The sequence below is a fragment of the Beta vulgaris genome, chromosome 3 (assembly GCF_026745355.1).
Source record: "Beta vulgaris subsp. vulgaris cultivar EL10 chromosome 3, EL10.2, whole genome shotgun sequence".
Lineage (NCBI taxonomy): Eukaryota > Viridiplantae > Streptophyta > Magnoliopsida > Caryophyllales > Amaranthaceae > Beta > Beta vulgaris.
Window position 1 is genome coordinate 10409402 of NC_079204.1, and position 72089 is coordinate 10481490.

At 33.9% G+C, this 72089-nt stretch overlaps 1 protein-coding gene and 2 long non-coding RNA genes across 7 annotated transcripts in view; 1 reads left to right on the forward strand and 2 right to left on the reverse strand.

Moving 5' to 3' along the window:
• Window positions 1-7476: 7476 nt before the first annotated feature.
• LOC104896366 (uncharacterized) lies at window positions 7477-10803 on the reverse strand. 4 transcript variants are annotated; one of them, XR_008968701.1, is made up of 5 exons: window positions 10699-10803; window positions 10452-10531; window positions 10252-10350; window positions 9531-9695; window positions 7477-7936 (listed from the first exon to the last, which is right to left on the reverse strand). It is a non-coding gene; the product is annotated as an uncharacterized LOC104896366 (long non-coding RNA). The 4 variants fall into 4 exon arrangements; XR_790437.4 differs by lacking the exon at window positions 10699-10803 and having other exon boundaries at window positions 10428-10645; XR_790438.3 differs by lacking the exon at window positions 10699-10803 and having other exon boundaries at window positions 9531-9652; window positions 10452-10640.
• A 22441-nt stretch (window positions 10804-33244) lies between these two features.
• Window positions 33245-36979, forward strand: LOC104884715 (gibberellin 20 oxidase 1-D). Its single transcript, XM_010669401.3, has 3 exons — window positions 33245-33954; window positions 34759-35080; window positions 36349-36979. Exons 1-3 carry the CDS (start codon window positions 33392-33394, stop codon window positions 36631-36633), a joined length of 1170 nt encoding a protein of 389 aa, XP_010667703.1. The 5' UTR covers window positions 33245-33391; the 3' UTR covers window positions 36634-36979.
• A 35069-nt stretch (window positions 36980-72048) lies between these two features.
• LOC125495966 (uncharacterized) overlaps window positions 72049-72089 on the reverse strand; it is a 731-nt gene continuing 690 nt past the window's right edge. For both annotated transcript variants that reach the window (XR_008968702.1, XR_008968703.1), the window contains exon 2: window positions 72049-72089. This exon is cut by the window's right edge. This is a non-coding gene — a long non-coding RNA (uncharacterized LOC125495966).

The following is a 72089-nucleotide window of genomic DNA, read 5'->3' on the forward strand; positions in this document are numbered from 1 at the left end:
AGAGAATCTAAATACTTATTAGATTAATGTTACATGATTCACTCCCAATCTTTATATTACATGTACTCAAAGTTGATAATGTATAATTCTGATTCCGTAAAGTATTTTAGCCAGATTTTGAGCATTATATAGATGGATAGGGTGCTTTAACAAATAGATTATAAGATATAGAATTATTCTGAGTATTTTAGCCAGATTTGAGTATTTTCGCCTTATATAATTATAGATAGTCTATATAATTAAACAAACATATTATAAAACATAGAATTATTTTCATGAGTTATGATATAGTTGGATACTATGTTGGAGCTAGAAAATATAGCCATAGATACTAAAAAAATTATATATTATGAAGATCGACATAAACGCATAACATTTGAGTGTCCAGTTGGTCATAAAATAGTTAATCAATTTTTTTGTTTAATGAATACTAACCTTCTATGCATGCAATGCGTGTGTCGATTGTTTGGGTCCTACTCTTAATAAATTTTATCTAAATATAATTTTAAAAGTATGATTTATAATTGTTGTTGTACAAACTAATGTAAAGTGATTAGAAATTGTAATGAACATTTAGATATAAGGTCTTATAGTCAATTTAAATTTGTAATTTTTTTAATTAAATAACTATTTTTCTAATTGTATCAAGTTACTTTGTTAATGCACGGGAGGAAGAAGAGGAACAGACAGTTTACAGTAGCCAGCAACGAAACATTAGCTCACGATGGCGCAACACAACACATGCAGAGGAGATCCAAGGGATCAACAACAGCGGTGGCGCCTTAACAGTAGACTAGACCTAGGGAAACAGAGAGAATTGCCATCTTTGATTGCATCTGATTGGATAAATAAAAAATAATGGTTGGGGGTGATGAGATAGGAGAGTGATAATTATTTTGTAGAGTATGAGAGAGAGAAAGAGAGTGAGTGTGGTTGTTGAACTTCAATTACCCAATGATAATGTTAACACTTAGAATAAATCATAGCATCACACTCAAATTTATTGCCCGGGCCTAAGTGTACAAATCGCAATTCACAAGTGTACAGAGGAAAATTCCAAGTCTCTATATATGAGTAATAAAAAAAGTGGGTAATGGATAGTGGTTGTATGATCAAAATTATTACTCCTATAATTATTTGGGTAATAATGTAATAGCAGTATCAGGTAATCAGTCGTACTCAAATCGCAATTTGCAAGTGTATAATAGGAGTAATTTGCAAATCTGTCTTACTCTTTACATGTATACATTTTTTTTGTAGAATGTACAAAGGGAAATGTTGTATATGAAATCACAAGTGTTAGTACATATGTAAAAATTTATCATCTTACATAACTAAGTGCTTACTTTTGAATTTGTGCAAATTGAACTGGAAAGTTTTATTTTATTAATATTAGGTTACAAATTCCAATTCAAGTGATGGTAAGTGCTAAGTATATTCCAATAGGTATTACTAATATTAAGTCATTAAAATGAGTTTTGCAGTTTTATTTTTACGCAACATAATTGAGATAAGGGTGTAATTTGATAGAAGATTGAAAAGGGTAGCTGAGTCTTTATTATTATATGCCACTAAATTTACCAAAAAAATTAATCACATGTAACACTCTAATAACTTTATGTGAAATAATGCTGAAATTATGCTCCTAATGTAAATTTGAGTCGTTACAACCATTTTGTCTTTTAACCATAGAAAAGGACAAGGTTAGATATTATAAATTATAATGTAATAATAATATTAGGCTATTTTCGGCGGTGATGGATCAAAGGAACCTAATAAATAAATAATCATGTTCTGCATGGCTGGGATAGGTAGAATGTACATGGAGCTTTATAGGGATCATAGTTAGGTACAGGTGATTAAGGATGAAAAGAATAGGCGTTGTTTAAATCATATAATGCCTAAGTATTTATAATTTTTGTAAGAGATATTCTACTGAATTTAAATTTATTCTGGTGAAAAGATAATAAGTGACAATTGAATGCTTCTCTTCGTTTCCCCTCAAAAAAAAGTGATGATTGAATGCACAAGTTGAAATCGAAATATAATTTTGTAAGATATACATTGAGCCGAGTACGTAATAAATAAAAAATGCGGTCATCGATTGTGGATATTAATTTTAGGTTGTTATGTATAATATTTTGTGTGGGTTTTTTTAGTTATTTCTAATTTCTGTACGAGTATTTGAGTTAACTCATATTGTAACAATTATTCAATAACGATCGTTAAATTTGTGCTAAACGTAATGTGAGTCAACTCTATCGCAAGTAAATATATTGATTTCTTTTCTATTGATTTGGGACAAAAATAGATGCAAGTAAATGTTTTATATATTATAGATATAATTTAGTTAAGCAAAACCCATATAACTAGATGAAAATCTTGACAAGGAAATTACATAATGGTATTTCATGTTCAACAAGCACATGCCAATCAGAAAATTTTGAGGATGGTTCTTATTAACCATAATTTAAGTTCTATAGCTTTGTCATGTTAATTAATTTATTTATATAGCTGTTGTTAAATTGCTTCAATTATATATATTAAGGATAAACGTATTGAGTTTATATATAGTGTAATTTCGCCATAATATATAAGGGATAATCAAATTCTAATAGGAAGTGACAATACGCGTGGGATTTATTTGGTGTGACTTTTAGAAGAATAATTTAGATTGTGATGTAAATGATATCCATGACTTTATACAATATAGCACCAACCATGAAAAGACAATAGATGTAATTAAGTATACCTTTAAATACTATTAATACTCAAGCATATTGAAAATATTAAAATTTTGCGTGCAACCTACACGAGACTCGAGAGTATAGCAGTATGTCCTAAATGAATATAATTTTTCAACAAAGTAGTAACAAACTTTAAAAATAATTTTGGTGAAAATACTACTCTCTCTATTTTCTTTTGTTGTTCCTATTTGGAATCGGAAAAACAAATACAACTTTTTAAAATGGGGTACATTCCATTATTTGTTTAAAAAAATTATCTAAAATACAGATTATAAGCCTTTGAGTTAATCTGCTAGGCAACCAATAACACAAAAGTTTGAGAGGTAAAAGGTTAAATATTGATCATCAGTGTGATAAAATTTGTTGCAGCTTAAAACAATGGAGATTTAAGTCATAAATTACAATATGTATGAAAATAATTTAGAATAGAACAACATAGTGAAAGTTCCCGATGGGGATACATGAACAACCAAATCATATGAAAAGGTATTGTACTAATTTCTCGAAATAAGTCATAAGGCAAAATCTTATAACACAATCAGTGGCGGATCCAGGATTTTGCAGCTGGTGAGTCACCATCGTCCACAACAAAATATCAATCAATAATCAATGCATGAATTTAAAACTAATATTTCATAAAAAGTTTCACTCTAGAACTAATACTCCGATCCAATTTTTCGAGATTTTAACCATATTCATAAAAATGTGTTTTCATTTAAAAAAAAAACAATTAAATTAAAGACGAACTAATACAAGATACTCAAAACACGAGTTTTCAAATATAAAACTCAAGATTAGCTAATTTCAAGCCAATGGGTACATTGGTACCACAATTTTAAGTTTTTCACCACACCCATCTAAACTTTTCTAATTTTATCAATTAAAACTCATTAGGGTAATTACCTCCTTGCAAATTAACTAAAATCCATCAACAAATTACAAAGTCAACAGAAAAAATATATACAAAGTGAATGAAAAAAATACATGTAGATTGCAAACTATGGCGTCTAGGGGTGGCATAATGCAATGGTGTTGCAAGGCATGATAGGGAGGTGAAAGGGAATGTAGGAAGCGGGAACAAAATGGCTCAATGGCTTAGTACGAGAGGTGGTCAAATTGTGAACTAATCTAATCTTCTAAATGAAGTAGTGGGCAAAGCGAAAAAAATTCAATTAATTTTTTTTGTAAAAAAAAAATACTGCGTCACGTGATCCACAATGATATTAACTACATCAACTGCTAAACACACGGGTCATAAACCATTTTCAAAGTATTTTAATACATGCTTATAGAACTCTACATCACAAGATACTATTCATACAATGATTTAGGAAAAACATCATAAAATCTCAAATTTGTGGAACAAAATTTCCTGTGTAATTTGCACAGGTCTAAGAGCAAATTAAAATTTACATTTATGTATATAATTATCTTTTATATTCCTAACTTTTATATCATTTATTTGATGGGTTAATGGGTTAAATATTTTCACCCTGATTTTAGGGAAAATAACATAAATTCTTAAATTTATAAAATAAAAACCCACGCAGCTGAATGGGTATAAAATTAATATCATGGCTAAGCGGGCAACCATCACTAGGTGGTCAAATATGATGCATCTATGATGCAAGAAGGCAAAATAAGACTACCATAAGTGGTTGTTGATGCTGGCGTATGACGGAGTGTTATTGGTGGTGCAAATTGTGATTTTATACGAGACTCTATGGGAAGCAATAGACAGAGCAAATATTATATATTTATATCAACTCTTTTGAAAAATATAGGTGGGTCATGTGAGCCACCATGACATTAACTATATAAGCTACTGAACACACGGATTATAAGTTAGTTTCTAAAATAATCTCAATACATGATTATGAAATTTTAAACCATAACTTGATATTCACCACCATGATTTTAGGACAAATTTATTAAATATTCAATTTATAAAACAAAAAAATTTCCCGTGTAGTTTGCACGATGTACCGGAAGTTACTGTTATTTTCAGAAGCAATGTCAGGAAAAAGTATTTACCCCAAGAATGACACTAACCCCGTTTAACTCCACTAAATTTCCTATCAAATTTGATAGACGACAATTTCCTTTATTAATTTGTTTTGCTATGACTATGAATAAAAGTCAAGGACAATCTATGTCTCATGTAGGATTGTATCTCTCGAGACTTGCTTTCAGTGATGGACAATTTTAAGTTGTCATTTTCAGAGTTACAAGCAAAAAATATGTCAAGATTGATAAAGAACATGGTTTGCGTACAAGCACAACAAATGTAATGAAGTGTTTGCATAAACATATAAATTAATTTGGAAATTTCATTTGTAGTTTTTGTTCTTCACCATTCTTATTTTATGATTGTGTGTAAAACAGTAAGTTATGAAAATGTTATTATGTGACTTCTTTTAAATATATAATAAAGTAATAAATACTCCCGTGCATCATGTACGGGTCCTAAAACTAGTTATAAAATAGAAACAAAAGAAATGAGTAAACTAATAAGGGACATCCCAAATATAAATACTAATAAACTAATAAAGATCGGAGGTAATAAAGGAAAAAAAGCAAAAATTAGCAAGTTATCACTTATCAGTTATTATTACAAGTAGATGGTCGTCGGTAGAAGTAATTAACTAAGTCTTATAAAAAAAAAAAGTAATTAACTAACGACATAATATTGCTATTCCCTAATTGTCTTTCCTAGTTGGCCCATCAAGATTGCACTTCTGAATGGCCAAACAACACTGGCAGATTCTTGCACATGCGAACGAACAAAATCTCTCCTTTTTGGTTGTTCATCATATGGGATCAGAATCTTTACCCTACTTCTATAGCTTGTCGATATTTCATTGGGTATCGACAAAGCTGACAAGGATTAAGAAATTAGACCTCATAAAGTTTCACTATAGAAAGTAAAACTTTTTTCTTAATAAGTAAAACCTTTTAGTCGCTCCATTTTTGTTTAGTTCCTCACTTCATCTTTCGAAAAACAAAAAATAAAAAAATATAAGAGAGAAATTGAAAAGTAGAGAGAAAAATCAAAAAGTGAGCGAAGATATTAAAAAGATCATGATGATTAAAAAAGAACAAGTATATGGAATATGTTATCAAGAATAGAAAAGACAACAATGTATAGATTTAAGTTCCGTTTTGATTCAACTTATTTCGATTTATATGAACTTGTTTTATCTTATCTGAACTTATTTTATCTGCACTTATCTTATCTTATCTTAAATGAACTTATATTCTAGTTTAATATGTTGCTAGCATAGTTAATTTGTTCTATTTAACTTATTTTATCGAAACTATGAACTTATTTTTTCTGAAATATGTCGAACATAATATAGCCTAAAATGAAACAAATCAAAAAAGAAAGTGTCTAGACTAAAAAGAAACGAAAGGAGTACAAATTATTCTCCCTTTCTAATTTTAATCTATATTTCTCTATAATTGACACTGTTATATTCTTTTTTTTCCTTATAAGGAGAAGTATTCTATCTAAAAAATCTCACGCATATTAACACTACTTAATTTTACGAATAAGGTCCTTGAGAGAGAGAGAGGGGGGGGGGGGGGGGAATAGTAAGAGTCATTATCCCGAAAATGCCTGGTGAAGTTTGAGGCTGTAACCTTGATTTTATAACTTGTGAGATACAAACTTTATTATTCAACACTGCATCAAACATTTTTTTGTTTATCCTATTTATTTTTTAATTTAAGTTTTTCATTGTACTTAAATATTGTACAAATAATGTCAGGCAATACATAGGATTGACAAAAAAAACTTTATTAAAATTCGACATATTCTAGGAGTTAGGAAACACAGGAAAGGCCTATATTATATACAAATTCAGATAAAACTTTGGCCTAAAGACAAGATATAGTTGGTGGAAGTCTTCATATTATATTCCGTGAATATTTATGAGTCTATATATAAAGACCATTGATTGAGGGGAGTTTGACCATATATAATACTAATAAAGTTATCATACTAAAATCAATTGGTTAGAGTTGAAGTAGCAAACAAGCCTTTTACCTTGAATATCCCCCCCCCCCTCTTTTTTACAACGTGGGACTATAGTGATCTTAACTTACTTATAAAGGTCTTCTTTCTCTTAACGTTCACCCACTACAAGAAAATACACAGTCAACGACTGCTCGAAGCCGTCGCTGTTTTCTAAAAAACCGTCGCTAATAACAGCACCGACGGCCAGCCGTCGTTGATTGACCGACGTTGTTAATTTAGTCGCTAATTTAGGAATTAACGACCGTCAAGCCGTCGGTGCCATATCAACGACCGTTTTACTTACTCATCACCGACTGCTTCCCCAGCCGTCGTTAATTAGGCAACACCGACTGTTTATAGCAGTCGAAAGATCACCGACGGTTTTAAACCGTCGTTGAAGCAATGACGTTTGAAAGCGGGCGTTGTCTTAGCGACGACTGTAAACCGTCGCCATTTTCTAAAGCCATCGTTGTCTAAAAATTTCGTGGCAGCACTACTTTCTTGTACAACGACTATTTATCCGTCGTTGTTTTGATATTAAGCCGTCGTTATTTTTTATTACATTAATAATATGATAATCTTCTAAAATATAATTAAACATGTACCTGCTGCACCTGCACGACAATACCGATATATACTACATTAAACTTGTTCCTGCATCGTCTCTTTTGCATTCTATATTTTAAACTAAAAAAATATGCAATTTAAACATGAAATAAATTAAATTTATATACATAAAATACATCCCCATATCGAGGAATAAAGTTGAAGTCGAGTTTAACAAAAATATATATCGACAAATCTAAAATGTAATAAGGTGGATGCCGATAAATATAGACACTAAATGTCTATAATTAGACAAACTATCTAGATTAATTATATGTACGCAAAATAGATCCCGATGTCGGGAAATCAAGTCGTTGCTCCAACATTGCATAATTGCTTCAATTCCTCGATTAAGGGACTCATTTGTTTTTGGGTTCAGCATACACTGCCAGAAACTGAGCTGAAAGTGCAAAAACAAAAAGCACCTGTTAGGAATGCATACATCATTTTTCTCAGTAGTGCAAAAGTTGTTTAAACCATGATGTTTCTCAGATAGGCCACCAAGAACAAAACTTCGAGCTGCCGACCGAGCATTATCAGTTGTTTCAGCCCATATCGTGCTCAACTGCAAGAGTTCAGAACAATTTTAGTCATATCTAAAGAATTTATATAGGGCCAAGTAAATGGTAACGCAGGCAGTAGCGAAAATTCATAAATTTAAATGCAGACACTGAGCAGATAATAGTATACCCAACGCCAAAGGCTGAAACAATTCTCTACCACATTATTCCTTTGCCTTCATTTACATTTTTCAGATGTACACAAGTTTACCCTGGTCGGCTATTTGATTACAACATCAAATGAGGAAAACCAAATAAAGGAGGATTAATGCACCACCACATATTAACATTAGTCGGAAGCATAGAAATGAGTTGTCCAAGAAGAAAATAAAAACATAATTAAGAGTACAGAGTATTTGAGTACAATTTTTTCTCGTTAGCTCAAAATACTAATATCCTATTGACTCCAAGGACCATCACTTTCCAAGCACCATCTTCAAAAAAATTCCATGTTTCACATGTAACCAATAAGTATATTAGAGAAAGGCTTAGCCATAACACAGAATGATATTCCTGAACCTTTTCTAAACTTAGAATCTTAGGACAACATTGCAATTTAGAGTATTCAGAGTTTAAAATTTCATGGCCAGCAGCAAGTCCCCCATGATTGGCATCACCAGGAAGTAAACGCTACATTTATAAGATGCACCTAAGAATTGTCCAATCACTGATATCAGAAACATTTGTCAATTAAAGTAATATAGGACTTCAGGCATCATTATCAGTCACCCAACCAGCCACTGGGGATCACACTTGTGCAGACACAATGACTTTATGTGGTTGCTGAACTTAACTGTGATGCTTCAAACAAGCAACTTTAACAATTGTTTTACGCAAAGAAAGTACATGAGTCCCTAATAGAAGACAATTTAACTATAAGCACGATGAACTATGTTAAATGTCTAAGTTGACAATATTTCTTATCAACTGTCAAGCAATAGGCCAGTCAGTCATCTTTTGGATCAAAGTCCAAACAGAAAAAGTGTACTGCTAATCCAGGGGTAAGGCTAATAAGCCTTATTGCAACTTAAGATGGACAACAATTCAAACAGAAATGTCGACATGTCAATTTCTACCAATTCAATAGGTCACATGGACACATGGTGACTTATATCCTTCTCAAAAGAAGGTTGTAAATTACTAGACATTCAAATACTTCATAATTCCTATTGCTACCTCTTGGCAGATTCCCCACAAGATAGACACGAAATCAACTCGAACCCAACCTCATTTGATCAATTTATCATATTATGTATTTATCATACATTCTGCATAGGCCATACTTGGTAGACAGATAATTTTATAATGTTTGTAAAAGATCAAACAAAACCAACATGAGACCAAACATGAACACTACACATTTACCCAAATTTCTAGCTCTAAGATCACAAAGCCAATATGTGAGTAAAGAAGGTGCAGGCAGGGAAGCAAATTTGAATCTTTGGCTATGTTTCTCAGTAATCTGTTGCCTGACACATTTTGTTTTTCATCATGCCAACAATAACAATAACAAAGACTTAATCCCAACAGGAGCAGTCAGCCTTGAGGTTAGTATGCAAATTCAAAAAGTATAAAGTTGTAAACGAACGAAGGCCTTACCCAATCACCGATTACAAAAATATTGGATTATGGAGTACTCTCTTCTTTGCAAGGGCGTACGCATCCATCAACGCAAGGTCAAAGCTCCATATTACTTGAAACCCATGGAAGCAATGAGATAGCTGCAAAGGCAATATGTGTTTCAGACATTCATCCCAAAAACACCTTCAAACATAAGAATGAAGATATTAGAACTAGCACTAAACTATCAAGAAAGGCTAATGCTTATAGAAATTTATCAGCTATATTAAGACGCTTCCTGAAAGCTTCTATCAGAAGAACTGAAAAAAATTATAATCAATCTTCTGATATAATGGATGGAAACTATGAGAATAAAAGATAACTTTGCATATTTGTTGCTTTTAAGGAGCCTTTAAAGCAAAAAGAGTAGGAGAGGGAAAAACTGAGACTAACAACAAGTAACAATATGCAAAAAATTTAACCATCAGCAAGCTAAACAGTTATAGTCTTTTGCTTGTACAAGTTTTTCAATTCTTTTTGAACAGATGCAGTTTAATCTTGTGCAGGTTTTTTTCCCATTAACATAACATAAGGTCTGTTGACGACAATGAATTCTGGATTGATGAAGCTATAATCTCTTTCTTGGTAATGTTAAATCTCTTAAAAGATTCTAACACAAATTTCTGTTGAACCATATTACTCCGAGTCCACCATTCTCGATAAAGAACAAAACAACATCAACAAATTAAACAACAATTACCAAAGAGAGAATGTATGGACTGGACTGGACTGGAGGAAGACGCGGCGGAGGGAGTAATGAATTTCGCGGCGCCGACGTAAGGTGGTTTGTGTTGGCCACCTATATCCAAAAACCCAATTTTTAGGGTAACAAAATTTTTTTAAAAAAATTAATAAACAAAGAGGGGTAGAAATTACCACCGGTAGGGTGGTTTAGGTCACCTGTCGCCGGTCTCCGGTCGCCGGAATTCCTTCAATGCAGTTCAGTGGTGGTGGTGCGTGTTTCGCCGGTTCGCAAAAACCTTCTCAAAAACGAGTAAACAGTTCAGTGGGAGGAAGTTTAGAGAAAGCAGTTGCGAGTTTGATGCAAGTGGTAAATAATCAACGACCGCTTCTACTAATCAGCGTCAGTTAACAGCCGACGCCTAAACCCTAATAAATCTAAAATTTAAATTAGTTAGGGCACGACCGCTTTAGACTGTCGTTGAAATGAGCATGCGTTTTACGCCGTCGCTGTTGCATTTAAAAGCCGTCGGTGGTGCCGACGACTTAAAACCGTCGCTAATTGTCAGAACAACGTCTGTTTTTACAGCAGTCGCTGCGAAGCCGTCGTTGATTTGGCATTTTCTTGTAGTGACCCTGACATGCGAATCTATATAAATTTTTATTTTAACACATCCCCCATCTTGATAATGGGGTAAGCCAGCAAGATATTCGTCTAATTTGATACCATGATATAGATTCTCGTTGGAGAGTAGTCTGACCATATTCAAACTCATTAGAGTTTTATATTTGAATCAATCATTTATTGATGAAGAGGTGGAAGTAAATATCTAATTCCATATATTGATTCCACTATTTTTCTTCTTTAATATGCAATAACTAACTAGTCTCAACTCACACATATGAGGCTTTTTATATTAACAAATATCAAACAATGCATAAGATATACGAACCTTTGATATCATGAGTTAGGATAGGAGCATTATCTTAGTATCATATATGCATCAATTTTGTAAAGTGTTGGGATATGATACCTAATATTATAAATTAATTGGAATAATGAAATGATAAAAATATTAAGACCTAGCTTATTATTATTCCATCTTATAAACTACTTATGTTGACCCTTTATACCCAATGTTGACTCTGTGTTCTAATGAATTAGCACGAGTTATATAAAACTATGATCTTATGAAGATATTTCAAGACAAAAATCAAATAGAATTAAGTTTTTTTTGTAATCAAATAATAGTACTATCTATCATTATTCCATTGTATGTACTTGCAACTTTTTTTGTCTATATTCTAACAATATCATGGTCAAGATAATGAAAATAGTCAAACTATGACCCGGTATGACGGACATGATGTAATTAATAATAATTGAAAGAACTTACTAAAACTTTAATTTAAAACTATTTGACTCAAACTTTATCTCAGTATATCACGATTTAAGCGACTAACCCCATATATTGCTAGCAAATTGGTGTGTGTTTTGTTGGACCCCATGACAAACATACCTAACACTAAGAGAGTCAAGTTGTGACTTGTTGTCTATCGTAGAGAAACAGAAAGGTTACTAATTATCCAATTTTGGTCATCTCCAAGAGCAAAAAGTTTCTTTTGCCTCCTCATTTTTGTAAGTGGAGCAAAACTAATTAGTGGTAAGCAAGCATACAAATCACCCATACGAAATTATGGGCCATTATCACATTTTCTTCGCATCTTTTTTTACAAATTGTCTAATCAATTCCATATATACATAACCTTTACTTTCTTTGATAGTGATGAATAACAGTCTATCCCACCCGCCATACTCTATAGATTGATTTTTATTTCTCAAAGTTGTTGAAACTGTTTAATGTACTATCTTAGATCAGAGTTATGTGCCTATTCTTCACATGAAGCAAGAACTGCAGCCATATAACACGTTTAAATCTTATTGAAGTAACTTGTTATATGTGCGATGTGGCCACCATATAACACGTTCAAATCTTCAAACACCCTCCCCCCCCCCCCCCCAACACACACACACAGGTTGTATAGTCTAGCCGCTAGTAGTTCAAAAATGAATGAGTATTTAAGTGGAGTAGTTTAGTTATCTAGTAATTATTTATCTTCTTTAACTGTAAAAAACATAAAATAGTTTGTCTTACCACAATACAAATACTTCAATACATCTAACTTATTATTGAAGTAACTTGATACATTATTGAGATAGCTTGTTGTTACATTATTGAGATAGCTTGTTATTATGCTTAAAGATTTTGTTTATATATCTATAGGGATAACTTCTTATAGTATCAAGTAATAACATGCATGATGCCCATCTTGAAAAAAAGTGAGTGTCATATAAGATTAGCATTAGCTCTTCTATAGAATAAAATGACTCACATATAGGTTCACTGTTCACTATCACTACTTACACGAACATCACTCAATAATCTTGGGTAATGAACATAGCTTATGCAGTGAGTAGACTGAGTCGATATACTCATAACCGTAGTAATGAACATTGGAATTCTCTTTATCGTCTTCTCGGATACCTAAAAGGAATTGTTGATTTTTGTTTGAATTACTCTAAATTTCCTGATGTACTTGACGGATATTGTGATGCAAATTGGGTTTCAGGTAACGATAAGATTAGTTCAACTACTGGTTATGTGTTTAGCCTTGGTGGCGGTGCTATATCGTGGAAGTCTTCGAAGCAGACTTGTATAGCACGTTCCACCATAGAATCTTAACTTGCACTACATTTCTCATCCTTATGGTGCATGGTAGTGCCCTTTAAATCCATAGTCTATTGGTGGTGCTATTGAGATGCACTTGATGGATTTATATTGTGAGGTTGAGTTTTTGCTCTTAATGGTTCCATATCCCTTCGGAGTGTTGTTGTTGAGAAACACTTGATGGACTACCTACGTAAGTGTGGAGGTTAAGCCGCTATCTATGAAAGACTAGACTGTCTTTCTAGAACACTTATGAGATCAAAGGAATGTGCATGCATGGCTATAAAGCGCTTATGATGTATCGCGGAGACTGCATGATCTTAATTAAGGTAGGTATGTGTTGTGGGGGTATCGATGGAACTCTGGTGAGTTCAAGAGAAATTCACTCACTAGAAAGTAATCACTATGTATCAATTCAAATCGAAAGATATTGATGCTTAAATACTTTCATTTCCTTAACCAGGAATTTCTTTTTGCTTTCCAGAGCCTTTGTGGGGGATTATTGAAATCAAGGCTTGAAAAGCCTCTTTTACTTTAAAAGTCCCACATCGCTTGTGGGAGGGAATACTCCCTTGTTTATATATTCCCTCCCTTCTTATGTTTATTGAGTTGGTTACTTGAGATGCTTTTGTGGTTAGTTATCATTCTTGGAGTTGGCTTGCTACCACACGCGCGCGCGCCGTCTGGACAGGGCGCCTGGGTTATGGGAATAGAGCTGAGTTGGAGCTTAAAATTTTGGTCCTGGGATTGAGTGTGTGTGTAACGGCTTTGCAGACTGTAACGTTTTATAATGTTACAGTATTTATGACAATCTCTTGATATCCTCCCCGATTTTACTCACTTTCATTTTTGGCCTGATTTCTTCCTATAAAATCAGTCTCACGCATCATCAGTTCAGATACACAAAAAGCATTCTTTTCTCTTCTGTTCCTGGGTACGTGCTAATCTCCATAGCCTGATCTGTTAGTGCCTTAGTGGTGACAGTTTAGGTTGATGTGTTAACCTTGAAGAGCTCCCGGACCAGTGTCGATAACCACCATTATCGGGCCATAATTGATTTCAAGTCAATGCTCTTGCCATTGCAATTATCAATTTCTAACATAGTAGCTTCTTTCCCTTGGTGCATGCCCTGTTTACACCAATATGTGCTTAACTTCAATCAATCTCTAATTTCAAGGATATATGACAACAGAAAAGTTTTGTCAATCAATATAATGTCAAATATATTTATAAGACATTCATTGCAGATATTCCTTCCTTTTCAGTGTACCACATATCGTTCACTTTTATAAATTCATTTTGTTAGGTTTGATCAATATTTTATATTGATTTTATCCTTATAAATAATAATAACTTACTGTTACTGATTTTTTGGTTGATCATATAAATAGGTTAAATGAACATCAGTAAGAAAATTCATGATAGGTTATCTATTAATACGGTTGACACAACAATCCTGCTTTTATAAAAAAAAAATTGTTAACTTATACTCCCTCTGTTCCAAAATATAGTTCACATTTTATTTTGCACAGTCTCCAAGACGTACATTTGACCTACGATATCTTTTATTTCTTATTAGTAAAAAAATATAAAAAGTTGATATTACGAATTTACACAATGAAACGAATCTAACAAGACCCCTCATGAATATGTTTTTTTTATACATTAGTAAGAATATTTGGTCAAAGTTTTTAAAATTTGACTCCCAAAATAGAAATGGGAACTATATTTTGAGACGGAAGGAGTAATATAATTGTGATATAAGATTTTAGCGGTCTACTTGGTAGTGTTACGATAATAAAATTTTAAAGTGAGCTTTTAAGGAAAGTTTTATGTCAAGATCCGTGAAAATGAATAGTAATTCAAATTCATAAAAAAAATAGGGTTGATATTAATCGTCCGAGGCTTAAATAAGGTTCTCCCCTCCTCCTCTTATTATCTTTTGGTGAAAATGGGGAAACTTACATGACAGTATAATACAAGTTATTACAATTCAAATTATAATGTCAATACAAGTTGCAAATTTGCTTAAACAAACTAGTCCTATATGTACGTGATGCGTGCGAAAACAAATAAATGGTTAATTGTGTAATAATATATGTGAAAAATTATTTATAAAGTTCATTGTATATTTTTCTTTTGTCGAAAAGCTAATAAATCAACGATGATGTAAATATTTTTGTTAATTGAGGATATAATGATAAAAGGTGGTGAATTTGTATTTTATTCCTTAACGGGTATAATAGGAATTATCATTTTTGGTGTCCCCCTCCTCTTCCCTTATATAATAGAGATGCAAATATTTAGGATAGTGGTGAGCCTAACCAGCAGTCAAATTTCATAATTGCCCTGCAATTTCATATTCCCTTTGTTCTTTTTCTTCCCAGGTTGATTGTAAGAGTTTATCAATGTAGTTGGTAAACCTTAAATATCTTTTATTGCATATTATTAAAAATGATAATAATTCAATATTAATAATTGAACAAATCAAACAAAATCCCGCAAAATTATATTTTTCTTTTATATTGTGAAAATTGTTAGAAAACTCTCTCTAATTGTGAATATTGTCAATACTATAAATATGAATAACAAAAAGAAACGGAAGGGGCAATTCAAACGTTTAGAAACCTATTCATTCTTGTAAAATACTTCCTCTGTTTCGTAATATTGGCAACATTTTCTATTTATATGTTGTTCACTTTGTTCCTCAATATCTTTATTCATGTATAGATAATAATCATTAAAAAGTTGGTATAATAAAAATATGTATATATTAAGACGAATCAAAGGAGCAAATGTTGTATATACGCTGCACTTGACTATATTTTTCTTTATGCATTTTTACAAAAAAATATTTTTTTCTTATAAGGTTGTAAGATAATCTCTATTATATAAGGCAACACATGGGGGACACCAAAAAATAAAAATAAAAGAATAAAAGAAATAAAATAGGGAGATAACTAACTGCGTCATTTGAATGAAAAAGGGGGGAAAGTAGTAAATTTAAACTAAATATCAATTTTTTGAGAAAACAAAATATAAAGACAGTTTTTCTACCCAATTAATTTTATTTTCTACTTCATATGTTATTATCCTATCACACATTATCGCGCGCATAGCGTGCATGTAAGACTAGTATAGAATAAAGTCAACAATGATTACTATGCATGTTGCATTTAAGAAACAAAGAAGTATTAGATATTGAATACTCCTAACATTTAAATTGCATCAAAATTCTAATTGGTCTTTCATGAGTTCATATATCATAACATGAAAAAACGGTGAGGTATAGATTGGGGAAAGCCGGATAGAGCTGTACAGCTAAATGTGGGCCGTTGGTGGCCCATATGGTAAAAGGAGATCTCATAGAACTAATACTCCCACATAATCACATAATACATCAAATTTCGGTAGTCTGTTGGTGTTTTTTTTTTTTTTTTTTTTTTTTTTTTTTTTTTGAGGGGAGTCTGTTGTGTTTTTTTATGACGGAAAATTAATATATAACAGACCAAACTATAGCATAAAAATTAATAACAGTAATGTAGGAAAAAAGAAGTACATAATAATGTGGAAAAAAAAAAAAATATTTGCGTGGTCTATTGTCATTTTGACCATCTTGTATTATTTATATTTAGACTAAAATAACAATATAGGATTTGGTTAAATTCTTATCAATTTATATCTTTACGAATAAACTTTTTAGATTTTTACAAATACTTTCTCCGTCTTTTTTTTAACATATACTTCCTTCGTCTTTTTAGTTGACACGTTTTATTATGCATGCTTTGTCAATGCAATAATTAAACCTTAATATCTCTAGTTATCAATAAGTAAAATTATAAAATTTGATAATTTAAAATTATAGATTTAGTCTAATCATATCTCACATAACTATATTTTTTCTTAAGTTTTACATCACAAAAGATAATCATACTAGAGTATGTGAATAGTGTCAACGTCAATATGTGTCAACGTACTATATAAAAAGAATGAAATGTTACATTAAATAGCACTAGTGAATGTCAACTAGCTTAGTGATTAAATCTTGGGGGGGGGGGGGTTTGCTCAAGATGGAAATTGGGATTGAATTCCTCTATATCATTTATATGACTCTTTTTTAAAAAACATTAAATAGCACGAAAAATAATACTCCCTCCGTCCCAAAATATTGTTCCCATTTCCATTTGGGGTGTTCCAAAATATAGTTCCCATTTCCATATTTAGTTTCACAATTTTTCGTAATTTCTCTAGAAAAACCGTGTCCAATCATTTAATTGCTTCTTGAATTTTGTTTTTTCCTTTGTTTATTCAACCAAAATGTTACAATTAATACTCTCTCACCAATTATTCTCCATTCTCTCTCCTAAAATCATCTTTTCCCATATCACATTTATTTAAATAAACAAAAAATCTTTAATATTCCTCTTATATTCTACTTGCATAAAATTACCGTGAAAAAAGGGAAATGAGAACTATATTTTAGGACGGAGGGAGTATCAAATTAAAGTTATTGATACAGAAAGCCAATTAGAATGGGTAGAAAAGTAAATAAAAGTGAAGAAGTACTTCACAATTGAAGTATACTGTTGGCCGTTGGGTAGTGTTAAGAATAAGATTAGGGTAAAATTATTGCCTTCTCATTGATGATTTACACTATATATATATGTATACACATAAGGAAACCTCTATACATAGAATAACAAATATAGGGAAACTTCCCTCTAAAGATATATTCCTATCACCCCCCCTCAAGTTGGACATGGGTAGGATCAAGAATGCCCAACTTGGATAACAAGAGATCGAACTGCGTTTTCCCAAGTGCTTTAGTGAAAATATCTGCAAGTTGCGCCTTGGTGGAAACATACGAAGGGGAAATGAGACCATCAACAATGGCATCACGCACAAAATGACAATCAACCTCAATATGCTTTGTGCGCTCATGAAAGACCGGATTTTTCGCAATATGCAATGCAGACTGACTATCACAGTATAGAGGAATAGCCTTGGGATGCTGAATACCAAGCTCAATAAAAGCGCCTTCAACCATTTCAACTCACATGTAAGAGAGGCCATGGAGCGATACTCAGCCTCAGCAGATGAACGAGAAACCGTGGGTTGCTTCTTGGTCTTCCAGGAAATAGGAGAAGAACCTAAGAAGACAAGCCATCCTGACAGAGAACGTCGGGTAATGGGACAAGCAGCCCAATCAGAATCACACCAACCCTGTAATGAAAGATTACCATCGGCACACAAAAGAACACCCTGGCCAGGAGTGCCCTTCAGATAGCGAACCACACGCAGAGCAGCCACCCAGTGCTCACTACGCGGGGCCTGCATAAACTGAGAAAGAACATGTACTGAGTAGGCTAAGTCAGGACGAGTTACCGCCAAGTAAATAAGACGTCCCACAAGACGACGATATGCAGCAGGATCAGATAACAAGGGGCCAGAAGCAAGAGCCAAACGATGATGTTGCTCAATGGGAAACCCACTCGGTTTAGAACCCAACAAGCCGGTTTCATCGATAATATCCAGAGTATATTTTCGCTGACAAAGAAAAATGCCGGAGGAACTACGAGCCACCTCAATCCCAAGAAAATATTTTAAGGGACCCAAATCCTTCATTTTAAAGCAATCAGACAAATAAGATTTGAAGGAGGAGAGAGCAGCGGAATCGTTACCAGAGATAATGAGATCATCAACATAAACGAGCACATTGAGCTGAACAGACTGTCGTGTATAAGTGAAGAGAGAATAATCAGAGTAGGACTGGAGAAAACCATAATCTCGTAACGCAGTGACGAGCTTGGCAAACCAACACCGGGGGGCTTGTTTCAAACCATAGAGAGATTTGCGCAGACGACAGACCAGATTGGGGTTGGAACAGGCAAAACCAGGAGGAAGCTTCATATAAACCTCCTCTTCCAAATCACCATGAAGAAAAGCATTGTGAACGTCCATCTGATGAAGTTCCCAATTCTTAGAAGCAGCAATAGTAAGAAAGGCCCGAACAGTAGTCATTTTTGCAACAGGAGCAAATGTCTCAGTATAATCAATACCAGCTTCCTGATGATTACCCAAAACGACCAATCGAGATTTCAGACGCTCAACTGCACCAGTGGACAAAAACTTAGTGCGATAAACCCATTGACTCCCCAGAGCACGTTTTCCAGGAGGGAGTTCCTCCAATGTCCAAGTACCATTGGCCTCTAGGGCCTGTATTTCGTCCAACATGGACGCTTTCCACGCATCACTCCTCATAGCCTCCTTAAAAGACCTCGGTTCAGAAGTAGAAACAACAGCTGCAACAAACTTCAAATAATTTGCAGAAAAATTTGAACAATTTATATAGTGAGCCATAGGATAAGGAGTACCTGAAGGAGGAGATGGAGAGGAAGTAGAGACAGACGGGCCAGCAGAAACAACAGTGTGCGTGACATAATCCTTGAGCAATACCGAGGGAGCCTTAGAGCGCATCCCACGGCCCAATGTAGAAGAAGAGTCCGAAGAGACGGACGAGGGCCCAGATGACACGCTGGGCGAAGAAGTAACACGCGGCTCAGATGAGCCCAGCAAGGACACGGGTGGCCCAGGGGAACTGGGCTGACTAGCTGTGGGCTGGTCAGTGAGATTGAGGGGTTGGGCGAGAGAGTTAACGGGCTGGGCGAGAGAGTTGTGAGGCTGGGCGAGAGAGTTTGTGGGCTGGGCAGCAGTTTCGGTGGACTGAGCAGCATTTTCGGTGGGCTGGACATGAGGAGATGGGGACGGGTCATGAGAAAGAGGAGAATTTGGGCAAGAAATAGGCGGCTCATTTGTGGGTTCAATGGAAGGAACAAGGGGGGGCTCTTTTGTGGGTTCATTAACAGAATTTTCAGAAATTGGAGAGAAGTAATTTGTGAGATCAAGAGAGTCAGCGAAATCATCATGAACAAAATCAGTATGGGGCACCAAATTGTGAGCATCAATGTTAACATCATCAGGCGAAACAAACGGATACACATCCTCAAAAAATTTAACATCCCTAGAGACAAAAAATTCTTTGGTATCAAGATCAAACAACCGCCACCCCTTCTTCCCAAAAGGATATCCCACAAAAACACACTTCCGACTACGACTAGCAAACTTATCACCTTTAGTTTTGTGATTATGAGCAAAACAAAGGCACCCAAATGTACGAATAGCAGCATGCAGGAGTAAAGCCAAAAAGAACATGAAAGGGAGATTTGTTATTTAAGAGAGGAGAGGGAGTACGATTGATCAAATGAACAGCAGCAAGAATACTTCCCCCCAGAAATAAATAGGAAGATTGGCTTGAAAACGTAAGGCACGACCCACATTCAATATATGTTGATGTTTGCGTTCTACTCTCCCATTTTGTTGAGGAGTAGCAACACAAGAGGTTTGAAAAACAATGCCAGATGCAGAAAAATAATCAAGTAGACAATTGAATTCAGTACCATTGTCACTTTGAACAAGTTTAATAGTTTGAGAGAATTGACGGTCAACCATGGCTATAAAACTCATAAACATGCCAAACACTTCAGTTTTATCCTCCATTAAATAAACCCAAACAGCTCTAGAAAAATCATCAACAATAGTCAAAAAATAACGAGCACCACAAGAAGATACATGTCTGTAAGGTCCCCACAAATCACAATGAATCTTTTCAAAAATACGACTAGCTTTACTGTCACTCAAAGGGAACTTCTCTCTAGTGTGCTTAGCACGAAAACAAACCTCACATGCTTTATTCGACAAACGACCTACATGACCACATAGAGGAGGTAGTAACTTCACCACTTTCTCTGAAGGATGACCCATACGACGATGCCACAAGTCAAACTCAGAAGATGCCCCAGTTACAGTTGCCACATGCACACTGTCATCTCCATTGAAGTAGTAAAGCCCGTCTACCTTACGACCCGTTCCAATCAGCTCCTTCATGTGGTCCTGTATAGCACACATAGAAGAGTTAAATTGAACAAAACACTGCAAATCATTAGAAAGTTGAGCAACAGAAAGTAAACTACAGCCAAACTGAGGTACAAGAAGAACATTAATAAGAGTGATAGATGCAGACAACTTCACTGAACCCTTCTGAGTAGCAACAACAGTGCTACCATTGGGAAGACCGACAGGACATGGAGAGATAGAAACCAAATCAAACATGCCAGAGATAGTACCAGTAACGTGATGAGTAGCACCACTGTCAATAATCCAAGAAGTGGAAAGAAACTTACCACTAAGACGATCATCAGAAACCTTGGCAGAGCCAAAAATACCAGCAAGAGCCTTCCATTGCTCGGGAGTAAATAAAGTGGAAGGAGCATCACCCGAAGAAGAAGCCGAAACTGAACCAGCCACGACGTTGGCCGTAGCCTTCACCCCGTCACGACCCCGACCAGTCGAGGGCTTAGAAACACGAGACTTGGGATCCGACCCTTCGGAATATCCCACCAATTCGTAGCACGTACTCACATCATGGCCATGTTTTTTGCAGTGAGAACAGGCCAATAACGTCCAACATCTAGACACATCATGTCCCATCTTATGACAATGAGAGCAAGGAGACCGGTCCGTGGACCCCTTACCACGCCCAGCAGGTGCGCGAACAGAGAACCCGAGGACTGCAGGAGCCTCGTCGGCCGAAGACTTGACGGTGCGCACATGCTCTTCTTGGACCACCAAGTGATACGCACGGTCAAGACTAGGAAGGGGTTCGGTCGACAGAATTTGTGTGCGCAACCTCGCATAATACTCAGAATATAACCCCATAAGAAATTCATGCAATTTTTGTGTTTCCCGACGAGATTCATGATAAGCCCCGGCATGACAAGATGAACAACAAGTACATGTAATTAATGGTTCATGTTTCGACAATTCTTCCCACAACACATTTAATTTACCATAATACGTGGAAACACTCATAGATTTAGTTTGTTCGCAACGCGCAATACTAGATTTTATTTGATGAATTCGGGGGCCATTAACAGTAGCAAATCGGGTTTTAAGATGAAGCCATAATTTACGAGCCTCACTAAACTTAGTGAGCGTACCTTTAACATCGGTATCAATGGTGTTCATGATCCAGGAGACAAGCATGGCGTTCACGGTGAGCCAGTCAGACTCGGTGTAGGGCGCGACTGGGCCGGTAATGGTGCCGTCGAGAAAAGCCATTTTTCGTCGAGCTTGAAGCGCGAGTTGTAAATCTCCAGCCCAATCATCATAATTATCTTGGCGAAGACGAGTGGGTGTGATATAGTCATCAGGGCGATCACCATGGCTAAGAAAAAAGGGGCTCGTGATATCAAGTTTTGGTGAAGCAACGTCACCGGAAGATTTGTCGCCTGTCATGAAGAAGACGGCCGAGAGAGAGAGAGGAAAAAAAAATTTGATTAGGGCTCCGATACCATGTTAAGAATAAGATTAGGGTAAAATTATTGCCTTCTCATTGATGATTTACACTATATATATATGTATACACATAAGGAAACCTCTATACATAGAATAACAAATATAGGGAAACTTCCCTCTAAAGATATATTCCTATCAGGTAGGGAGTATATATTGTGTTTAGCCTTTTCCTTCAATCTTAATTTCTTTTTTTTGCAGAGACTTTTGGTCTTGTATGACACTTTTCTGTTTTTTTTTTTTCCTTTAATTTCTTCTGCTGAAAACAGATGATTGATCAGAGCATCAATTTTGGTTCCAACGCCGTTTGGTTTTTAACTCATTTCCTAAGAGGTAAGATAGCTTCCATTCTGGCGTGAGATCGACTAAACTCTTTGTATTTAAGATTAATCTGATTAAAACTTAATGATCGGACTATGTGGAGAATTTTTTTCTATTTTTTAATAGTAAAGAAAAAACAGAATATTATGAGACCTTTCTCTCGAGTGAAAATTCTAATGTGTCATGTATAAGGGTGGAGTATAAACTTGAATTATTACACAAATTAATAACGATAGAAGTATCAATCTAATCAGTTGTCCTATTAGCTTCTTTAAAAATATAATTGATTTTTCAATTGTAGAAAGAACTAAGAAAAAGCTAAATATGCGTAATTATGTTATCAATTTGTCAAGGAGGACTCCATAATAGGCCTCAAATGCATTACTGACTAATTAATTGTCACCCTTGATGATACTTTATTTTTCTTACTTTTCATGTATACCTAAGATGATTCCATTGTGAAGAGCTAATGCTTTGGTTATGAAGACACTGGACTTTCCTAGGTTATTAGTACACGCCTTGAAAAGATCATTAGTGGAGTTACAGAGTATGACACTGCCAGTTGCTAAAGTGTTACTAACTGAGCCGTCAAAATTTAGTTTCATAAAAGGCACGAGAGGTGGCTCCCGTGTAACATGGATATTGTTTTGAGGATTGGAAGGAGGGTGTGCTCCCCTTAAGGGTGAAACTGAGGTGTGAAGAGAGTCTATCACGCTACGAAAAAGCCACTCGTGATAAGCAAAATAAGATCAATGGTATGTTTTGTAGACGTTTGTATTATCGTTGTTCCAATTTCTTCATTCCAAAGGCTCCAGATTAGGAAAATAAATTTCTCCATAAAACCTTTTTGGTGCTTGAGATTAGACAAAAAATTTCCTTAATGTATGGATCATTTGGAATTATTTGTTATAATCACCCTTAGTGAATTGGGAGACCATAATTCTCTTGTTGTTTGACAAAAACATAAAAGACGATTGCTCGTCCAAGCATGGTGATTGCTCAAGGCACATAAAATAAAAAGGAGTATGTTTCTTATATAGAGGTTATCTCTTACACCAAGGTTAGTATGTCATACTTGCCATATGAATATTTGCAGTTTAAGTGGGTCATATGGTGCTTATATTAAGCAAAATGGCCACTTTGTCTCTAGATTAGTTGCTGATTCAACTGAGAAATGACCATGGAAAGTGAGTCCCTAAATCGGAACATCCTTCATGTCAAATGAGATAACAAAACACCTTTGATATTGAGATGACGAAATGGGTAAGTAAAATGCCTTGAAGTCTGGTGAGGTCCCACGCATGATGGATGAAGATCTCCCACTTTTAAATTCAGATCTACTTGTTCTGCTATAATATTGAGGATTTTAATGAGACTTTGATTTAAAATCTGATTATCAATCCAAAAAAAATATATCTTTTCCATTTATGGTTTTTTGTCTAATGCCTTTGCCGAGGATTTCTCTTTGGGTTTGGATTCTTCAGATTGGAGAATCTTTAGTTTTACGATTATATCCCAACAGGGTAGAGCCGGAAAGATATTATCCTTAATTTTTTTACCCACAAACTATCTAGGTTTGATACAACTTTCCACCCGAGTTTGGCAATAAAAGCTCTATAAAGGCCAACAAGGGAGGGTCTTGCGTAACTCGAGACCTCCCATACTTGGGTTGACAAATTTTATCCCTTGCTATAAGCGATAAATTGTTCTTATCTTTATGTTGTCAGCAAAAAAAAAATTCTTGTACATATTGTTGATGTGACTAATAAATTGGAAAATTCTTTTCTATTTGATTTATGAAAAGTGAGCATTTTTGTAAATCTACCTAATATGGACTCCTACGAATTCCTCTGTATTTTCAATATATAGAGCAGTTTCTTTTTCACATAAATTGTTATAACAGAAGTGAGAAAGAACAAATAATGAATGCGGAAAACAATAAAGAACACACATATTATACGTAGTTCACCAAAAATGTGTTGGCTACGTCCACGGGAAAGAGATAGAGAATAACTTTATTGATTTTGAGGAAAACAAATTACAGATGTGTTTTTCACACTAATGATGGCTTAAAGACCTTGGTTATAATATAATAATAACCCCAAAAGAAAATCGTGTACATCAAATTGACATCCATCCGATCGGGTCGGGCGATAATTTTCTTCAAGCCTATTAATGCTTCGGGCACGATCGAGCGCTGTTACCCGGTCGTAATTCGCTAAGGGAGCCCGATCGGGCTCCTTACTTCTATTCACCTGCTAAAGTAAGCGACCCCGCCTGGTCGGACGTAGCCACATCTCATATGGTGTTTTCAGAGTGATGTCCACGGTTGATCAGATAGCATGTTATACTAACGGGTAACAGCTTCTCCCGAAAACCTTCTAGTCATCCCAGCATTAGAGAGCATTCACCAAGCTCTCTCCAAAAGTGTCTCATTGATTCGTTCAGCTACACCATTGTGTTGTAGTGTATCCCTGACAGTATGATGCCTAGCAATCCCTTCATTCTTGCAATACTCATCGAACTCAAACAAACAAAACTCCAAACCATTATCAATTCGTAGCCTTTTGATCTTATTCCTAGATTGGTTCTCCACCAAAGCCTTACACTGCTTAAACTTCTTGAAAGCCTCACCGTTTGACTTCATTATGATCACCCAAGTCATCCTTGAAAAATCATCAATGAAAGATACAAAATATGTGACGTCCCAAGACCCAACTCGTGAAGGACCCCAACAATCGTATTGGATATAATTAAGAGTATCTTTTGTTCTATGAATGTCCTCATGAAACTTGTTACGATGTAGTTTTCCAAAAATACAATGCTCACAAAACTCATGTGGCCACCCAGAAGATCTTCCTTGGAGAGAATTTGCATTCCTCTCTCACTCATATGCCCAAGTCTCATGTGACATAGCTTGGTCATATCTTCCTTCTGAATTTCAGATGAAACAACAATAGTTGAACCTGAGAGAGTAGAACTTTGCAAGATGTACAAAGTTCCACAATTCACTAGTAGAATAATTGTTTATTGCTGCGGCTAAATTGTTGCGGTTTTACCCACACGCAACAATAAACCACGTCAAAAGAAAAAGAAAGATCGAAAATCAACATATTGTTGCAGTTTTGGGTGAAAACTGCAGCAATAGACTAAATTATATTTTTTCAAAATAATATTTTAATCTATTGCTGCGGTTCTGGGTGGAAACCGCAACAATAAATTAAAATATTATTTTAAAAAATATATATTTTAATATATTACCGCGGTTTCTTCTAGAAACCGCAGCAATAGGGCCATTAGGATTTTTTAATGTTTATCTTAGGAATTGGGTTTTTTAATGCCGCGTTGTTTTCCCTCACGGCGTCATTTCGTTTCCTTTTCTCATTCTTTCACGGGATTTACTCCTCATTCTCTCTCATTCTCCATCTCTCATTTCCCTTTCGCTTTCTCTTCCTTCCTTGTGGCTCCAATTTCACAAACATATTACTCTCCTGTATTACCAGTACCTTTAACTAGTACCAATTTCCCAAAAATGGTAATCCGAGATCTGTTCTTCGTCGTTCCTCAAAATTGGTGAAAGTTTCATTCAATCCGAGATCTGTTCTTCGTCGTTCCTCAATCCGAGTATCAAGGTATCACTCTCTCCTCCTCGAGATCTGTTCTTTGTTGGTCGAAGTCTTCGTCGTTCCTCAAAAACTCATTAGACGAAGACGAAGTCGTTTCATTCTCGTTCTTCGTCGATTCACATCACCATATCGAAGACTCGACCCTTCGAAGCCCGCGCTCGTCGGCCGCCAGTAGCCTGACACTTGTCCCCAACAAAACCTCGCGCTCGATCGTCGTTTAACTTTTTTGTCGGTCAACCTAATCATCGTTGGTCAACGTTGTCGTCGTAATACATCTCGTTCTTTGTCGCGAATCTCTAGATCTTGTTTTCATTTTTTTTTGTTTTTTTTCTTCATTTTTTTCAGATTCAGTATGATTTAGGTTTTTGATTTTTGGTTATTTTTTTCATATTTTTATTTTGATTCTCTTTTCTTATTTGTATTGGATTTTGTGTATCTTTTATGTTTTTGAATTTTGAATAAGCATTCTTGTCATTATTTTGAATGAGTAGTGTTTTATTTTGTTCCTACATTGTTTTCGTGAAAATTTGATGGCAAAGAGTAAAATTTATTTGTTTTTTACCTATACCAGTACCTATTACTGCGGATCCTACTGAAAATCACAGCAATAGGCTCTATTTTTTTATATTGAAAAACATACCTATTGCTGCGGTTTTTGATGGGAACCGCATCAATAGGTTGCTCTATCGTTGTGGGTTTTAACCACAACAATAGATAATTAGCTATTGATGCGTCGTCCTTAATTGTTGCTCGGCCAAAACCGCAACGATAGGCCACTTAATGACCACCACAATAAGCAATTATTCTACTAGTGCTTGAAACTGGACCCCTTACTGTCTAATATACTAAGTGAAATCAGATTCTTGGTCATATGTGGAACATGTCTAACATTATTCAATGTGCAAAATATACCATCATATGTCCGGATCTTGATGGAGTCAATTTCAACTGTCTTGTAGACTGCACTGTTAGCCATTAAAATATTTCTCCCATATACCTATTCATAAGCAGTGAACCACTCCCTACGAGGACTCATATGATACGACGCTCCAGAATCAAGAATCCACACATCATTACAATGTGATTCTTCATTAGCAATTAAAGTAAGATTACCCTCAGAATTCAAATTTTCTGCTGCAAATTTATTTTTCTGATGCTTCTTCTTAGGATATTCCTTCTTCCAATGTCCCTTCTCCTTACAGTAATTACAGACATCATTAGGGTTAGGACCCCCTGTGGAATTTTCAGATTTCCTAAAATTCTTTTTCCCATAATTTCCATGTCCTTTACTGCTACTGCCTACTAATCCAGAAGCCTGATTATCTGTACATGTACTGCCAGATGCCTTATAGCGCAATTTCCTAGTAACAAGAGATGATCTAACCTTTTCTAGGGACACATAATCTTTACCAACAATAAAATATTGCACAAGATTCTCATATGAGAACGGTAAAATAAACAAGCCAAATTAGAGTAGCATCCTCATCATCCACCTTAACATCAATATTACACAATTCTAGCAAAATCATATTTGATTAATCAATGTGATCCCAAAAAGGTGTACCTTCATCATGCGTAGACTAAATAGCAAAATCATAGTTGATTAATCAACTTGTTGGTTAGAGATTTTGTCATGTAAAAACTCTCCAATATCAACCACAGACCAGATGTGATTTCCTCCTCCAGTGATGATGTCGTCAACAAGACACAACATGATCGTTGAATGTGCCTTCTCTTCCAGAACGACCATCTCAATGATAATCGAACTCGATGACTTCTTTGGCAACGGTGCCCGCAACCCTTGTTGCTTCAATAATGCCTGCATCTTGATTTGCCGTAAACTGAAACTATTTCTCACAATTAATTTATCGATTTTCATATACATCCCAGACATCTCTCTCACTCAGATTAAAAGGTGTGAATTAAAAAGTTTCCTGCAATATTTGCAAAAAAGACTAACCATGATACTGTAGATTGTTGGTGCAAAGGAAAGCCACAATGATGGGAATGCAAAAGGTTTATTCATGTAGAGGACCAAGAAAAATAATGAGATTGTCAATTTTGGCGAAGAAAATCAAGAAAAAACTTTATTTTGAAGTTTGCTAATGACAAGAGCATTAGCGGGAAAGATTGGTGACATGAGCACTAACAAACAAAAGAAAATTTGAAGAAAAAATATTTTAGACGATGGCTGGTGACACGAGCATCAGTAAGATAGTTGGTAACATGAGTACCAACAAGGATCAGAAAATTTAAGAATTTTCAAGATTTTTAGATAAAAGGGGAGTGTTGAAAAGGTTTATCTACAGAAATCTAGGAAGATATCCCTATAATGTAGCATAAAAAATGTAGTTTACAAACAATCTAGAATAATCTTAGTCTAAAAAATCTTAAGTAAGAAAAAGAAAGATCTAGAAGAATATAATATCTATGTATTGTGTAACTCTGTGAAAACATCCGACATTTGCCTAGTATAAATATGTGTATTGTATTGTGTTGAGTCTGGATCCTCTAGAGTTTTAGTGGAACTCTACAAGGTAGAGTTGTATCTGAGCCATACATTTTAAAAACAAGGGCTCGTATCGGTGGGAGGGAAAGATTTAGGGATGGATTTTGATGAAATAAAATAGGGGGAATTTTGGAAAGAGAATATACGAGCCATTGATTTTTTATTCAATGGTTGATATTGCTCAAACTCTACCTTGTAGAGTTATTTTACAACTCTAGAGTAAGAGAAAATATTTTTCAACAAAAAAAATCAAGTCAACCTTTTCCTACTCTTTGACTATCATTATCAAATCAAAGAAGTATAATTTATTCTAAAATATCTAAGCCATCAAACTTCCACATACAAATTCCATCATGAACAATAAATAGAACATCTTTGGTAAAGTCACCAACTTTTATTATTCATAGGATTGAGCTCATTTTCTTTATAAAGCAAATACAGATCTTACCATTAGTCATGTATGGGTCTAATTTAGAAAAGGAAGATATCCAACAAAACACATTATTGACAATAACAATCACTTCAATTTAAGTATTTCCACGGTTGATTACTTGTAAGACTAGTATTTGATTATGTGCAATTAATTGCAATATTATAATTGAAACACTTTTTCCCAAAAATATAACATAAAAGAGAGAAGTGTTTCAATTATTTCAGAACGGAGAAAGTAACATTTTTCTTAATCTAATACTCCCTCTCATCATTAAATAGAGTTTTCATTTCTTTTGGGCACAAGTATTAACTATTAAGGAGAAATCATAAGTAGAACCTTTGGTTGTATTAAATTAGAATTAAAAATTAAAGTTGGTACACTATTCATGAATTCTTATTGAGAAGAAAAAATGTCGGTCACTTTACAAGTCGTCTTGTTTATGGACAAGTGGATAATATAATAAAAAAAAAGCTAATAATTGTTTGATTGATAGACCCATATCAAATAAGGAAAATGAGAAATCTATTTGGGACAGATAAATAGAAAAATGAAAACTCTATCTAAAATAAGAGGGAGTATATATTTATAACTAGCTTTCTAAGCACACGATGCGTGTGACGATAATTTTTTCATTGCTATATTTCGTAGTGTCGAGGAGCTAATTTTACATGCACGCAATACATGCAGCGACAACTTATTATAGTAGTTTAATTTGACAGTTTTTTCAATAAAGGCTATGTTTTTTCTCTACTTATTAGAAGTTGCTCCCTCTGTTTTTTTTTTATCATTCTCACTTTCTCTGTGCGCATCTCCCAATGCACTTCTTTGAACTTAAATATCTTTCATGATATATTAGTAAAAATTATAATGATTGAATATAAATAATGTATTAATTGAGACGATTCAAACAAGACCCCACATGACTATATTTTTTCTTATAGATTGAAAACAATTGAGAAGATTCTCTCTAAGTATGAATAGTGCCAAGATTCTAAGTGAGAAAGATAAAAAAAAACAGAGGGAGTACTTTCAACAAAAATAAGTTCAGATAGGTTATTGATCTAATCTTATTGTTCCTCTATGTATAATGTTGTTGTTGACTCTTTTTTTTTTTTGGCAATTTTTTTCTTTTGATAGAAGATTTTGATATTCTTAAATGAATATATTATCTTTGTTTTTATTGTATGCTTTTTTAGTCTTTCCTTTTTTTTTAACCTAAAATTTTAAGTTGTTTTAATTGTAGTTTTTAAAAATGGCAAACATTTTAAGTGATTGATTATCCACTATTATTTAAAAAATTTAAATAAAATTGATATAATTAGAAAAGTAAGGATAATATAGTCAATTAATAGGGAGACACCACACCTCTCCCCTTTACTTATATAATAAAGATATAGGACGTGTTCGGCAACCGTAGCTGTGGGGTTAGCTTTTAGCTATGAGAGTAGCTTTTAACTGTGCTGGTACCTGTTAGTGGTTGGTGTGTAGCTGTTAGTTGTCCAAGTATCGGTATAAAATATTGATGTTCGGTAAAAGAAGTTGTCAAAGTAGTTGTTTATTAAGAATAACTAGTTAAAAACTCAAACAAAAATTTAACATATAGTTTATACACTACTAAAAGCTACCCCAAAAGCTATAAATTGAAGCTTTTGACAAACACTACTAAAACACTACTTGTACCACTAAAAGCTACTTACACCACTACCTTGCCAAACACTATTATTTTTTCTAATTAGTGTTTTGACTGAGTCAAGACACTAAAAGCTACTAAAAAACTTGTGTCGAACACGCCCATATTATATTCTAGTATTATAAAAGTTACAAAATCTGAAAATCCTAATTGTATTTTAAAATATAAAGTATCATACTCTTATCAAACTCTTACAAACTAAGGGGGAGTTTGGTTAGTTGAGTGGAAAGGGAAAGGATTTGAGAAAGGGTTACAAGGAGAATGGAAAGGTTTACCCTTTGATTTTCAAAGTTCTTTATTTAGATATTATCAAAGGAAACCCTAGTATTTCCCACCACCACAACTTTTCCCCTAAAATTACCACCACCCATGTAAAACTACCAACTTTTCCCCTCCTCCACCTTCCCCTTCCCGCCGCCGCCATCGCTCTCCCCCTTCCCTATCGCCGGCGCGCCACCCCTTCCCTTCCTCCTCCGTCACCGGCTCGCCGCCCCTTCCCCTCCTCCGTCACCCCTTCTCCTTCCCTTCGTACCACTAATTTTTGCATTAAATCATTTTTTCTCTTTCCTCCTCTCTTGTAGATCTAGAGTTTTTCGGCAAGGGAGATGTGTTTTCCATGGATGGTGATGGTTTACGTGTGGATGGTGTTGATTTTCTTGTGGATGTGGTGGTTTTTCGGGTAGAGGTGTGTTTGTTTCCAGCAGTGCCTTTGGTGGTTTCGAGTGTGGATCGGTGATGGTGGGGTGGTGGTTTTGGGTTGATGGTGGTGGTTTTAGGTGGTGGTTTTGGGTGTGGATTGGTGGTGGGGTGGTGGTTTTGGGTGTAGAGCGGTGGTGGTTTCGGGTTGATGGTGGTGGTTTTAGGTGGTGGAGTGGTGGTTTTCGGTGGAGTGGTAGTTTCCGGTGGAGGGGTTCAAGGGTGGTGGTTCCCATGGCAAAGTGGTTGTGGTCAAAGGTGATGGTCAAGGGTTTTCCATTCCCCCATTTCTAAGTGGAGGGGGTAGTGGGGAATCAAAATAGAGGGATTTGGGGTAATGGAGGGGAAAAAAGGAGAAACAAAACCCCCAATCCAAACAAGTTGTAAGGGAATGGAATCAACTGATTCCCTTACCCTTTCTTGTAACCCCCTAACCAAACGCCCCCTAACTTTGTTTTGAACTGATGACATGATCTACTTAAATAGAGCGCTACGGTCTCTAAAAATCCCCATGTTATATAGTGCTTCTCCTAAGATTAGGATTTTTACCTACTTTTTTTTAAAAAAAAAGAGTTTATTCAACACTACACCACACACAACACACTTTTGTCATTTTGATATGTTTTGCTGGTAAGGGTGCTAATCCAGCGAGTCAATCGTGAGCAGGGCCTTGTTCGATTCGACTCCAAAATCCTACTCGACTCGACTCGCAGATTCGTTAAACTCGCCAAACTCTTGTTCGACTTGTTCTCGTTAATCTTTTTGCGGCTCGACTCGAAACTCAACTCGACCTGAGCTCGACTACTCGAAAATCATTTTTTAAAATTTGTTATTTCTTTTTAAACTCATGTTGCTAGTTTATGAAGTATGATCATGGAGGCATGGAGCATGAGGTAAGTATTAACCGGGCTTCGTAACTTACACCTTATTTCTCAAAATTTTAAAAGCTTTTATATTAAATAAAATATTTTTTTTAGAGAAATATATAAAAGAAAAATATTGAGCTGCTCACGAGCTTAACGAGTCAAGTAGGGTCTCGTTAAGGTTCGAGCAGAGTTGAGTTCGAGTCGAGCCAATTCGAGTTGAGTTTTGATTGAGCGTTGACCGAGCCGAGCTTGAATAGCTCGTGAACTGCTCGACTTGATTAGCACCCATAGAGCATGTAAAACCGACTAATTAATTTAAATTTAGAAATTAATGTTGAACTTTTTCCAATTTACAATCAGCTTTTAATTTATTATTATTATTCCATCCCTAAATTATACTACAAAATACTTACACACTATTAAAGGACCTTAAATAAATGGTTCTATGAAATGGTATTAATCAGAAGATTGGTTTTAAAAATTTGAAAGAAAAACAAAAACTTAGGTGTGACATATATCACTAGATACTTAGTAGAAGTATTATTTACTTGTTTCTCAAACAGACGCCAATTCCATTAGAAAACGCTTCTCTGTCAATCTCCACACACGACAAAGCAAGTTGAGCCATTTCCATTTTTTATACGTCCCAAATGCAAATACACATCTTTGAAAGCCCTTTATGCAAATTATCAACTTTTTGGAGAGCTATATAAGATCTCTTAACGTTTCTTCTCTTTTCCTCATTAAAAACATAAACCTTTAAGGCTTTAATACCCTTTCCATCTAAGTTCCACGCTCTTCCTCCCCTTTAAAACACCCTCATTTTTTTTTTCTTTTGTTGTAAAACTTCAACTCTTAACAAAAAACTTCATGCAACAATGGCTATTGATTGCATGAGAAATTTATCTTCTACCCCAAAATCCTACCAAAACTCTAAACAAGAGCAAAACAATCCACTTATTTTTGATGCCTCATTTCTTAACCATCAATCACATATACCTCAACAATTTATATGGCCAGATGGTGAAAAACCCGATTTCATTGAACCCGAAGAATTAGCAGTACCCCTTATCGATCTCCAAGGTTTTCTATCAGATGATCCTGAGGAAACCTTAAAGGCCTCGAAACTCATAGGCGAAGCATGTCTTAAACATGGCTTCTTCCTTGTTGTTAATCATGGTGTTGAAAGAGATTTAATCAAAGATGCCCATAATTTAATGGATGACTTTTTTGAAGAACCTTTGTCTCTAAAGCAAAAAGCTCTAAGGAAGCTTGGAGAACATTGTGGTTATGCTAGTAGTTTTACTGGTAGATTCTCTTGTAATTTACCTTGGAAAGAAACTCTTTCCTTTAACTACTCTCCTCAGGAGAGTTCATCTTCTAAAACTCATGTCCAAGATTACTTCAACAATAAATTTGGTGATTCTTTCAATCACTTGGGGTAAGTTAACTTACCTAGCTACTTGGCCTTTAGCTAACTAATCCTCGTCCGTTTTATATGTATACTTTCTATGTTTTCTTTTCAAGCTGTCCACTTAAACCTCGCACGGTCCCATATAGACGAATTTCCCATTTTAACTGCTAGGAACAACTTCTCTTCATAACAATAATAATAGGAATTAACCAAAGGGAAAAGTATAGAGATTTTTTTTGGAGAGTATGTGTAAAAATATATGGGGGTATTTTAGGTAGTTTTGAAAAAGCTCTATTAAATGGCTTTGTTTTTATTTGTTTGATATTGTTATAAAATTGTTAGGAACTTTTAGTTCCTTGTCTCCAATGTACAATTAAGTATAATTGTTTTTGTAGTTTCCTAACAGTAAAAGTTTCTTTTTAAGATATACTCCTTCCGTTTTAAAATATAAGGTATTTACGTTTTACGAAAATTTACTTTGATCACAATTATCTCTTATAATACAATAAATAAAAATTATAAAAGTTATGCCATTGAATTCGTCTTGAAAAATACTATAATAGTATTATTTTTTTAAAATTTTCTATTAACGGTCAGAGTTCGATCTCGAACATCGTATCAATTTAACAAAATCTTTAAGAATTAAAATTTTAAAGTAAGTAGAACTTAACAAGATGAAAGGAGTATAAATTTAAAAAAATTCTTTCTAGTGTATGTTGACTTGCCAAGACCTTATCCTTCTAATTATTAATCAAGATCCTGAGTTTGTTAATCTTAAATAACTAGTTAATTATGACGCTAACAGTGTAATATCTTATTTTCTTAATACAGGACAACGTACCAACAATACTGCGAAGCGATGAGCACACTTTCACTTAGAATCATGGAATTACTTGGTCTAAGCCTAGGAGTAGGAAGAAGACATTTTAGAGAATTTTTTGAAGGACATGAATCAGTGATGCGACTGAATTACTATCCACCATGTCAAAGACCTGACCTCACCCTCGGAACTGGCCCTCATTGTGACCCAACTTCATTAACCATCCTTCACCAAGACCAAGTTGGTGGTCTTCAAGTGTTTGCTGATGGAAAATGGCGTTCCATTTCTCCCAATTTCAACGCTTTTGTCGTCAACATTGGTGACACTTTCATGGTACGTAATATACATGGAGCATTCAACAATCAAGAATTCATCTTTTTTTTTTTTTTGAGAAGTTACTGCACTTTTTTTTTTCACGATTTCATTCCTCCGTTTCAAAATACTCGCTACACTTTTCATTATGAAAAGTTTCACATTACTTGTTACACTTCTTTTTTGGGCAATAAACTCTCTCTATCTCTCTCTTCCCACATGTGACATGGGTCCCTTTTCTTTTTACTCTTTACCTCTCTCTTCTCCAAAAATTGCCTAGGAGTTCGTGAATTGAGAAGTGTAGCAAGTAAAATGAAACGGAGGAAGTATTATATCTTTAATTATCAATTAATAAAACAAAATATGAAAAGGATGATGCTTTGAAAATATAAAATAATTCAATGCAACAAGATTGTACTATGTAGGGAACTAGTAGGGGTAATGTTGATATTATTCATTGATTAAAGGAAAAAAAATATATGGTTAAAGTTTAGCAATATAATGCTTTTCAATCCATAAATTGATCTCCTCGTATCTATATTCTATAGTTTTCTCCCGTTTTAGTCACATAATTACTTGTGCAATGTCACTCTCCAACATCTTCTGTAAAAGTATAACAAAGTTTTTCTTTCTATTTCATTTTGTTGAAAAAAAAAATGGACGAGAATTTTTCTTTGATTGATTCAAAACCACAAAATTACACCTTATAGTTAACATCTGAATCTGATACTTTAACGGGAGAATTTTTCCTGCTTGTCCCTGAGGCAAAAGTGGAGTAGCTTTTTGTGTTTATTTTTTATAAAAAAAATCAATTTTTTTCTTTACTTCTAATAAATAAGTACTATCTGGAATTCAGATAAATCACGTAAATATGACTTTTCAACTTTATCATTAACTTAAAAAGGAAAGCGAATTTTTTTTAGGACATCCTAATTCCTAGTATAGCGATGTGAATATTTTCTTTAGTGACAAGATCTTTTTGGGTGGTGCCAAATTACAAAGGGTTTTGCTAATTATGGTAGTTAACTCTTGTAGTCATAAATAATTACTTCTTCCGTTTCATAATAAGTGAAACACTTCTCTTCTTTTATTTGTGAGTTTTGTTTAGAGAAGTGTTTCACTTATTATGAAACGGATGAAGTATTTCGATTTTTAGAATCATGTTATCTTGAAAATGTATGAGAAATCAGGCAATAATCGTGTTATGTTATTATGCTTTGCTCATTATTTGTTATATAATCGCTTGATTAGGAATCCATTATAACATTTTCCAACGATATATGTTGTAGGCGTTATCAAATGGAAGATACAAGAGTTGCTTGCATAGAGCTGTGGTGAATAGTGAAAAGCCAAGGAAATCATTAGCATTTTTCCTATGCCCAAACAAGGATAAGGTGGTAAAACCACCAAGAGAACTTGTAGACGAAGAGAATAACCCAAGGGTGTATCCTGATTTTACATGGCCTCTGTTGCTGGAATTCACACAAAAGCACTATAGAGCTGATATGAATACTTTGAAGGTTTTCTCTCAATGGGTTCAACAACAAAGATCAACTCAACAAGTGGAAAAGTGACCTAAAATTGACCTATTTTGGAAGTTATTATCCCATAAGAGTACTTCTATATTTAAAGAAAAGAGAGATTATTGGAAATATTGAGGATAAGAGGGGAGAGAGATCATGATGCATGATATAATAGTATAAATGAAAAGAAAAAAAGTTTTTCAAGGTAGTTTGCAGACTGGAATTAAAGAGCTTATTTAGCACTTTTCTTTAATTTCCTTGTTTTTTAATATTTTAATTTAGTAGACAAACTAGTTAGTGTTTAGATGAGGCAAGTAATCTAAGAAACAAAAGAATTAGGCATAATCAATATTTATTTTCATGTATAAATTTGATATAATAATATAGTAATTATCTATGTCTGGAGTGGATTTTGTATATTAAATTGTGAATACAAGGATTTTAGGCAGACTAATTAATAAGTTAAAAACAGAAAAATTGTCTTATTAGACAATGCTTGGTTGCGATTATGACAATTAAATTTCGTCAAAATCTTAAAATATAATTAAAAAATATCGTAATTTTTTTTTCCTCACGGAGAAAATGAACTCTAAGCGCACCATTATTTTTCTGAGTTAACCATCACAATACTTTAACTTTAAATTTTAAAAACAACTACCCATTTCATTATATAAGTGGGGTAACTATTTTCATCTAAAAGCTTTATTATGGGAATGTCAAAAAGAAAAAGATATTAAAATTGATAAAGGTTCCACTAAGTCTTTGACGAGTTGTATCACTCCCAAAATTTCTTTGAGATGTCCTTATGAGTATTCCTTCTTGGTCATGTTTATTCGAATTTATAAACTAGTCAAAGAATCTGAGACTCCCATTAAAATTTAAGGTCAGGATTGGGTTGGCTGAATCCGAATAGCACTAACATATGTCCAATTTTCATGTGCTCTCCAATATGACAATCGGAAAACATTAGCATCTTCATATACACTATATGTCCTCATATTTTTATCCAACAATAGTATGATTTTCAGCTCTCCACCTAAAACCACTACTACCAAATTGCAAAATCACCAACTAAGTAAACTCAAGTAAGACGAAGTTCACCAACTCACATGACTCTTTTAAAATATTTCAGATTAAGCCAAAACTTCAAATTTATGTAAAAATCGGGTTATAAGTTACAAAATTTCTAACTATATAGAAGTTTTAATTTTAATATTAAAAAACTTTTAAAGTGGTAATACATATAAAAGCACGAGTCAACCCCACTGATATAATGCTTTTTAAGTCTAATCTTTAAATATTTAGAATTTTATTATATGAATTACATTATAGGTGTTCGACCCACTAATTTGTTTGGTTTTATTTGGATTGAATAATCAATATCCCTTTATGTTGTAATAAAGGCAACTATGATTATTCATATTGAACTTTAATTAACAGTTGATTTCTTACATTATATTTAAAGTTACACTTATAAAAAACAATATCTAAAAAAATTCTGTATATATCATACCAACTAGTAATAAATTGTGACAAAAAAATCAATATGAATTTTCTGCTTAACAAAATAGATAGATACTTAATTCATTTATGTGCTTCCATCAAATAGTGGGAGTGGTAACTAACTTTTAGTGGTTAGTATTTAATACAAAAAATTTAGGTGTTATCATATAGTGAATTATCATTGGTGAAAGTAATGATGTAATGATGGCAGAATCTACGTCATTTTATTTGGCATTTTAACCAATCACATTTGTTTAGTTAGTTGGATTTACATAGGCTTAGGAAGTAAAAGACACTTTAGTATATACTTCCAAGACTGAAAATGGACCCCGCCAATATTTTGAATGATTCAAAAAGAAACTAGGGGTTTGCTAAAATCCATTGAAGATCAATAGACCCATTAGCTGCAAATGTTGGTCATTTGTTTTATCTGAGGTTGTATATTTATATCTGAAGTTTTGGGAGGTTGTGACATAATAGTATGTGAAGGAATACTTTCAACATTTGTCGTGGTGCTTGTCTTTAAACACTGCAACATTCCTATATTGATGTTTATCAGTTTATGTATGTGTGCAGTACAAAAATAAACAGATAGTTAAATCGTCTACAAGTCCCGACTCTCTCCACTAATAACAGTAGCCGGTAGATAATAGCAAAAATTACCATATTAAAGATACTTGGATCTAATAATATGGTTTCCTATCTTCCATATGGGAGATTATAGTTTAAATCTTGGTGGAAGCAAAAGTATCAATATTGTTAGAGAGGGTGGGTTTGGGGCTTGTTGTCTCTGGCCTCCGGATAAGTGCCCTATGCGAAGACAGCACAGAGAAAATTCATCTTAACACGACTTTTCGAAAGGGGGACAAAAAAATAGCAAAAATTACCATGATGGTATATAACTATATATAAGGGTTTGTTGGGGGCATGTTTTGAGCTAACTTTTAATGTTTTGGCCGAGTTAGAACACTAATTGACAAACTAAGAGTATTTGTTAATTAGTAGCGAGGGTAGCATTTAGTGGTAGAAGTAGTGTTCTAGTAGTAGTTGTCAAAAGCTAAAATTTATAATTTTTAGAGTAGTGATTATGGTGTATAAATTTTATATTAAAAAATTTATTCGAGTTATTGTCTAATTATATTTTTGTAAACAACTATTTTGAGAGATTCTTTCACAAAATATTATATTTTACACTCGTACTTTAACAACTAATAATTACAAACCAACCTTTACTCTCATAAGTAAAAATTACAACCACAGATATGTGTCCTAAATGGTCAATTTGTCTTCTCGTTTTTATCATTGTGTAGTGTAGGACGAATTTATTAGAGCTGATCAAGTGCAACTATACTTGATTAGGCTTGATTGGAAGTAGACCTGGGCTGCCATTTATTGGCCCATATTGTGGGAGAGAAGGGGACCAATTGGTTTATACACATGGAAGGAAAATATCACCATTTTGGAGAAGCATTTATTGCAAGTGAGAGAAATAATTGTGGAAGTAAATTGTTGGTTATAATGTGGATAAGGATAGTAAATACCTATTTTTGCAATGTTAATTAAACATGATTGTTAAATGCAACCTCACTTTACTAATGCAGCCAGTAAAATACCTAAATTAGCCACACGTTTGTGGCTCTACTCCTAAAACCAAGAATCGGAAAATAAAACTAATTTATTGACATTCATTTTAAGCTAACTTTAAGAAGCTTTATATATTTTAATTTGTAACAAGCTAAGTAAAAAGAGATGTATAATTTAAACTAGCTCCATCCGATCATAATTCTGTTGTGAAAGAAAATATAGAGAATCTTTTCTGTCATCCAATAAGAAAAATATTTTTGTTATAGGTCCTGTTTCTGGGGAAAAAATACTAAAATTATCTTTATTATGCTTTCAGCGGATCTTCACTAAAGATTGCGAATATTCCATTTTTCTTCACCTTATACAACTTTTAGATGTGATGTTGCCTTCAAATAATTAGTATAAGGCGAAATTATCCAAAAAAATTATATAGGAATATTATTGAAATCACGTATCCACATAATTACAACTTATCTATGGATTTATAATGATAAATCATAGGTAGAACACTATAATTTGGAGAAAAATATCAATCAAATAATGGTACTATTATGGAACGTTTGGAAAGAGCACACAGTGCAGTCACAAGTGAAGACAATAGATACGTAGGAAAGCTAGCAAGCTATTCCCTAATTGCTAGTGTACTGCCCGCCTTCTTAAAGGCCCGCTTCACGTGGAAACCTTGTGTTTATTCCTCCTCTTCATCTGGCCTTCGTTTATAACTAAAGATAATTACAAAAAATATTGTCGTTTCTCTTATTTATCCCACATAAAAGGACACATGCTAAGATTGCTCCATGGATTTCACCAGCCTCATTTGACATGTCCTAATCCAAATTTTTGCTGGCCATTATTCTCATTGCACAATTGAACAATTTAACTTCGTCCTCAACCTATCATGATTCATGAACTTCTATAGCTCACCCCTTAAATAAAACAAAAGGTCATCTTATAAAACATTTTGTTAATAAAGTAGCCCGACAGTCTCTAAACAAGATTTTGTTTAAGTGAAATGTAAAAAAATATTTAGATATAACTACTTATACTCCCTCCATCTCAATTTAATCACAACACTTTTCATATTCAGTCGTCCAATATAATTATTGCAACAATTTTAATTAATCAAGTCATTAACTCATCTTTGATGTAGATAATGAAACAACAATAAAGTAATACTCACCTCTAACCACCCATTCTCATTCATAAAACCCACCTAATTTACCTATATTATACAAATACCATATAAAATTCTATCGTATTAACTTTTACAATAAGTTAATAAAATCCATGACACATATGCTTCTACTATATCTATAAAAATATATTAAAAGGCATTCCTAAACAAGGAACGGTGCCACACGGTGCTCTCCCTAGAGGGGTTCTAGTTCATCACTAGTAGAAAAATGTTGATTGCGTCTCTTGAATTGTGTTGCACAACAGGAAAACCGACGCAGAAACATCATTTGCGTCGGATACTAAGGAGGTCCGGCGCTATTATGAGTCATGTGCGTCGGACATATGGTGCATTCGACACAAAACATGAAAGCAAATGGCTGCGATTTGCGGATCCTACGTACGATTTGCGTCGGATATACTTAGCCAACTCGATGCAGATCTTGGGCCCAGTTATAAGAGGAACTAACTATGTGCATCGAATGTAAAGCCAATCCGACACACATCGTCAGTCACCTTCTCCTTTTAATTTTTGAGGCTTTTCAAACCCTCAAACCCTAACCTTACACCATCTCTCTCTCTCTCTCCTTCTCCCACTCTAACCGCCGCACCGCTCCACCTTTTTTACTTTCCCTATCTCCCTTAGTCCATCCCCTTCTTCTAGTTTCCATCTTCTATCATCCGAAACTTAAGAACAAGCGAACAAAGTTAAAGATCTTGAGTACAATCGCGAACAATGAACAACTTATCGGCCCAGCACACTCCGAAAACTTTGTGCCTCTCAGGTTGGCTTCTTCCTTCTTTAACGAATTTCTATTCTTCCCTCTTCAAACTCCCATTTTCGGATAAACACCTATCATTTTTTTCTCTCTTAAAACTATCAGCATACCAATTCCTCTCTCTTTCCCTAAAATTTCTAATTCTTTCGATTGTTTTCGATCTCCTTGATTAATTTCGATAAAATCTCCGACTTTAATTCAATTTCTCTTTCCTATTTTTGTTAATTTTGATTTTGGTAGAGTTTTAATTCTAGTTCGGTTTAGTTAACTTATGGGTTTATAGTTTACTTGCTATTTGTATCAGATTTTCAAGAAGCCTATAGCACTGCAGAGTTGAAGAATGAGATCTTCAAGCAAGGTTCCAGAATTTAGGTTTAGTTTTCATTTTTTAGGAAGTTTCTAGTGTTGTAAGTTACTTCCAATTTTTTTTAGATCTGGTAAAATTGTAAGCCATATGTGTAAATTACATTTTTTTTAATGAAATTATGTTACTTTCATCTTTTCTTTCTCGATTTTCTTGTAGTTACTGGATTTTTTTTTTCTTTTTGAAATTTGATAAAACAAAAGAGTGATATTAATGGGTTGATAAGCCTCATGTGCGTTGCACATAGCACTATATGCGATGCACATGAGTGAGCCTGAGCTGCTGACTTGGCCATCTACGTCGCACTTTACTCTTTATACGACGCAAATAAGTCTTTTGCCTCTGTGATAATGGCGATGAGTCATCTGCATCACATGGTAGGCAAGGTATGACACAAATAGCTAATTAACTGTGTCACGTTATTGTCCGACGCAGATCCTGTATCTTGATTTGCGTCGAGGCCTGTGGCATCGGACCCATGTCCGACGCAAATAATCTATTCTGTACTAGTGCATGTAATCCATATAAAATAAAATAAAAAGTTAGAAATTGCATGGCATAGGTTTTGATCCCATGACCTCAAGTTCATACTAAAGTTTTAACCTCTAGATCAAGTTGTATTTTGTGTTATCATTTTAAAGTCCAATATTGATAAATGTTATTGTCTTTTGTCAAAAAAAAAAACAAAACAGAAACCCTTCCCTTTCTCCTTGCTTTTTTAAATATCTCCAGCTTGTTTTTATATGTCTCGTGGAATTTTATCCGGTATGGAACCACGCCAAGTAAGGAGCATGTGAAGGGGTCTCAAGCTTATAAAAGGTCACCACTCTTTTCTTGAGTCTTTTGATGTCGTAGTATAAGAACCTGAAAAATAGGTAGGTCTCAGCCTACCCCAATCTCGTAAGCTCTCATGAGTTCCAGGTGGTCTTAGAAATTTTATACCACGACAACCATCGCCGTTTTGTCTTCTTTGCAATCCGTCCCCTAGTCCAGGGAAGATACCGAGCTACACCAACTCAGTTTGGTTCAATGGTTTCATAAGATACATCTCTTCTTTGTCTTTTTTAAGTAATTAGCATAGATATAACTTTGCCTTTCTATAAAGAAGTAGCTTCTTTGTTTTTGAGTAGAGGTCTTCAGAACGAGCTTATCTGAATAAGCGGCCCTTTTTCGATTGTGAATGCACGACACTGCAAAAATATCCCCATCCCCTTGATTGCAAGAGTGAGGTATTCCTATATTTCCCTTCACCACATGCATCCCTTACCAGTCATAATAAACTGTAGCATAGAGAGATTTCGACCAATTACATCGAAGGAAGGGTGAACAGAAAGACAAGACGCACCTAAGCCTCCATCCGGAATCGTACAATGGATAGACAACTTTTGTCTTCAACGAAGTCTGTTGCTACCGCTTTCCAATAAGTGAGGGAGCCCAAGAAAAATGCCTCAACGTATATGAATATACGAGTAACAAAAGAACTAGCTTCCTTAAAAGAGTAAAAGCATTGTAGCTCGTACTTGATCAATAAGCATAAGAAGTCTTTATTGATATCATTGTATTGAAGGATTCCAGTTGCTTTATTTCTGCCCCACTCCTTTCTCGTACTCATAGACTGAAAGAAATAGAGCAAAGGGGGGTCAATATGCTTGTTCCTTCTGCCCCCCCTTAGGGGGTAGGAAACGAGGTCACGGGGGGGATTTTCTTTCCCGGACTAACCCGTTCAATTTCCGAAACGAAATTAAATGAGGGCGTTCCGATTAATGTACGCGCCAAAAAAGCGAAAATGAAACCCCTTCACTTCCTCGTTTTTTTAATCCCTCAAGCTTATTTTATATGTGTGGTGGAACTTTTATGCAGTATTGAGCCACTTCAAGTATAGGAGCACATGTAAAAGGGCTTTAAGCTTATAGGAGGTCACCATTGTCCGTCTTGAATCTTTTCACGTCGTAGTATAAAAACCCAAAGCTTGTAATAATTCACAAAAAATGATCAGAAATATTTCGGTTTGCATGTGAGGAATTGATCTGGTATGCTTGTTGAAAGTTTGCTCGATTATGGTTTTGGGGTGTCATCTTCACCTCTAGGTCCTAAGGATCAATCTTGAGGTCAAAATGGCAAAAAAATGACAAGAAATGCCTTGTTTCGGTGCTTTAATTTTTGTGTCAAATAATTTGTGGGTTATTTTGGCCCATATGTGTAAAGTTAGAGGTCAAAATTGGTAAAAAAAAAAAAGGATTGAAAATGTCACAATTTGCATGCTTTGGTTAGCGTACTGAAAAACAAAGTGTACCAGACATGTTAAATAAGGCAATTAATCCTGATCGCTTGTTTGCTAATTTGGAGTTCAAATTTGATCCATAAGGCTCAAAATGACCCTCAAAGCATGGAAACTGAGACAAAGCCCTAACCTATTCAACCTCCAACTAACTATTACTTAGCGGAATGGTATGCAATAGAACAAGATCAAATTATAGTTGTACCATGTACAAGAAATTTTAAAATAGGGTACCAAATAGAGATGTCAATAATATGATGACATGATGGTACTGAGAAAAAAACATGATAGTTTATGCCCATAAACAACTTATCCTAAGAACTGATAAAAAAAATTTATAAGATGGTGATTTTAGAAAATATCTATAAATTGATGATATAAAAAGAAAAAATAATGGAAAATAGACATGAATTGATTATATATATATATATATATATATATATTATATATATATATATATATATATATTATATATATTATATATATATATATATATATATATATACACAAGCAAATACAAAAATATCTTAGACTGATAATAAAATGTCAAAAATTGACCTCGGCTAAGTTATTTTGATGATTGAGACGGTATCAGTTAATATATTTTGCTGATTGATGACTAAGTTAGAGGTAATTTTGACCCATATATGATGTATTTTAACCCCTTTTTTTTGCCGACTAAGACGTCATTAAATATGCTTTCTACTACTCAATTTTTTTTCTTTTAATTAGATAAATACGAATAAAACAAAAAAAAGCAAAAAATCATAAGTGCTAAATACAGCAAAAAAGAGTAAATGACTAACCTACCACTCATGGGAGGGTCATTATGATACTAAACTTAATAGGGGGGTCATTAATGACAAATGACCCCCCTCGTAGGAGGGTCATCTATGACAAATGACCCCCTCGTAGGAGAATCATGTCGGACAAATGATCCCCTGATTCAGAAAAAGGAAAAAAATGGTCTCCTACTATCCTTTGAATAGTCTCCCTAATTTTGAAATTACACAATTGAGTACTCACCGAACTGGTTTATTATTTTTATTGTAATCTGGAAAAAAATGACCGTCTAATATTGTAATACGCTATGATCAGTTGATAATCATATGTACTAATATTATACTATAATGGGTAGTTAGGTACAACAAATAACTAAGAAGTTATAAAAACATTTCATAATTTTTTTAAACTATAAAAAAGATAAAATTGACCATGATTAATTTCTATAAAATATTAGACTGTAATTAACTAAACACAATGTCTTAAAAAAGACGGTCTCACATTAGTCTTAACGTGAGACCTGACCATCTCAAGAGATATACATTTTTAGAAAACGAACCGCGTCTCACAAATTCTCATGATATATTTTGGCGAATCAGTTAATATTTTTGGCGAATTAGTTAAGTATTTTAGCACAATAGTTTAGAGCTGATAATCTTTATGTAGACTTCCATTGTTTTTTAGTTAACATATTCAACATTAGTTAGTGTTGTTCTGTAATTCGTTACGATTAATTGAGCAATATTTTGGTTTCTAATATAAACGATGAAACAACCTTTTTACAAATCTAAAATGTCAAATACAAAAGACAACCTGAAAAATAACTTAAAAACAGCCTAGCATTTGAGTAATTATTGTACCAATTTCACTTTGGTTCTTGGAATTTATTTTTTTAGGCTTCTCAAAATGACTTTTCTTTTGTGTACTTCCTCTCTTTGTTTTTGAACCATACGGGTATAAAATAACCAATGTAGTTGTACTTGATGAGCATCGTTCTTCTACGATTGATTTTGTAGTTAATTAAGACTTTGTTTATAATTGCTGTAGTATTTTCGTAGACTTCTTGGAGTGTCTTTCTTACATCTTCATTATCTTGTCTTTTGAGAATGAGATTGTAGAACTAATTTTCTCGCGGTTTTATATCGCCATGGGGTTACATTGGTTTATCTATTCATTTCTTTTCCACACTTTCCTCTTTACATATCTAATCCACCTTTTGCACATATACGTATGTAGTATTTTTGTGATTGAACGCATGTGCATGATTCTCAAGGCATGAAAATACAACAATCCTAGCAGCATAACTATTACTTCATATTATTTAACTATTACGAATAAATTAATAACTAATAACATTTAGGTATTAGTCATGTTTTTCAAATAAAAAGTTAAACATTCAAATGCAAAAGTTAAGTTTTCAGTACCAAAAGTGATCTGATCCGTTTCTTCAAAGTTTTTGCAAGTGCAAGTTATCATCTAACAATGGGTTGTATATATTACCCTTTGTGATGAATATGTGTTAAACTCTTCTTTCACTTCAAACATGATAAACATCTTATCGGGTGAAAAAAAACAAAGTAAGTGTTTGTGGATATTGTCATTGCAAACTCGTGCTCGATCAAATTTTTTTTTTTTGGAAATTCAAAGTTATTATTGATAACCAAAAAAAGAGGGGGTACAAACACCAATTCACCAAACTAAAGGGTGTAAAAGCATCAGTATCTAACTTAACTCACCTTCTAGAAAGGGTTGAAAAGTTAGAGCCTTCATGTGATATCCTAAAATATCAACCCAACAACAAACCAGCCAAAAAATTATCTATACAAATGGTTTTTTCAGATTATCTGGAATAACTCTACAGGCTACATACAAACAATTAAATCTATTATTTGTTCAGGATGCTTGTGAGTGCCTTTAAAAACTTGTTGATTTCTTTAAAGCCATATATTATATTTGGCTTCTGCAAATAACATCCCATAGAGTTTACAACATTTGCTTCTTCTCCTGCATTTATTGGCTGATGTAGTGATCTCCTCCATGAAAGACATTTGTCTTCCTGTGATCCCAAGAATTCTCAAACATTGCCCCCGGATTGCATTTGAGTAGGCACAATTGAAAAAGTGATGCTTAACACCTTCCTCTGCATTATTACACAGACCACATGTGGTATCAGTCACCATATTCCATTGAGCTAGCCTGGATTTTGTGGCAAGTCTGTTTAGGACAGTCAGTCATGTAATAAAGATGCGTTTTGGAAAGGCTTTGTTATTGCAAATGAGTCTCTTCCAGCTAACCTGAGCAATGGGATCTCTAATTGCATTATAGCACTTATTGATGGAAAACTTCCCATGCTTCCCATACTCGTGCAGTTTAGTGCCATTCTCAAAGAAGCTCCTGCGGTTCATGATTTTCTTTAACACCCAAGATGTACCAGCAGGCAGCAGGGACTTTCATAGTCCAAAGGTTAGCCCTCTTAATGTAATACTTCCTCCGTTTCTAAATAAGTGCAACATTTGCATAGTGTTTACTATTCACAGTTTAAACTTTAATTAGCTTTGGTGACTCACATTTTAGGAAAAACATAGTCATGTGGGATCTTGTTAAATTCGTCTGAATGTGAATTATTTTAATATCAATTTTTTATAATTTTTACTTATTGATAATTGAAGATATTAATGGTTAAAATAATGCATTGGCAAACGTGAAAACAAGAAGTGTTGCACTTATTTAGAAACGGAGGAAGTAAGAGTGAATCCATTAAATCCATAGTTTGTCATGTTTAAGAGCAATGGCCCATAGGTGTTTTGGCAATAGCATCTTTTTATTCCACATTTCAAGGTTTGTGAAATTTGAAAACCTTCAGTTTAGGAAAGCAAATTTGTTCCCATGACACCAGAGATATCCTAGAAGGTAGGTCCTTACCAGTCCACAAATATGATCTACATAGTCTTTGAATATCTTTCAGGATCTTCTTGGTAGAATAATGAAAATATGGCCCCAAAAACTTGCATACTTAGCAAGACAGATTTGACTAGTTGTGCTCTTTCTGCATAAGATAGAATTTTAGCTGCCCATGTTTTAGTCCTTGCCACGATCTTTTCCATTAGAGGTTTACAAGTGGCATAAGATAGTTTCTTGGTGGATAAAGGGACACCACGATACCTAAAAGGGAATTCACCCATAGGAATTTGAACTATATCTTCCATAATTGAGGCAGTCTCATTAGAAACACCTCCCATATAGATGTTACTTTTCTGAAGGTTAGCCTCCAACGTGCTCAAATATTTTACTTACATCCAAATTAAACATCCAATGCAGGTTATACACGGAGAATGGAGGAGGAAAACGATACAACTTTTAGAGCGTCTCGATGGATTAGAGAAGAAAGAGAAAATATTTATGTGTGATACTGAAGTCAGGGTCAATAAAATGCATTATAATCTGGAATATATGATATAAGTAATATACTCCAGCGCTTAATTAATATAGTTCCGCGCTTAACTAATTAATCCAGAAGCAATTTAAGGCTAGCATAACTAATATGTGCAAGCGTTTAACTAATTCTGAATTTCTACTGATGATTTGATGCACGTGCCTGATGTCAACATTACATAAATGGTCTCACATTAACACTAACGTGAAACCGTCTCTCTAAAACAAACTCTTTTTACTAAAGCTTATTCAAATATTTATCTGCAAGTCTATCCGCACCAACAGTATTTACAAACTTTTGCACCAAAAAAAAAAAATAGTATATACAAATCTTTCACTTTGATGTAGATATATTTTAGTGCAAGTTGCGTACACATCATATAAATTTTATTTTTTTTTATTGGCGGCTATAGAAGTAGTATATTGTAATCGTAATATAGAGTAACTGATAGAAATAAACGCCATGACCTCATTTTGGAAGTTTTTCATGCATGCAGGCAGGGAATTTATTTTATTTTTTTCTTGGCAGCAAATGCATGCAGATATGGATTTGATTTGTTTTGTAAATATATATACCAGACCTAATTTTTAGCAACGCAACTCTTGTCTAGTACACGTGGAAAGTCTTAAGGCTTTTGGTTCTCTTTTGCTTGTACCACCAAATCTTTAGTTGCCAACGACAAACAAAAGTTTGTTCTCATTGATAATCTTGCGTTATTATATTAACTAATTTATTTCACCAAATTAAACTGCTTTTACCCCATATGTTGTGTCGCGAATTGAGTACATTTTGAAGGAGCCTTCTTTTTCATCATCAAGAAAAGTATTGTGTTACTCTATTTAATGGTCCATGTTATGTGATAACTGATAAATATATATACGCGTATTTCACCAACTCGATTACTTATTGATATAAATATTATCTCCTTTTATAGGATATAATAAGTAATAACATCCCTAATATATATCTCCAATATCATACTTTATTTTCATATAAAATAAGATTCATTCTTTAGAGTAAAGCGAATTTAACTAGCCTATTAATTATATTCTCTTCATATATTCACTTCTACTTGAGAAAGCTCTGTATACAATCTTTCATATAATTTTTTTCATATAAAAGGGAATATAAACCTTTGAATTTCCAAAAAGTATTTTTTTCATATAGTATGTTATTGTATGGAAAATTTTATCTATTTTAAGAGGCCTTTTTATGAAGTTAAAGTCAAATTAAACTTCCCAAGTTCCTACCCCTTATACGATGTGCATGTAATTTATGATCTATCGTCTATGCTGTGTTAAATAATTTACATCATCTTCAAGCTATTAAAAACTTTCACCAGGCCATGTCCATATATTGCCCAAACGTGTCAAATTATTGGCCGGAAAAATGTAAATATGATAGATAATTCATGAACATCTTGCATTGTTTCAATATCAATCAGATGTGAATCCAAACATTCTAATATATGGACGATCATACCGAATTATATACTTCACAGCAGTGCTCATGGTCATTGATATTCATGGCGATGGTATGAAGTAGGGAGTCTACTAGACAGTGATTACATTAAGATTTCAGAATATAAGGATATTAAGGTAAACACGAATCTTTGTTTTAACGTTTATACATGCATTCCTATATATGTGAAATTCCATTTGACGAAAAGTAAGAATTATGACTTTTGGGTCTAAAAGTATGTCTGACTAAAAGTATACGTGAACAATAATATGAAATATATTTGGGTTTTAAGTGGTCATTTGGTGTATATGAATGTAATCATACAATGCATTTTTATGTATTAGCAACGAGAAATTATGAAATTGTTTAGTTTTTTCTTGAAATAGAGGAAAAGTACTATACATACATAAACCAAGCTAAATGAAATTAAAGAAAAAAAAATATGTAGGGCGTGGCAAGGAACTACTAGATCATGTGTGTGTTCACCTGTTTGCAGGACACGCACTTTGGTAATGCAGCACCAGTGTACACTTTGTGCGTGTTAGCGCTCGGATGTCATTGATGGTCCAATTATTTGAGATACACATAAATTGTTTTATTTTTACATCGAGAAAGTGTATATTAATTAAAAACGAAAGTACAATCTAGGTTAATACAATTAAACAAGCATATGAAGTTAAAATGAGCTATAATCGCTCTCACACAACTAGAAAAACATAAAAAACTTAAACTAGGATAAGATTGCTCGATCTGAAGGTCTGAATTGATAAATAAATGTAAGGAAACTCTTCTTCTAGTGGATGACGATTGTCAAAACCCTGTTGAAAGGAGTGGGCGGGTACGATTGCCAAAATTGGTTAGTTAATTAGCAAATGGAGTATACAATTAGTGTTGTATTTAATAATATATTTTATGTCCTATAGAGTGAATGAAGTTGCCAATGTGATTTTCTAATTTTTATTATATATACGATTTACTTGCAACGCCTCATACATGAGATTTCTTATTTACAACCAACCAACCATTAATAGAATGACAAAATATATGTCAATTACTTAATACTCTCTCCGTCCCAAAAATATAGTTCCCATTTTCATTTTGGGTGTCCCATAATATAGTTTCCATTTTCATATTTAGTTCCACATCTTCCCGTAATTTGTCTAGAAAAACTGTGTCCCATCATTTATTTGCTTCTTGAATTTTGTTTTTTCCTTTGTTTATTCAACCAAAATGTTACAATTAATGCTCTTTCACCAATTATTCTCCACTCTCTCTCCTAAAATCATCTTAATTTTCCCATACAATATTTATTTAATAAATAATTTTTTTTACTCTGTCTCTTAGATTCTACTTGCATAAATTACCGTCAAAAAAAAGAAATAAAAATTATATTTTAAGACGGAGGGAATAACTTTTAGATAGTTTTAGATGAAAAGTACTTAGAATATTCCATCTACGGTGAGCTGTGTATAGGATCTATTATTTTGCATGCATATTTTCTAAGAACACATAACATATATATGTATGTATCTTATGCATGGTACGTGTTGGAAGTATTTTAGAAGAAAATAAGAAGCTAAAAATATTGCTAATGTAGTCAATTGGATGTGTAGTTCCAAAGTTGCGATCTTAAAAGTAAAACGCACATTTTAAAGCAAAAGTAAGAGGAAAAGGTTACTATGCAAGATTTGATTTTGTCGTAAATGACAAGAGTTAATAATGATTTCGTGGGAGATGTATTACTTTCCACAATACTGATCATTGAGCTTAAATTAATAAAAAAAAGTGACCAAACATTACTTTTAGTTAAATTAGTAGATCTTTGAGCTCTCTCTTAGCCTGGTCTATGTTGTCAATTGAGAGCCACTACATTCAAACGACTAAAAGCCAAACAATCATGCATATATTAATATGATCAAAATGGTTTATCTCGTCGTGTTTTGCAATAATTATTATCGAAGAAAAATCCATGCAAATTATAAAACTAATAAAATTGTATAATCTAAGATCCGGATTCCTTATTACAAAAAATAATTAGTACGTGCCAGCATGTCAAACACAAACATATAACGGTTATTCAAGTCTAGATATAATTTTGTTTCTTTCTAATAAAACCTCTGTCGTTTCTTTTGTTGGTTAACTAGTGATTGATAGTGAAATCTGCAAAATACAGATATCGTTTGGAACAAGAAGACAAGATCTATTCTTTTATCTATCTCTCAAATCTCTCTTTAATGAGGTTGAACCATTTTTTGTCTGTTTTATTCTATTTTCTATCCTAAAAAAAAAGGTAAGTTGATGGCACAATTAGGTGCCACTTGTAACTACAGAAATTTCAATCAAGTCCTCCAATTAAACTAGCTCTAATCAAGAACGTCCGGAATATTTACGGATCTTGTTCTATAATGAAAATTGGGCTCTTTTTTTCTCCTTAGTGATAGAAAAGGATAATAATTATAATAGAGAGTAGGAAGAATCCATACTAATTGATGAATTGATTTTATTATTAATAATTATGAAAAAGTATTGATGACAATACTAAAGTTAAAGATATGAAAGGTTGAATTTTTGGTGAAAGAAATTGAGCATGATGATAGGGGATAGCGTGAATTATGGAGTCCGGAGAAGAAGATCTAGCTTTAATCGGGAACGTTGAATTTTTGGTGAAAGAATTATTGTAGGAAATGGAACAAGACTTGTTCTAAATTTCAACACAAAACCCTTCATCAACCAAATCGGAAACAGAATTATGTTCTTAGTTACCGAAGGAACAAAATAACAATTATTGAGTTCTAAAATACAACCAGATGGCAAATGCAGACTATAGCTTCCTACGACAAGTGCATCAAACTTCCTCCAGTTTCAACGTGAAGCTCTACCTCGCCCGTTGCCAGCCTCTTGCTTCTTCTTAGTCCCTGCAAATCATTAACTATGTGAGAACCACAACCGATATCCAATACCCATAACGAAATAGAAGTCAAATTGATTTTTATAACAAATATACCTGAAGTGGAAGCACTCGACTTCTTTCTTGCAAGTATAGAGGACAGTTCCTCTTCCAGTGTCCTATCTTGTGAAAATGGAAGCACTTGCTTTCTACGGCGACCTTTGGCTTGGCAGTTGGCTTGGGTTTTTCATCAACAACTGCAACTTTACTTGCCTTTTTCTTTCTTTCCTGCCCATTTCTTCTTGAAACCCTTTTCCTTTTTGGAACCATCAAAACCTCTTTCTTTGGTTCCTTAGGGATGTTCCTCTCAGCATTGACCTATAACCCATGCAGCTCTTGCAAAGTCTTTTAAGACTCATTCATGTTGAAGGTCATCCCGAACTGAACGAAGAATGATGTCAGGATCCAACTCTACCCTATAAGGGAATCCAAGTCATTCTATGTTTTTTATGAGACCTATCATAGCGAAAACATGGGGGCCAACAGCTTGACCCGGCTTCATGTGACATTCCAGTATCTCCCTATTGGTCTTATACCGCTCAATTCAGGCCTGTGTCTGGAACATGGCCGACAACTCTTGCATGATGGTATAAGCATCCTTGGTTTCGAACCTCATTTAGAGGTCCAGCTCCATGAATACAATAATTAGGCAAGTGATTGGTACATACCTATCATTGGCCTGCTTAGCACGATATTTTTCTGCTTCACTCGATTCATTAGTAATCACAGGAAGTGGGGTTTCTAAGACATCCTCTTGACCCTCAAACCTCAGTACGAGTCTTAGGGTCCTTTCCCAATTTATGAAGTTTTCACCATTCAGTCTATCCTTTTCGAGAAAAGGACGAATGTTGAAAACAGAGTTGTTGTTGTTACTAGTCATAGTATCTACAAACATAAAAAAAAAGTTCAATTTTATGTTTATAAAAGAACCTAAAAAAATGAAAGGTTTCTAGGTTGCCACCTATTCAAATTAAAGTCCCATTTTGAATAAGTGAATACAAGATCCTATCAACAAGCAACACTAAGCAGACGGAGGCCTTTTCTTAATGTTACATTCTCAAGGTAAGTAAACTCTTTTACTAATTATAACCCTTTTTCTTGTTTAGATTGGTAAATATCGCATGCTTAACTATCTCTTGCTTCAAAATTCAAAAGCTTTTGATAATTTTGTTAAGGACAACCAAACTAAGTTGTAAAATTCGCAATTTTACCTTATATCTCCAAAATTAATGATATACCCTCGAGGCATGACCTATTACTATTAATTAAGGTTTATAATACTTTATGTTTGGAAAAGCAAATTAATATTTGGGCCTAAGTTTATTACGTTGTTATGAATTAGTGAACTCTAACGCATTGATAACCAACATACAATAAACTTATAAGCATAGTAATAATAAAATGCATAATTTGAATATGATCTAGTATGGCCCCTAATCCTAAGAACTAAGAATCTTGATTGGACACCTTCTTGGACTCTTCTTGGATCTCCATCCACCTTAGTCATCGGCCTTCTCTTCTTGGGCTCATCTTTGGATTACATAAGTATCAAAGTAATTTAAATAATATCTAAATTAAATCAATTACATAGATACTTAACGATACGCAGATCATATTTAAATTACAAGAATACATCACAATACGGAGATCGTATTTTCTAACTTAAATTTGGGTCATAATAGTCATTTAACAATTATATCAAATAGAAAATGCCACATAATAATATCACATATTATAGTTGCCAATAATCAGAATATCAAATATTCTTAATTAAAGCAAGATGATAAAATATTTAAGTTATTCCTAACCATCTAAAGATTCTATCCTAGCAAATCTAGCCTAATAATTTTAATTAGATTAAATAATAAATTATGGAATTATTTAACTAAAAATTTGCTTAATAATCTGAAAACTTGCTTAATAATCTGAAAAATCTGATTTTATTTTTTAAAAAAAATGCATTGCTAGGTAGCAGCAAAATGTGGCTACGAAGCCGTGTTGTTGTTGCCACAGCTTGGCTGCTCGCCCCATTGGACCACCAGGAGCAGCCACCATTACCCACCTGCCGGTGGTTGCGCCACCTAGACGTGGCTGCTCCTCCTCACTTTATATATATATAATAATATATATATATATTATATATATATTATATATTATATATATAATATATATATATATATATATATATATATATACTTGTTTTGTGGGACGTAAATTAAATTTCAACTTCTTGTAAAACTAATTTAGTGATCTAATTAAATTAAAGTTTTTTTCACCAAATACCCATGACAAAAAAATGTATTCACCAAATACCCAACTTTTTTTCGAATTCACCATATACCCCTAACTTTTGAAAAAATGTCACAAAATATCCTTAATGACTAACGACAGTTAACTCCGTTAGTCATTACCATTAATTAACTCTAAAAAACCTAATTAATCCTAAAAAACCTAATTAACCCAAAAAACCCTAAAACCCTAACTATCCCTAAAAACCCTAACTAACACTAACCTATTCTCAACCCATCAGCCCCCACCCACCCCCACCCCTACCCCCAACCCCACCATCCCCTTACCCCAGCCCCACCAACCACCCTTCCCCTCGCAACCCCTTTCCGCATCGATCTCCCCTGCCGCTGCGCCTTCCTCTTTCACTCCTCACCACCCCTGCAACCCTTATTATCTCTCTCGACCACCCCCTTCCGCATCCCCATCCCCTTCAAAATAATACAGAACTGCCGGAGATCTCTCTCTCCAGTACAAAACTGCCGTCGATCTCTCTTTATCTCTCCCCAATATAGAGATGTCGTCGATATCTCTCTCCTGAAATACTCTGACCAACCCAAAAAGTTCGAATTCGGAGGTTGGGCTGTGTGCAGGGGAGGGGAGCTGTGTGCAGGGAGGGAGGGAGTTGCATGCAGGGGATAGGGGTTGTGTGAAAGGAGGCTGCAGGGGATAGGGGTTGTGTGAGGGGAGGCTGTAGGGGAAGGGGATGTGGTGGGAGTGGTGGGACTGGTAGGGAACGGGAGGTGTGGCGGCGGAGGAGAGGGAGTTAGTGGGGCTGGGGTTGTACGGGGTGGAGGTAGGTGGGGGGATGATGGGCTGGGAATGGTTTATGGTTAGTTAGTGTTTTTAGGGTTATTTAGGGTTTTAGGGTTTTTTTGGGTTAATTAGGATTTTTTAGAGTTAATCACGTTTTTTAGGGTTAATTAACTCTAATGACTAATGAAGTTAATTGCCTTTAGTCATTAAGGGATTTTGTGAAAATTTTCAAATAGTCAGGGATATATGGTGAATTCGGAAAAAAGTTGGACCATTTGGTGAATAAATTTTTTTGTCAGGGGTATCTGGTGAAAAAACCGTTATACAAACTCCTTTATGCTTAATTCAGAAAAAAAAAATGTCCATTTTAATTAATTTAGGGACATTCATATTAATTCACCTCAAATTCATATAAAACTCATTTTACATGAATTAATTTGTCATACATAAACAATTTAAACATGAACAATCAGATAATTATATGGATATAATTTTCAAAATTAATCATAAATCTCCATTTAAATTAATTTTAGGGTTATTCACATAAATCAATCTCTAATTCACATAAAAATCTTTTTACATGAATTAATTTTCATACATAAACAATTTTAAATATGAAAAAATCAGATTAATAATGTAACATGAATATTATTCTCGTAAAATTTGAGATCGAAAATTAGAGTTTTAGATTTAAACAATTCGGCCACTACATTTTAATATTTTTGAATTTCTAAAATTTAGGTCGAATATTTCCAAAAACTTATGGCCAAATAATTTTCATTTTCGAATTTCAAAATTTAGGTCGAATTAATTCTAAAAAAATCAGCCATTAGAATTCAAGATAAGCAAATTAAATCTCCATTTAATTAATCTAATTGAATAATTCAATACATAATACATTTCCTCCCTTTAATAAAATTAAACTTAGTCACGAACACATCAAAATAAATCTAATTGTTCAAAAGAGTTATATGCATGAGGCTAAAAAACTAATAACACTGTAGGATTATAAGTACTATAAGCGGAATTTCATGAATCATATTCATAAGCACTTAAAATAGGATCTCATGCATATATAATCAAGGATCACATAATAATTTACCTTTGATGCGTGACCTTGTAGTTTCCTCACCTCATTATAGGAACAAATTAGGTTAGGAATCCCCTCCCCTTGCTCCTCTTTTGTCGGGCACCCTAGAGTCCTTCATGGGCTCTAGGTCTTTCCTTTGTTGACTCATATTACCTTGTACGATCCATTTAATTGGGATTTAGTTTTATTATATACTAAACTTGAAGTTCTATATCATTCTCTAGCAAGACGTATAGACGACCCAATTTAATGAACTTATTATCCTCATAATACGATCCATGATATATATATTTAGTAATTGCATTAGATTCGAGGACATGATTCCTTCAAGAGTACGTAAGAACAAATGAAGCTCCTTTAGTTTTGTTTGCTTTGTTTTATATATGTTTGGCTGCAGTAGCATTAGGTTGTACTTCCTTTTTAATTAATGCAATCTTATCAAATTTAACCAAACCTAAACCAAACTTAACATTCCAAAGTAAACCAAGGGGACCACGAAAGAGGAAAGCAGAGAAGAAAACATGTTGCGGTGGCCGCAACAAACCAAGAAGTTGACGAAAGAGGAAAAAAGACGATGGTGTGGTGGCAACGATGAACTTCAAAATTAAGCGCGACGACGGTGAATAAGGCGCGACGACGAAGATGAAAATTCAGAATTAGAATTGAAATTCATAATGTTAGCCCTTGTGTATTGTTCGTTTGTCTTAGATGTTGAATGTAGAAATGTCAAGGCCTTGTTCAGGAGAGGAGTTTCTTTTGCTAGGATAGGGAAAATTGAGGATGCAAGTGTTGATTTACTTAGAGCACGCGACTTAGAACCAAAGAATAAGGAGATATTAAAAGAGTTATTAGAAGCCCTTGATTGCATGTCTTTGAAAGGTTTGGGTGATAGTAAGGGGAGAGAAAGCCCAATGGATATTTGTGGTATAGAGTTGTCTAGGACTTTAGGTAATCATCTTCCTTTACCAAAATCGAAAGAAATTGACATGAGACCTAGTGAATCAAAAGGGAAAAGAGAGGGTGCTAGTTCTTCGAAGGTATTTGACCCCTGTGAATATTTTGATTGTAATACTATTGGCCTAGGCCTTCCCCTCCAAAAAGAAGGTTGCGTACGAATCCCTTGTTCATATGAAGCAAAATTATGTGAGCTCTAAGTCTCCAATGTCCTCCAAATGAGGTAAGCTCAAAGTCACCTACCCTCCAAAACAGGTAAGCTCAAAGTCTATATGCTCGGTCGGTCATGCGACTTATTCTAATAGACATGATCTTCCTTGTTCCTTAATATTTCACGGGAAGATATGGAAAAGTTGCAACAAGGAAAAGTGTTGCACTTCTACCATTCTCATTTGAGATCGATGTCAATTCGTACCTCAAATTTTAAAAAAAATATATCAAGAAAAAGGCCCCCGTAAACAAGATTTGGGGAAAGCAGAGGTCTCTCATGCAGTGACTTTGGTGGAAAAAATTACCACAGACTCGTGCTCTAGGAATCACTCAAGTCATAAGCAGGATTGGGTAGACAGTTGGAAGATGTTCCCACTGTGGAAGTGACACAATAACAACATGTTATGTAGCAAATTTAATTGCAGGTTCAAAGCAAATGGATCATGACTCATTGCTAAAGAGGAAAGCAACAAAGGAAGCTAGGATGAGAGCGTTGCGAATTGTCCGATGTCATATGAGGAAGTCATTGCCTAGTGCCGATTTGAGATCCTTCAACAACCCGTCGTCAAGGAAGCCAACTGTTAGCTTTAACCAGTGTGCATGTGTACCGTGCTCATTGTAAGCACAAGTAAGGGATTCTGTCCCCTGCGATGTATCCCCTCCCCCTTTTAAGGGGGCGTTTGGTTTATGAAGGGGAATGGGAAAGGGTTTAAGAAAGAGAAACAAGGAGAATGGAAAGGTAAACCCTTTGATTAAAAGAGTTGTTTGGTTAGAATCAATATATCTCTCTCCTCTCACTATTAACATACATACACACTCTCTCTCTCCCAATAACCACTGCCACCACCTCGTCGCCACTACCACCTCACCGCTGCCGGCATCTCGCCGACGCGCTGCCCCCTCTTTGCTGCCATCAACGCCTCTACTTTGTTGCTGCCGCCAGTGCCCTTTTGCCGTCTCGTTTTCCACCACCATAAAAACTCAAATCTTAGGTTTTAAAGGTCAAATTCGACCATAAAAACTTCAGATCTGAAGTTTTCATGGCCGAATTTAACCATATAAAACCATAATTAAAGAAAAGAAAAGGTAAATTTTTTTTACTCTGTTTTTTTTTTCGTTTTTGGGTTTTCTTGGTATGCGGTTTTGTGGCTGTGACGGTGGTGGGGTGGTGGTTCGATTTTGGTTTGCATGTCTAGTGGTTTTGTGGGGAGCCTAGGTGGTGGTAGGTGTTGATTTTGTGATGGTTGAATGTTCAACGAGGTGGTTACGTGGTGGTGGGGGTTGGTTTCGTGGTGGTTTGGTATGTCATGAGGTGGTTAGGTGGTGGTAAGTGTTGGTTTTATGGTGGGTAGTTGATTTCGTGTGGTGGATGGATGGTGGTGGGTGTTAGTTTCGCGGTGGCTGGGTATTTTTTGTGGTGGTTGGATACCAGTGGGTGTTAGTTTCGTGGGGGTTGGGTTTTTTCATGCGGTGGTTGTATGGTGGTGGGTAGTGTTGGTTTCATGGTGGTTCGATATGTTGCGGGGTGGTTGGGTGGTGGGTGGGTTCGATGTGTCGCGGGGTGGGTGGTTCAGTGGCATGAGTGGTGGTTGTGGTGGCTTGAGTGGTGGTCAATAATGAGTTAAGATGACCATAGAGCATCATGAGGGAAAGGGTAAGTGAAGCACTAGGGGGGTATGGGGAATAGATGTAGAGGACTTTGGGGGAAAGGAAGGGGTAAAGAGAATGATTAAAAGGACCCAACAAACATCAACAAAGGGAATCAAGAGCCTTGTTTCCCTTACCCTTTTTTGAAGCCCCTCAACCAAACGCCCCCTAAGAAACTTTGTACTAATGTGGTATTTAATAAAGTTTGTAATAGGTTTACTGTGTCGACCCATGCAATGACGAGTCAGCACTCGTCTGGAATCATGGGTTAGCTTGTTTGTTGTTTGTACTTTTTACCCGTTGCCAAAAATAATTATTTAAGGTTGCTCTTCATCTTTTCAGCGTCATTAATTAAGTTGATACTTGTTGTTTACACAAGTCATATCATCATCATCTATGTAAGAGTAGAGATAATGGTAGCGCAATGGAGTACTACCCCAAATTCTAAGGCATTGTTTAGGGTTCAAATTCTCATCCCAACAATATGTTGGAGAATTTATTTATGAGTTGTTTGGCCTTGTACCTAACATTTGAACTGATGTACCATCAGGCTAATAGCTTAATAGGAAGATATTGAACGAATTATCTTTCCTAAAAAAAGATATATCATCATCGATGTAAATGCATTATTTACAAATCATTATCGATTTTTCTCTATATAGTTGATGCTCTTTTTGTCACACATACATGTTATAATCACATGACTAACAATTACTTCATTGCACAGGTCCAATTCCAAACTCAATTAATATATACACTAGCTAATATAACATGATAAACCTTCGTAAGTATATTGTTATATTGGAGGGGTTTCCTAGCGTCACATAAATTGTGTCCAATAACTATACTTTGATGTTCATTTTCCACCTATGTGGGGGTTTTGTCCTACTATACAATATGGATAAATCAAAATGGTACATAACTTGATGACTATATGAGGATTCAAAGGGTAACGAAGAGAAACTGAACTTTGGAAATATAATCATGCAATTTTCTCTCTAACCCAATATTCAATATATTATATGTTATTTGTTGCTATATGGTTTTCGATCCTGATCTGCATAGAGGACCACATCGTGGCGGGCTTACAATACACCATAGTCTTATCAGGATTCAACTAATTCTTTGGGATGAAGCTCTTGTTTTTGTTTGTAGTATCTTTTTTATTTTTCCTTTTGTTTTGGTTAAAAAGAGTTGGAACTTTGAATAATTTATCTGTCAAATTGCATGCAACAAAACGACAAAGTTTATGGGAACTGCATGTCATTTTAAGTGGAATTCATGTTATAGATAAATCCAAGGTCCATTGCATTATTATTCTTGTTTATTTTACTCCACTGATTATAGTTCTTCTATCATAGGTTTTGTCATATTCTACTTTCTAATTGTATGCTATTAAATTAGATTTTAATTTAGTTTCTCATATCCAAGTGTTCCTGATTATGATGTTTACCTATAGTTGTATACTTGTATTATTGTTTCTTTTGCTGCTCTTTTTACGAGTTGCCAGTTGATAACATTTTTTTTTCTGTAGCATCTATACTAATATATTAAAAGGCGTGCGTAACAACGTCGATGCGCCACGTGGCACCCTCCTCCTGCCACCAGAATTTCGCCACGTGTCTGTTAACCAACAAAGTCAACTGGTCATTATTTTAAAAAGAAATATGTTGAAGCTTGGGCTCGAACCCATGACCTTCTGTAAAGGTTTTCAAAGAATCACCATCTCATCTAACTTCTCTTGGTGATCCATGTTTCCAAAGTTAATGTTATTAAACATATCCCTTACATCCTTAAAAATAAATAAATTTGCATGTTCATTAAAATTAATTATGTATGCATGATACCATTTGAAGAGTAGTGTTGACCACTACAGTACTACCCCTAGGGAGTTTTAGTTCATATAATCTATGTACAATAAAAAAATTTAGAAATTGTGTAGTATAGGGTTCGATCACGAGACCTCAAGTACATATACTAAAGTCTTAACCACTAGGCTAAGTTGTGTTTATTGTTATTATCATAAAGTATTATATTAATAAATGAAATTTGTTCTTACCCGGGGCATAGCCCGGGCCTAATAACTAGTTGGATTCTTAAATCCCAATTTTCTTTCACGTTTGTCTTTTACTTTGTGCTACAAGTAATTTATAAGTTCCCCATGTTATTAAGATTCTTCAAAATGGATACAGCGGCAATGTTAAACGTAGGTTTAAAGATTATGAAAGAAAAAATTAAGAGAAAAATTAATAAGCATGTAACAGTACTTAGTCAAAAGAAGTTTCTGAAATTATTTGTAACTTAGGTGCTTTCTCTTTACTTGAATAACCCTGAACTTATTGGACATGAACTGAATTTTGAACTGAACTTATTACACCAGATTGGTCCTGATTCAACTTATTAGACCTGATTGAACCTTATTGGAACTTATTGAACCAGATTGAAACTTATTGGCCTGATTCGAACTTATTAGACCTTATAGGACCTGGTTGAAACTTATTAGACCTTATTGGACCTGATTGAAACTTATTATACCTTATTGGACCTAATTGAAACTTATTTGATCTTATTAGACAAAAGAAAATTGATGAGTTATAACAAAAATATTACCCCTAACGTAAATACTAACCCCCAAAATTTATTATGAAATAATAATTATTAAAATTTGCCCTTTTAAAAAATAATTATTATTAATTATCTCTTACGATAAACAATTTAACAAAAAAAATACTAATTATATACTTGCCTATAATAACATTTCACTACTAATATATTTAATAGTCTTGTTAATAATAATATGAATAATAAGAATAATAGATAATACTAATACAAGTATAATACTATACATTGTGGTACTTTAATTAAAAAAAATTAATAATAACATAATCAGCTAATAGTAATATGAATAATAAAATATACTTCCTCCGTTTCAAAATAAGTGCAACATTTCCCATTTAAGGAAATGTCATAATAAGTGCAACATAGCTCAAAATGGAAAGTTTTTTCCTTTTATTTACATAATTGCCATTACTTATTTTCCCTAACAACTTAGTTAACTCACCCCTCCATCAACTTAAACAACATTAACCCACCCCTCTCTCTCCTCCCTTCCCCTTCCCTCAACCCAAACCCACCCCTTTCTCTCAGCCACTACCCATCTCTCTCTCTTCTCAACTCAACCCACCCCTCTCCGACACCACCACCACCACCACCACCGCTACCAACATGACACAACCAGCGCCACTGCCAACCCGACACCACACCACCACTGCCACCACTACCACCTCAACACCACCACACCACCACTATCAACCCCACCACACCACCACTATCAACCCCACACCACACCACCACTACCAACCCGAAACCACACCACCACGCCAACAGATGCAACTCAACACCACCACACCACCACTGTCAACCCGACACCACACCAACCCGACACCACACCACCACGCCACCAGATGCAACTCAACACCACCACACCACCAGATGTGACACAACACCACTAGGCCCTTCTCTCTCCTCCTTCGTTTCCTCTAACTCTTCCTCACCTTCTCTGACCTCCTCCATCACTCCTTTCTTCATCTCATAAGTTGTAGATCTAGGATTTCGGCACCTTCACGCACCAGATTTTTAAATGGTGGTAGGGTTAGTGTGTTGGTGCGATGGTGGTGATGCGAAGAGGCAAAAGATGTCGGTGGTGGTGTTGGTGAAACAGTGTTGGTGCGATGGTGGTGGTGGGGAGAAACTGTGGATGTTGGTGGAAATGGTGGAAAAATCTTACGTGGTTTCCGGTGGGCACGCAGATTTAGGGGAGGGTGTTTTTCCGGTGGTGGTGGTTGTTTTCGTGTTTTCCGGTAGTGGTGGTGGTGGCCGGTGGTGGTGGGGTTGAGGTAGATGGCATGTGGAAGATGTTTGAGATATAAATTTGTTAATTGATTAGGGTAGATATTTTATTTAATTAAGTTGCCTAATCTTTTTTTAATTGTGGTCCCCAACTTTCTCTCTCTAGATGTCTTGGTCTGTGTGCCACTTCTCTATGTTGCACTTATTTAGAAACGGAGGAAGTAGATAATAATACAAATATTTAATAAAATAATAGACAATAATACATGTATATAATACGATATAATCATTGTGGTACTTTAATTAAAATTCTAATAATAACATAATTAGGTTATAGTGATACGAATAATAAAATAATGGACAACAATACAAATGATTATTGATCATTGGCTATTTGGACCTTATTGAAACTTATTGGACCTGATTAGACCTAATTGGAACTTATTGGACTTTTATTAGACCTGATTGGAACTTATTGGACCTCATTAGACCTGATTGAAACTTATTGCACCTAATTGGAACTTATTGGACCTTATTAGACCTGATTGGAACTTATTCGCCTGATTGGACCCGATTGATACTTATCTTAATGGACCTGAAACTAATTAATTTATTAAGGTGAAGAGAACGTACCCTTAATGTTTATTAAGATAATTCTAGTTTTTCTCCCTTAGTCTAGAAGTTGGTACCAACATTTTTAGGCAATTGCCCTATTTTTATCCTTTTATTATACAAAATCTTACTACTCGTATATAGGGTTGTTCTAGGGGTTTATTATTTACCACCTTATTTTAATGTGATATTTTTTTTACTTTAGTGTGGATTAGAACCAATTTTTTAGTTCCATCATGGTGGAAACGATCATTTTTACTACTTCACTATGGTGGAATTGAAACAGAAAAAAATCCGGATCCTCCATTCAGAAACCGAAATTTAATTTATTTTTCCTGAATTACTATAAAAAAAAAACTGAAATCTCATAAAAGGGGAGGAGAAAGAAGAAGATGAAGAAGGGGTTGTGGCTTCACATGGGGGCTACGCGAGGGGGGTTGTAGAGGGGGGGACTAAGTAGTGTGAAGGGAGAGGAAAGGAAGAAGGGGCGAGGAAGGGAAGGGGGAGAAAAGAGGAGGGGGGAAAGGGGAGAAAGGGTGGGGGATACAACCTACGAGGGTGAGGTAGGGTGGGGAGAGAGGCGGGGGTGGGTTGGCTGCAAGGGTGGGGTGAGGGCAGCTAGTGGGAGTTCGGGTGGAGGCTGGCATGAGGTAGTGGTGGTGACTAGGTGGTGGGAGTGGGAGTGGTGGCTAGGTGGTGGTTATAGAGGAAGAAGAAGTAGAGGAGTTGAGGGAGAAAGAAGAAAAAAGACCATATAAAAAGATGTGGACAACATACGTTAAATACCGGTGGCAATAATATGGCATTTTATTTTATCTTTCTCCTCGTGAAAATTTGAATTCTATGCTTTTTCTTATTCCACTACAAGATGGTTTGTTTATTGATATAATACGATTTCTAAGTAAATGTTAGCACTTCTTCTTTTTCTTCTTTGACAGGAAGAAGAATATCATTAATAATACGTTACGTACATACAATGATAATGATTAACCTCTGAATAGTAGTCATAACAATTTGCATAATGAACAAATTGAATTTAAGCAAGCAAAACTACAACTTCACTATTTCAAGCTTAATGTAAGCAGTGTATTTGATGACTTTTCATCTTTTGAAGTGGACACCTTCATAATCTGTGATATAATTATTTCGAGTGACGAACTGATTAAAAAAACTTAAATCCCCAGGTATCCACATTATTTTTTAAACTTATGCAAATTATAAGAAGCAAGAACCCACCAAAAGGAGAGAAAAAACTCTAACAAATGGAGAGAACGAGCTTAAAAGAAAGCGGTAAAAACAAAAACAACTCTTGAAAACTAAGAAAAAGGGATGAAAATAGTAAAGTTTGCAAAGAAATTAGATTATCTTCGACCTAAGAGGGATAGAGGAGAGGATAGTTCTTATTCGACTATTAGTCTAACTATATTTTTGAAGCCGTGCATACTTTTTATGTGGTTGAATTATGTTCATTTCATAAGTTTTGTAATAATAATAAGATAAATTAGATATTTATTGAGAGACATATGTTCATGACTGTATTAATTATAGTAATGTAATCATATTCCTAATTAATGATTTTTATTTATGCAAATATGAAACTCTATTCAATTATAATGAGATTGTGTATTTTTTTTATAATATGCAACAAAAGTTATAATAATCAATTGAATTATTGATTTTTAGATAATTTTGGTAGAAATATAACTCTATTTTCTCTTAATAATTCTAAAAGTTATATTCTTACCATGATCTTGTAGTACCTTATTATATTACGTTCATACTCTTCTTATAACTTCTTTATTATAATATAATCCAACGCACATGTTAAAAATTAAAACATTTAACATAGTAATTTTAGTTTTACAATTGTAAGCAAGTTCGATTATAATATGAAAGGTATAATTTTTCGAACCATGTACCAAAAATTATACTTACTTTTATTGTATAAAATCTTTAGGTTGTATTTCATGCTTAAAAACCTAATTTAAACATAAATATTAAATCTAAAATTTATTTAATTCACTAAACTAATTATATAATCTGAAAATTTTATTAAAATAGTTAAAGGTATGAATTTAATTATTAAATCACCAAAACAATACTTAAAACATCAAAAATCAAGAGAAAAATAAAACAAGAGGAGGGAGGAGGAACACGATCGAGAGAGAGAGGATGTCGGTGTTGGGCTGCTGCAGAGAAGAACGTAGGGGAAGAATGAGAGATTCGGGTGAGGGAACGAGAGGAGTTTCGTGAGAGAGAGGAGAGACGAGAGAAAATTAGGACTTTGTTTATGTGGCAAAGTTTATGAGATGGGAGAGTATTTATAGGTTCCCATTATAGTCCAATAGAAAAATGGGCTCGAGGGGTTAATTTAATGAAAGATGATCATAAGAAAAGGCTATAAAGTTTAGGCTCCTCTAACCCAATATTGAATTAATTTTTACTACTACTACGCAACTTATTTAAAATCACTGTTGAATCTCAATGTCAACCTTTAAAATAATTTAAATACTTTGACTATTTAAAATATTAAATATTCATCGACTTTAAAATATTCAATGCTCAAGAAATTAATTATCTAAGTACTACAACATATATAAATATATTTTAAATATATTTATAAAATTAATAAAATTATGGGGGGATTACATTTACAATATAGGTCTCCAACTTATGAAATAGAGCGCTACACATAGGATTTTCATGCCATTAATTTTTATTGTAAATCTTTTTAAAAATAGAGTTCTACGTATATTTAAATACATATATAAAAAGAGTTTTGGATATGGAAAATTAGAGTTTGGTTTTGAAAATAACTTTTGTTACATAATTCAAAACATTATAATTACTTTTACCATTGGAGAGTGAATATGCTTGAAAATAAGATCCATTTACAATATAGTTTTACAAGTCATTAAAGTTTATTAAATTAGATGAATTGTAACACATACATTATTCAGTCTTTCTTTTAGATAAATATAATAATAGCTATAAGTATAGGGTACTATATGTGATTTCAAAACCCCAGCCTTACTCAATTGAACCAAAACAATTTAGTATTGTGATAAAATTCATGAAGGAAACTCTGTTGTTACAACATATTTTAAATTTATAAAATTACATATATATTAGAGTTTTCAATGATGAAAATATTAGATTTGATTCTAAATAATAACTTGAATATTATAGAGAAATCCAATCAAGATGCCATGTCATTCTTATTAATTTTTATTTTTAAAAAAAAGAATAATGTTCAACATAGATATATATACATATAATGTGTACGTGTTTTGGATAAGTGAATCAAAGCATGAATTTTTGGTATTTTTAAGAATTAGAACTATAGCAATTTCATCTTTATAACTAAGTTAAAGTAAGTTTAAAAGAGTAATAAAGATGTTAACTCTTGCTGGAATTTTTATTAGTATACTTATGGTGGATTTTAAATATTAAAACAATGATTTTTAAGGATTTTAATTAGCTAGTATGGTAGAACTATATTAAAGGATAATAAAGTTGAAGATTAAATGTATGTTTAAGAGAATTTTAAAACACTTTTAAGAGAGTTTAAATTATTTTAAAGTTGCTGTAATTTTTATTAGAGTATAAATAATTGATGTTTTGGTATTTGGTAGGCGGGCACTTTACTTTGAGTGATTTCTAAGGTTGAGAAAGTAGCGTCTCATATTGTCTACACAAGGTACGTACATACCTACGTGTTATTAGACTAGTATCATGTCATAAGATTAGAATTGAGATAGTATCATGTATAGGGAACTTTTTATAGTTCCTATGTGGCTTATTTTTAAGTGAGTTTGCATGTTTTATGCCGTTATGTGAAGCATGTTTGTATGGATGATTGATGCAAGCATGTGGGTTGGGAACGTTTTATTAATTCACATGAGGAATTAATAAATATATTATTTATTGGATCATGAAATGTATCATGTTGTTCCCTTGTATAATTATACTATTTACTATATAGGGACTGTGGACCTTGTTTGGTAAATTTGGATATTCACCTATTGACAGGTTGGTTGGTTGGTTGTTGATTTAAGTTAATAGATAAAGGTTGTTGTTTATCAATTCATGAATGCATTATTCTTGGATTAATTGAGTTGTCGATCATCATATATAATCCTAAGATAAAAATGAGATATTTTGTATATCCATTATATTTATGTTAGTTGTCTTATTATTTGTGAGTAAAAACAAATTAATAATTTATTAATACGTAAATTAGAAAGTGGATAGCAATAAGCTTTAGACTTAGCTTGTTCATGTCTGAAGTGTTGGACTAATATGAGTTGGAGTACATGGTGGTAGCCCAAGGCTTTTCTTGGGGCCAAATTGATCACTGTGACCTATTTTATTTTATTAGTACATCGATACCATAGGTAACGGGAGTACGGCGTCGCGCCTGTACTTCGTCTTCTATATTGAAGATGTGGTTTAGTTGGACAACTCAATTTAATTCTAATTAATATATTGATTTGTGGAGTCAAGTTCAGTATCGTGAGTCTGTTATTTTCTTATATTATTATTTATTTCTGATTTAATGCTTATTAGTATCATGTTAGGTTATATGTTTATTTATTATGTAATACTCAGATTCATAATTACGTGTTTTTCTATGCGTCGATCATGGTTGTGCCTTATTGATCATGTAATGACCCATTCGGTGAGCATTTGTTTAGGATTAATAAAGCATAAACCATTCTAGGTCTGAAGATAATGCATTATTGGGTTTCTAGGAATACTGGAGAGTTGTGTTTAGACTTGTTTAATAGTACTTTCGTACTTTTGATTTAATATGCCGTCAGTTTGACTCATATGTTGGTTTGACTTTCATTTGGTTTTGGAGTTGACTTTATGGTTGATTAAGTTTAATTATGTTTTCACATTTATTTATTTATTTCCGTTTCAAAATTCTGAATAAGTCGACACGTTATTACACGAGCGGTAATAATTTGGTAACTCTCTATGTTTTGTTGAAAAAGGATATTTTATAAAATAGAGAATTGTCGTAGTGTTACAGTAAATGAATCTTATATTGAAGCATATTTCAAGCACTCTCAAATGGTACAAAAATTAAAATATTCTGAATTACGTGGCAAAATTTATATACAATTCACATAATAATATAATAATTTAGGTTGTTCATTCAAAACCAAAATCTAATTTTCGGTTATCCAGAACTCTTGATATGTATTTAAATCTAGGTAGAATTCTATTTTTGTAAACAAATAAAAATAAAAATTGATGATATGGCAATCATATGTGGTGCGTTTTATACTTTCGAAATCTTGAGGAGCTCCATGTGCTCTCGAAAAGTTCCACTCATATATATATATATATATATATATATATATATATATATATATATAGGAATGAGATCTTGTGAAAACAACAATTAAGCTGAAAACTGAAAACGGTTAATCTGAGCCGTCGGATTTATAAAATAATATTTTGGACGGCCGCGATTTAACGACATATGCCTGCCTAGAAGCTACGCTTCATTCCTCCCACCTGATTTTCTTTCTCTTACTCCCCATTCTTCGAAATTTCAGTAAGTGTTTGAGTAATTTCTTCATCTTCAACCACAGAATCTGCCATTTTCGCTCTCCAAGCTGAAGGCTTCGACCTCTTCGGTTAACTCAACCTCAGTCAACAATGGCGTCGCCGCCATGGATTCACCTTCCTTGCACCTTCAATTCCGACAACATCTCCATCACTAATAATATTTCATCTTTATAAATGTGGGGTTGGAAATTGTAGTATAAAAGAATTTTGGCAAATTTTGATTGTTTTTTTTTCATAATGATGGGTTTATAAAATTTGTAGAAATTGCGTGTTGGATGTACTCTGGTCTCTGGTGAAAGGCAAGCAGGAGCATTGAGAGAGAAATGTTTGGAGGCAGTATTAAGATAAGATGTGGGGTTCTTTAAACACTTTCTCTCTCCTCTCCAATCTCCAATTCCTCAATTTTAAACCTTAATCTCTCTCCTCCAATTCCTTAGAATCACATCATCTACTTCACATTCTCCATTCTAATCGCAATTAAACCTTTTTATTTACTGTTGATTTTGTATTTTGAAATTCAATTAGAACATTATTATTTTGCTTCAACTATGTTATGATCGCTGAGAATGATAATTTTGAAGGTCTGATTGTTTAATGATGTGGTTTTCCTTCTGGAGATCCAAAAACCGATTCTCCTTGAAATATATATGGTTATCCGTTATCTTAGATGGGGAAGAAGTTACTCTTATAGCATATAAAGTTACCCTAAAAGTACTTAAAGTTACCCATGAAATATATATATAATTACCCTAAAAGCTAAAAGTTATCCTAAAAATGGTAAAAGTTACACTACAAGTGGCAATAGTTACTCTTATAATAAATAAAGTTATCCTTGAAATATATAGAACTACCCTTAATATAATAAAGTTACCCCAAAACTGGTAAAAGTTATCCTAAAAGTGCTAAAAGTTACCCTAAAAGTGTTAAAAGTTACCCTTGTTTTCAGTTTTCAGATTAAGAGTTGTTTTCAGTGGATTCTACCCCTATATATATATATTATATATATAATATATATATATAGAGAGAGAGAGAGAGAGAGGCAAGATCAGGTGAGAAAACATTTTAGATGAGAAATGAGAAAGAACCACAACTATCAGATTTTATTTAATCAACGTGCCATATTTTCTCTCTCCTCCACGCATCACCCTCTTCTTCTTCATTTCAACAAAGTTTGCATAAAGAAATTCGGTCAATCACCACATATTCAGTGCCATAACTTCTCTTATCTTCTTCAGTTTTCACCGGAAATGAACTTCTCGTGTTCGCCGATTTCGTCGGGCTCTCTAAAGGCATAGTATCGATGAACAATCTGACAAAGGTTGTGGCATGTTTGTGGATTTTTACTTTTGCAGACTACATCCTTCAAAATCAATCAAAATTTTATTCTTTTTACCCAAAAGGGTAAGAAGCAAGAACACACTTTACGTTCTTACTCCAATCTCATAAAATCTACATGATGCCTTTGGAGTTTAAATATGAGGATCAAGTATTATGAACATATACACATTTCTTTAGAGTAACAACAGTTATTAACTATAGTTATAGGAACATTTGTTTAGAGTTACAACAATTCCTAATTAGAGTTATAGGAACATAACTTCAGAGTTATAGCAAATACTAATTATAGTTACAAGCTAGAGTATCTCTTTAGAGTCATAGCAATTACCATTAGAGTTATAACAATAGTTCTTTAGAGTTATATCACACTACTACATAATTGACATTAAGTAACACCCAAAAAGTGTTACTTAAAGTGCTAAAAGTGTTACATTAGATAATATGTAACACTTTTTTGGGTGTTACATCTGCCCGTGTTACCTATACTTTTAGGTAACACTTTTAAAAGCCTATAGTAACACTTCAACAAATGTTACTTTAAATTGGTTTATGTAACACTATTAATACCTATTGTTACACTTTTAAAGTGTTACCCAAAACTTTTATGTAACACTTTTTATATCATTAGTATCATCTTATAGTGTTACCATTAATATGTAGTAACACTTTATTCAACATTACGTATCACTTTTTATCATCTAATGTAACATGTCCTGCGTATTAGGTAACACTTTTTGGCATCTCTTGTAGCACCTTGTGGGTAATTAAGTAACACTTTTCATCATTAAGATATATAGCTACATTGAAAATAAAATACTAATATGAAAATGCAAAAGTGATAAATAAATTGGCAATTATATTATAATAATGATATAAT

Bases quoted from the DNA above. Each gene is read 5' to 3' on its own strand.
- LOC104884715 (XM_010669401.3), top strand. From the start codon at position 33,392: ATGGCTATTGATTGCATGAGAAATTTATCTTCTACCCCAAAATCCTAC. The intron at 33,955-34,758 runs GTAAGTTAACTT...TTCTTAATACAG, and splicing joins GATTCTTTCAATCACTTGGG to GACAACGTACCAACAATACT. The intron at 35,081-36,348 runs GTACGTAATATA...TATATGTTGTAG, and splicing joins ACATTGGTGACACTTTCATG to GCGTTATCAAATGGAAGATA.